The 63,395-nt window shown below is 50.2% G+C and overlaps 1 protein-coding gene and 1 long non-coding RNA gene across 3 annotated transcripts; one reads left to right on the top strand and one right to left on the bottom strand.

Annotated features, from left to right (window-relative positions):
* The first annotated feature begins 3,205 nt into the window (after positions 1-3,205).
* On the top strand, positions 3,206-24,226 carry LOC120997098. Of its 2 annotated transcripts, XR_005778084.1 has the most exons (5): positions 3,206-3,369; positions 3,806-3,975; positions 4,066-4,277; positions 23,728-23,811; positions 23,900-24,226. It is a non-coding gene; the product is annotated as an uncharacterized LOC120997098 (long non-coding RNA). The 2 variants fall into 2 exon arrangements; XR_005778083.1 differs by lacking the exons at positions 23,728-23,811; positions 23,900-24,226 and adding an exon at positions 7,523-7,637.
* A 23,574-nt stretch (positions 24,227-47,800) lies between these two features.
* On the bottom strand, positions 47,801-54,561 carry LOC120997097 (killer cell lectin-like receptor subfamily G member 1). The gene is made up of 6 exons (XM_040427039.1): positions 54,490-54,561; positions 51,122-51,260; positions 50,524-50,681; positions 49,883-49,992; positions 48,583-48,724; positions 47,801-48,357 (listed from the first exon to the last, which is right to left on the bottom strand). The coding sequence occupies exons 2-6, from the start codon at positions 51,201-51,203 to the stop codon at positions 48,334-48,336; spliced, it is 516 nt and encodes a 171-aa protein (XP_040282973.1). The 5' UTR covers positions 51,204-51,260; positions 54,490-54,561; the 3' UTR covers positions 47,801-48,333.
* Between the last annotated feature and the right edge of the window lie 8,834 nt (positions 54,562-63,395).

Here is a 63,395-nt window from a genome sequence, read left to right as displayed (position 1 = left end):
TCCTTCGCCGCGTGGGTGTCGACACGCTCCTTCGCCGCGTGGGTGTCGACACGCTCCTTCGCCGCGTGGGTGTCGACACGCTCCTTCGCCGCGTGGGTGTCACGCGGCTCCGGCATGCATCACCGCAGACACCTACCACATGGGACGAGAAGCACAACAACCCCCAGCATGCACGGCGGCCGCGACGCGCTCCTTTGCCGCGCTCCTTCGCCGCGTCGGTGTCGCGCGCCCGCGACGCGCTCCTTCGCCGCGTGGGTGTTCTCTACGGTCAGGTCGGTCAGCGAGGGGAAGGAAAACCGGGCGAGTCCTGTCAAGTTCCAGCCGAGGACGGAGGGAGACGCCCGGTCAGGAGAGCTGCCGGCAACCGCCGCTTCGTCTGCTTCCTCCTCCGCGACTGACGGCTGGAAATCCCCGACTGCGGGGACTATTCATACAGGGGCGGAGCCATCGGGAGGGGGCGGAACCATCTGGAGGGGCCATCCATACAGGGGCAGTCTCTCTCTCTCTCTGTACAGGGGCAGTCTCTCTCTCTCTGTACAGGGGCAGTCTCGTCTGTCTCTGGCTCCTCGGACTCCCGGTTCTCTGCTCTCTCTTCAGGCCGGGCTCCTCTCCGGACGGGGCGGTCAGTCCCTCTTCTAGAGCCGGTGACCCGAGGCCGGAGCAGCGAGCAGGTGAGGGGAAGGAAAACCGGGCGAGTCCTGGCAACCGCCGCTTCGTCTGCTTCCTCCTCCGCGACTGACTGCTGGAAATCCCCGACTGCGGGGACTATTCATACAGGGGCGGAGCCATCGAGAGGGGGCGGAACCATCTGGAGGGGACCATCCATAAAGGGGCGGAACCATCGTGAGGGGAGGGGACTGGCAGGTATCCACACAGTCCGCTGCCGCCCCTTGTGTATATAATGAGCTGAGGAATTGGCAGCACGTGACGTCACCGCTCGGATGTAACATGCAAATGTAGTGGGGGCGCAGATGACGTCACTGCTTATATATAGGAGGCGCGGTCTGCGGAAGAGTCCATCCACAGCCATTCAGCAGAACACGTCTCCTCAAGCCACTGCCCGAGCTGTCACATACCGGAGCCGGTGAGTACTGCCAGAGACACCGGGGACCGGACCAGGGGGAGAGAGGAGGCTGCAGTGCACCCTGTATATAGTGCTGGGGGAGGGGGGTCTCTCCTGTATATAGTGCTGGGGGAGGGGGGGGTCTCTCTCCTGTATATAGTGCTGGGGGAGGGGGGGGGGGTCTCTCCTGTATATAGTGCTGGGGGAGGGGGGGGGTCTCTCCTGTATATAGTGCTGGGGGAGGGGGGGGGGTCTCTCCTGTATATAGTGCTGGGGGAGGGGGGGGGTCTCTCCTGTATATAGTGCTGGGGGAGGGGGGGGGTCTCTCTCCTGTATATAGTGCTGGGGGAGGGGGGGGTCTCTCTCCTGTATATAGTGCTGGGGGAGGGGGGGGGTCTCTCTCCTGTATATAGTGCTGGGGGAGGGGGGGGGTCTCTCTCCTGTATATAGTGCTGGGGGAGGGGGGGGTCTCTCTCCTGTATATAGTGCTGGGGGAGGGGGGGGTCTCTCTCCTGTATATAGTGCTGGGGGAGGGGGGGTCTCTCTCCTGTATATAGTGCTGGGGGAGGGGGGGTCTCTCTCCTGTATATAGTGCTGGGGGAGGGGGGGTCTCTCTCCTGTATATAGTGCTGGGGGAGGGGGGGTCTCTCTCCTGTATATAGTGCTGGGGGACGGGGGGTCTCTCTCCTGTATATAGTGCTGGGGGAGGGGGGGTCTCTCTCCTGTATATAGTGCTGGGGGAGGCGGGGTCTCTCTCCTGTATATAGTGCTGGGGGAGGGGGGGTCTCTCTCCTGTATATAGTGCTGGGGGAGGGGGGGTCTCTCTCCTGTATATAGTGCTGGGGGAGGGGGGGGGGTCTCTCTCCTGTATATAGTGCTGGGGGGGGGGGGTCTCTCTCCTGTATATAGTGCTGGGGGAGGGGGGGGGTCTCTCTCCTGTATATAGTGCTGGGGGAGGGGGGGGGTCTCTCTCCTGTATATAGTGCTGGGGGAGGGGGGGGGGGTCTCTCTCCTGTATATAGGGCGGGGGGGGGGGGGTCTCTCTCCTGTATATAGTGCTGGGGGAGGGGGGGGGTCTCTCTCCTGTATATAGTGCTGGGGGGGGGGGGGTCTCTCTCCTGTATATAGTGCTGGGGGAGGGGGAGTGACTTTATCAGCGCTGAGCAGAAGAGACCCCATATAATACCTGAAACTTGTAGCGACTCTCAGAACCCATTAGCATGAGAGGTGGCCCTTGGATTATCTGGACCACTGGGGAGAAGGATATACCGTGTGGTATGTATACTGTATCTCGCCCCTCCTGTGAGGAGTATACACCGCACCTAAAGACAAAAACTCTCTGAAAAAAGTGGCCTAAACGGGTGAAAATGCTCCAAACCCAAACACTGTAGCGTGTCTATAACCGGGGGAGCAATTCCTCCGCATGCGGTCCGCAGATAACGGCAATCCCCAGCAAAAAATGCGTACAATGGAGGATGCCGGGGCGGACCACATGCACCACAAGAACATCTTACACAAAATGATACATTGTGCAGATGAAAGTATATACATACTCAAATCAAGCAACTGACATTACTAGCTAATTCCCCAGGCCGATGTTAAAAGCGGAGAACTTTACCAATATCTTCCAGTCAGGAACATATCGGAGCCCCTCATGCACCACGTCACGGTGTCTCAGCACGCATGGGGTCCTACTGTGTGAACAGGGTCTGAACAGTGCAACCAGCTCACAGCCAGACTCTCACATGCCTCCATAGTGGTATCACCAACGCACTGCGAGGTAGGATAAAGCTGTGAGCCGCACCCACTACAGACCACGTGACACAGAAGCCGCACCCACAACAGACCATGTGGCACAGAAGCCGCACCCACAACAGACCACGTGACACAGAAGCTACCAGGTGCAAAAGAACGTTACCACCACAATGAAGTGGCACATTCCATACACATAAAGACACCTGGTGGCTTCTGTGTCACGTGGTGCATGAGGGGCTCCGATATGTTCCTGACTGGAAGATATTGGCAAAGTTCTCAGCTTTTAACATCGGCCTGAGGGATTAGCTAGTAATGTCAGTTGCTTATCGTTTTGGTGCATTTTCTGCAGTGATTTGAGCATACACCGCACCACGTCTGTCACATTCAGTCTACGTATTACTCCCCATAACTACAACCCTCATCTATTTCTTCCTTTCCCGGTTTAGGATGAGCAAATAGTTTCCGATTTCTGGCTGATTTGTGGCATCGGAGGGCTCGGCTCTGGACAGTGACCACGTTCCTTTGTCTGTTTGGTGTCTACATGTAGACATGTAAGTCTTCTCCACCTCCTATGATGGTGATATTTAGTGTTGTAGGTGGCACATGTAAAGTGTGTATTATATTCCTGAGATGAGGAGATTACGATGTGTTCATGTTGTATGTACTGTATATTATATTGTATGGAATCACAATAACCTTGTGGTGACTGAAGCCCAGGAGTAGTACCTCCGATGGGATGATGGTTTCTGCTCCAGTAAGCATCTTTATGGCCTTGGCACAGTTCTTGCTCTTTGGTGGTCTCGCAATCCTAGAGATTATTTTCCTATTTGCTTTCCTAGGATATGAGTGATTATCCATGGCAAGGATTGTCGGCTGACCTGAGGGGCTCCAGAACATTGACCTCTGGCCGCAGTTGTCTCCTTGTGTTGACAGGGTGGATTGTAATTATATTCTGCATTTACTACATGTGGCCCTTGTATCTTCCAGACAGCCTGGCTGGCGATCTACAGGGCTCGTCTGCACATAACTCTGACTACGTGTGGTTTCATGGCATGGGCTATTACTTCTCGAAGGAGGCCATGAGCTGGACGTCCAGTAGTAAGTTCTGCGAGGAGCAGGGGGCCAGCCTGGCCCTCCTCAGGGACGCTCGTATAAAGGTATGATATCCCATCTATATCATGAACAGACACCCCGAACTGGACCGGACCAGTGCCGCCCAGGGGCTTTAGCTTCTTCTGTACCTGTAGGATTCGGTGAAGCTGCCGTTTCCTTATGATCAGCAGGAGCCGCTGGAGGACATGACCGATCCTTTCTGAGTCCCTGAGCAGTCGTGGTTTATGGATTTCTGTCCATTGCAGGACGACTTGAAACACTTCATGCAGGACAGCGAGTGCCAGTGGTGTGGACAGGCTCTGGTAGACGGAGACTTAAAGTGGCTAGACGAGATGGCTGATGAGAGGTAAGTGGCTCATAATTGACAACTTTGGGAAGGGACAGCAGGGAGGTTCTAGAGAGGGACAAAGCAATGGGCCTTTCCCTAAAACTTTTCTTACATCCTGCCCATTTATATAGAACGCACCTCCAGCCGACACTCCATGTCAGGTCGTTTACTGTGCCAGCGCCCGAGGAAGCGTATGAGCAGGGAGAGGAGAGTATGTGGGCCACCCAGGAGGCTTTCTAGTCCTTCCAGAAGTCTCTCAGATGTTGATACAGTTGGCGATATGGTGTAGTACTGTGACTCTAGGCTGTACCATCTTGTACTGCCTGATCTTGCATGGCTGCACACTACCACTACTCTAGCCTCTTGTGGTTGCGCACTACCACTTCTCTAGCCTCTTGTGGTTGCGCACTACCACTACTCTAGCCTCTTGTGGTTGCGCACTACCACTACTCTAGCCTCTTGTGGTTGCGCACTACCACTACTCTAGCCTCTTGTGGTTGCGCACTACCACTTCTCTAGCCTCTTGTGGTTGCGCACTACCACTTCTCTAGCCTCTTGTGGTTGCGCACTACCACTTCTCTAGCCTCTTGTGGTTGCGCACTACCACTTCTCTAGCCTCTTGTGGTTGCGCACTACCACTTCTCTAGCCTCTTGTGGTTGCGCACTACCACTTCTCTAGCCTCTTGTGGTTGCGCACTACCACTTCTCTAGCCTCTTGTGGTTGCGCACTACCACTTCTCTAGCCTCTTGTGGTTGCGCACTACCACTTCTCTAGCCTCTTGTGGTTGCGCACTACCACTTCTCTGGATGTTTGTCACATGTTCTAATGTAATATTCTTTGCTCCATGCTACCAGTAAATGGACTCCTGAGCAGGTAAGTATCACTGGTCCCTGTACCATCCTGTGTTCACTTCACCCCCTTATGTATTAGGCCTGAACACAACCCATTCTCATCTGGGAGTAAGACAATGTGGAGGTCACGTTGTGGTTTAGATGCTGGATTAGGACATGTTCACACACTGCAGATTCTTTATTCACAGATTTAGCGGTTATCTGTGTGGTGATCCTGGCAGGAAGTTTAGTTTCCCTGCAGCGCCACTACAGGGGAAGTGGAGCATTACACAGTGTCCATTTATATAGATGGGGTAGTTGTGTAATGGAGGACAGGGGCCCCACTTACCATTTATAATACTGCCATCTTCTTGTGGCCTGGAAATAGGAGGATCAGGACTTGTAGAAAGGGGGTTCTGAATGGGGAACCCCGTTCTGTTAGCTACATATGGCCTCAGGGACCCTAACCCTCACCCGGTGAGGTGTGTGACCTTTAAAGGTCTCATGTGTCTGTGTGGATATATTTTATTATAATCAGTGCTGCCCATAATTATTCATACTCCTGGCAAATTTTGACTTAAAGTTACTTTTATTCAACTGGCAAGTAATCTTTTGACGGTAAATGACATCGGTGTCTCCCAAAAGATAATAAGACGATGCACAAGATGCATTATTGTGGGGAAAAGAAACATTTCTCAGCTTTTATTTACATTTTAGCAAAAAGTGTCCAGTCCAAAATTATTCCTACCCTTCTCAATAATCAATAGAAAAGCCTTTATTGGCTATTACTGCAATCAGACGTTTTCTATAATTGCAGAACAGCTTTTTGCAGGTCTCCACAGGTATTTTTGCCCATTCATCTTTAGCAATGAGCTCCAGATCTTTCAGGTTGGAAGGTCTTCTTGCCATCACCCTGATCTTTAGCTCCTCCACAGATTCTCAATTGGATTCCAGTCTGGACTCTGGCTGGGCCGCTCCAAAACGTTAATATTGTTGTCTGCCAACCATTTCTTCACCACGTTTGCTGTGTGTTCTGGGTCATTGTCATGCTGAGATGTCCACTGGTGCCCAAGGCCACGTTTCTCCACAGACTGCCTGATGTCGTTGAGAATCCTCATGTATTGCTCTTTTTTCTTGGTGCCGTTTACTGTGATTATGTTCCCTGGTCCATTGGCTGAAAAACACCCCCAAAGCATTAGGTTCCCACCACCATGTCTGACAGTGGGGATGGTGTTCTTTGGGTTGAAGCCTTCTCCTTTTTACGCCAAATGAAGGAAATATCAGTGTCCAAACAATTAAATTTTTGTTTCATCTGACCATAACACAGAAGAGCAGAAGTCTTCTTCTTTGTCCAGATGAGCTTTTGCAAAGGCCAAGCGAGCTTTTGTCTGCCTTATCTGGAGATGTGGCGTCCTCCTTGGTCTGCAGTGTCCATTGGATTGTCTGCCTTGAGACATTGCCACCAGCAGGGCCCAGATTGACCAGGATGGCCTTGGTGGTGATCCTTGGATTCTTTTTCACCTCTCTAACTATCCTCCTGGCAGCACAGGTGTCACTTTTGGCTTCCGACCACGTCCTCTGAGATTTTCCACAGTGCGGAACATCTTGTATTTTTTTGCTCAAATGTAAATAAAAGCTGAGAAATGTCCCCCCCCCCCCCCCCCAATAATGCCTTTTTTACATCGTCTTATTATCTTTTGGAAGACACCTGTCATTTCCCATTAAAAAAAAAATGACTTGCTGGTTGAATAAAAGTAACTAAGTCAAAATTTGCCATGGGTATGAATAATTATGGGCAGCACTGTGTGTGTATATATTATATTTGTCCGGATCAGTGATGACCAACAGTTGACTGTCTGCTGTGCATGGTGGGCAGCTTCATGGGGTGCACAGTCTTCCTGAGTTATAGATTGGACTTGTGCACATTGGGTTCTGGTCATCTGTGACATTTTCCCTCTGCTCATGATGAGGACTGTGGGTCTGTCCCCCTGTCAGGACCTCGCTGTGGAGTCAGGGTGACATCAGACTTGTAGACTGCTCTCTGTGGAGACTCTTCATCTGTATGAAGCCTCAACAAGAGGAGTGAGGCGGTGGAGGGTGACCTGCTGTAAGTACCTGAGGGGAAGTTCTAATAGTGGTGGAAACACATGACCACAGGGGCCACACATACAACACACCCAGATGTTGGGGGCCACACATGCAGTCTGTGATGCCTGCAGGTGCACATCCAGCAGATTTGACTGTCTCAATGAAGCTTCCAGAAAATGATGCATAAACGGCTCCATTCACACGTATGAGATGGATTTCTCAGCAGGAACAACTCTGCCACATGTGAACACAGCCTTAGAGGGTGACTCCAGGGAGCGGTGATGTAGACTGGTCAGAGTCTTCCGGTGCACCATTGCAGTTACTTCTCTGTTCTCTCCTTATAGCTGCTGCCTGACCTGAGAAGATGCTGGAGAGTATGTAGGGGCGCTACTTCACCTTCTGCTGGTGGAAGGACCTATAAACTGGGTGCTCCTATTATAGCAGGACGGAGGTCGGCGACATGTTCCTCTCCGCACAATCCAGAAGATGGGTGGATCCGGTGATATTTCTCTGTTCCCCCCGTGCAGGACATGGTGATGACTTGTCTCCACGTTCCTCATATCTCTCCCCAATCTCCATCTGTGGGATGTGCTGGAAAACAAGTCCAATCTATGGAGGATGCACCTCACCACGTATAAGACTTCACCCTTTTACTGCCAGGGCAATTTTAACACTTTCAATCCACTCAAGTAAATACTATTACAACCCTCCCCCAAATACCCAACTTTTACAGGTTAGACACGCACTTCTGTCCACATGCAGATATCCTCACCAGACCTGAAGACATCAGAAACAGCCACAATGGGCTGGAGGGATGACAGGAGGATAAGGTCCTGTATCCCCTGTGTGCACCCATGAGGTCACTAGAGGGTGTATGGGGCGAGATGGGAATAAACGACTGTAGCTGGTGAGAGGGGTGATAACACGAAGAGAGGTTCCTGTATGAGAATCCAGCCGAGACTAGAAGGAAATCTTTCCTGTCTTCATACATGTTCTGGGCCTATAATGTTAGAGCTTTCTTCATATGAAAGCCGAGGCTGTGAGCGTCAGTCTGACGTCACGCTCGAGCCCTCACAGCCTAGCCATGTATAGTCCACATGTTATAATTCCCTGGCAGTGAAAGGGTTTAAATCCCAAGAAATTAACATGACCTGGTGTGAACGTCAGCGTCCACATTTCAGGTTCCTCACTGTGCCGGCTGCTGGATGTCAGTCCCATCACCACATCCACCACCAGAGACCAAACTAACCCTGATCCTCAGGGATATAATGGACATCTTTATACGCTGCGATACCAGTCACATTCTTGCCTCTGGATGGCATTATACCGCCTGCCTCCACTGAACAATGCTGATAATGGAAGGACTGACTACGATCCTGTAATGGAAAAGCAACCAAATAATGGGGAATATAAGTATGGGGGCGTCCGCTATATCCTAGAGCAGGCATTCTCAACCTGCGGCCCTCCATCTGTTGCAAAACTACAACTCCCAGCATTCTTTAATAGCTGTAGGCTGTCCATGCATGCTGGGAGTTGTAGTTTTGCAACAGCTGGAGGGCCGCAGGTTGGGCATTCCTGTCCTAGACCATCACATTTATACACGCACACACCCCCAATACACTATATGGAGAAAGTACTGGACCCTCCACATTCCACCTCCAGGGGCTTTTCTCCCCTCCCATTCTACGTCCATAGGCATAAATGCACAGTTGTCCCCCTTTGCCCTTCTAGGAAGGCTTTCTACAAGACTTTGGGGGGTGTCTGGGAATTTCTGCATCTTCATGTGGTGCAGCATTCCCCGGGGAAAACATGACATTATTTATCATCCAGTAACTCTATCAGCGCAGCGCCCCCTCCTGGTACAAGAGGAAAGGGGCTTCCTGGTGTCCTGTAAGTAAATCTTGAAGGGTCATTAACTTTTCATAGACGCAAATAAAAAGTTGTGATTGGTGGGGTCTGAGCGCTGAGACCCCCACTATCCCTAGAACGAGGGGAGAGAATCGCTCTCGCATGGATGGAATTGAGGCAGATCCATGGACTGCTATGGAGCCCGTCTCGTGCAGCTCTATGTGAGTGCTTCTCTGCTCTCATTCTGGGGGGCACTCAGACCCCACCAATGAGAACTTGTGTCTCTGTGACATCAAAAGTTTTTTGAAAAGTTAGTGCCCCTTTACTTTCTGTATGAAAAGCCCTGCAGCGTCCCAATATCCTCACTGCATCATTTTTTAGGTTTATGCTTGCTGTCAGTGAATGCGGACACTCTTCCTTCCAGTCAGTAACCCTGCACACAGCTAGTCCTGCTCTGGATATCCAGTTCTGGTGGAAACCAAATGAAAATCCAGGACTTTGTCGGGGTCGGGGGTCCTCACAACAAGTAAAACCATCACCATTAGTAATCCGCCACCTGAAGAAGTCCTCCCTCATAGTATACAGCTACATGCCCCGCCCCCTCACCCTCTCAGCCAATCAGGGCATTCATCAACAGGAAGAATCAATCTTGAGCAAACAATTATTAACCCCTTCAGTTGACCGATGTGTTTTCTCCTCCACACAAGGGTTTGTTGTTTTCCAGAACGTGTCAGATATATTTTTTCATCTTTCATATAATGTATTTGGAAACTTAAAAAAAACTATTGGTAGGATGGATAGAAAAAATAATTCCGCCATTGTGTTTTCTGGGGTTTTGTAACCATGGCGGTACAATTACAGCCGGACCAAAGTTTTTATTGTTTTCTCACTTTAAAAAAAAAGTAAAAACCTAGATTAAAAAAAAAGAGCATTTACTGGCACCCCTAATATTTTGATCTTTTCGTCGTATTTTGCAGGCCAAGGTTGTTTTATGACTTTTAGATTTTTTTTATTCCTTTTCTATGAAGCGATGGCAGTGTTGTGTCGTTCATGGATTCGGCGATACGAATTACGTTTATTTTTTAGATCATTTTTGTCATTTAAAAAACAATGGGGAGATTAATCAAAAAGGGTGTAAAGGAAAACAGTCCCTAGCAACCAATCAGATTATGAAAATGAAAGGAGGAATCTGATTGGTTGCTAGGGGCCACTTTTTCTTTATACCAGTTTTGGTAAAAAAAAAAAAAAAAAAGAGCAAACATTGGGGTAGATTTCAGTCCCTCTCAGGGATTTGAACCTATGGTCGCTTGTACCATACACTGCGATACTTCTATACTGCAGTATCATAGATGCCAACAGACTGTTCCATTAAATCCCCAGGCTGAAAATGTGTGGGGCTTATGTACATGCCCCGAATTTACCAATGTGGGTAACTATGCAGTATATTGTGATTTACCTGCACCCTGTTACCCCGGAGTCCTAACATGGCGGACCTGGGGGTCTTCACATGGCAGGGGGAGCCCACTCCTCGCACACCTGTGATGTACACATACGTCAAGGAGCACAAAGGGGTTAAAAAACACAAGAAGCAGCACCTTGGGAACATCTTGGTAATTATAGGTCACATCTAGGAATGTTCTCCTGACTCATGAGTTGTCTACCACGTGGTCACCGCCTCAGCTCATTAACCCTCTCATCACCCAGGAAACCGCAGAAAGATGACTCATGTCACCGCAATCAGCCAAGTGATATCGGATGTTTTTACGCCCACATAGTGTACCTGCAGGCCTCACAGCCTACCAGACACATTACATGGTTAGTGTTAGTAGGGCAGGGGTAAGGGGTGTTTGGGTAAAAAAAAACTTCAATACCTTTTATTGTTGTATTGGGGGGGGGGGGGGGGGGGGGGGGGGGGGTGCCCACATCCAATATTACCAGACCCCACCACCAGCACGCTGCATTCTCCATACACATCAGCAGAGATGTGGTTAACGCAAACCACCTTTCCATTGAAGTATGTGGACCTTCATTTATCTGAGGAGCCCACGGGTGGCAGTAACAGCATATCTCTATGCTGAGTGTAAACGGGGCAGTAAGTCTGGTGGAGCCTGTCTTGTCCAACCCAAGGAGGCTCCAGACGTCACAATGCTACCTCCTAGGACAACCCGGCAGTAAATGCACTGGTGCCGGGAACAAGACAGGCTCCACTTAAGCCTCGTTGGCACATCCGTGTCCATGATGTAATCTGTGTGAAGGTGGTTAGTGATGCCTCCGTGTGTCCGTTTTCCAGCTCATCCCTCATGACAGCACAAGGTTGTTCCTCTTTGACCTTCTTGAGACCGGAAACAGAGAGGATGAAAGGTCCCTCCACCCACCAGTGTTCTTCCAGATTACTACACCAGGATGGATGCCACCGATTTATTAAAATCATCAGAAAATCTTATATGCAATATTTACATAGTAGTTAGTAAGGGAGGGAATGTACGGGTGCTGTCCTGAGGGATGAGCTGGAAACCGAATTACCGGTAAGGGTGGGTTCACACTAGCGTTATGGAGGCCGTTATGACAGAACATAACGGAATCCATAGGATGGAATGCAAAACGGAAGCCTTTAAGAGGCATTCCGGTATGCTCCGTCCTAATAGAAGTCTATGGGAAAACATAACGGATCCGTCTGGGTCCTGTCGACAGGACTTTGTTTTCCGTCTTGCATAACGGGAACCAGACGGATCCGTTTTGATTCCCATAGACTTCTATTAGGACGGAGAGCAAACGGAATGCCTTTTAAAGGCGTCCGTTTTGCATTCCGTCATAATGCAAGTCTATGATCTGTCCTTCCGTCTTATGGATTCCGTTATGACGGAAAGCCATAACGGACTCCATAACGCTAATGTGAACCCACCCTAAGTCTAATTGCTATTTTTTTGCTGTAGTTGTGTCATCAGTGTTTCATGTTTTATTGCATCCGTGGTTTTCACTGACCTATAGACTATAACTAGCATGATGGATCCGTTAACACAGACAAAATAGAGCATGCGTACGTGCTAAAAAAAAAAAAAAAACACGGACCCACAGACTGTGGTGAAACACGGATGTGTGAATACAAACATTAAAATGAACGGGGACGTGTGCTGTCCGTGGAACACTGACGTGTGAATGACGCTTTATACAGGATTTTTTTTTCCATCTAAAAATAACGGATCATTGACGGAAATGGCTCAAACGGGTGCCAGATGTGCATAACTGATGCTCAGGATCCTTTTTTTTTTTTTTACCGGATCAAATTTTTATTTTTCTGTTCTTCTGACAGATCAGAAGAACGGGCATATAACGGCGATGTGAACTCCAGCCTTACTGTTCCCCTTCCATCACTGGAGGAAAGGAGGTGGCAGGAAACCTATCCTTTCTGTATACCGATCCTTGGATTACCACCTATCAGTCTCAGATCTCCATTCTGCAGGATCTACAGGATTCTCAGGGAGGAATCTTCTGGATATTTTTGCCGAGGAGCGGCGGTGTGTCTGAGGAGACTTCTGCAAGGGCTTCAGAGTGACTTGATTATCTCACATTACTTCCCTCCCATTGTTATTTACCTATTGTGGTTTATTGGACTGAGTCACCACAGCGGTTGCGAGCAGCACACCATGGCAAGGCTGTTATGTTAATCCAATACAGGCCACGTCTGAGTCATCCCGATCATCACATAATGATAATTATCCTCGTTTACATCGTAATGTATTTATTATTACACATTATTAAGGTTCAGAGTGACTAATGTAAATCAAGCCGGGATTTCAAAAGCCACAGACCCATGCATCCCGAGATATCACTAGAAATCTGAGACGGTTAGGAGGCATGCATTGTGACCCATGTAAACCTCACATCGCTGCCCCGAGAGGGGATGAAGGGAGGAGGCAGCCGTCACTTGCTGTATAGAGGAGTGATTATACTGGAGAGATCTCATCTTCTCACTCCTCTTCTAGGAAAGAAAGACCCCTCATATCTGACAGAGAAAATATCCTGTTTGACAGGAGGAGCTACTTCAACCTGCTCCGTCTCAGGCTCTGTCGCAGGTCTTGTTTTAAAGCTTATATAAACAAGACCAGGATCGCTTTAAAACAAGACCTGGCTCATACCTCTAGCTGCCATACAGTATGAGATAGAGCCATTAGTAGCAAGCAATTCTCTTATACCTCCGTGCCTACTGAAGGGAAAATTATCGGCCATGTAACCGCTGGTGCAAATTAAAGTCCAGCATCAGCCTCCCAGTGGTAATACTGTCCATGAGCCTATATGGGTTAAATAAAAACTCCAACTTTGGGTCCTTCCTGGAAATATTTCTTTGTGGGACATCATCACCGACCATGAAATAATGTCTGACGTGCCTATGGCAGAGGGGGTCCCAGAAGATCTGTGCACAGCTATCTTCAGAGTGAACGGAGCGGCAGTGGCTCTGGTCTCTTCCCTTTCTGCGGGTGGGCAGCAGCTCATTACATGTAACCATCCTAGGAGTACATAGCAGTCAGCACTTGTTAACCCCTTCTAGTCCCAGCACTAAATAGCCCTATGGTGCATCATGTTCCCCCGCCATCCTCTCCTGCTCCGCTGTCTAGAGAGAGATAGTGCTAGATATTTCTATGGATTTACAGGTGGGGGGGTGAATGAAAGGTATCAGGCTATCTTCACTATGAGATCACTACTGCGGCACCGGGGGCAGGGAGGTTACTGAGCATGTGCGTCCACTGCTGAATGCAGAAGGATAGACAGCAGGGGGCGCTACTACAGAGGAAAATACAGTATATATAAAAATATTTTTATTGCATGTACAGTGGGGAAAATAAGTATTTGATACACTGGCGATTTTGCAGGTTTTCTCACCTACAGAGAATGGAGAGGTCTGTAATTCCGGTTGTAGGTACACGTCAACTGTGAGAGACCGAATCTAAAAAGCCTTGCCTTCTCCCCAAGCTGCTCGCCTATTGTCCTGTAGCACATCCCAGCCTTGTGCAGGTCTACAATTGTGTCCCTGGCGTCCTTAGACAGCTCTGTGGTCTTGGCCATGGTGGAGAGGTTGGAGTGTGATTTATTGAGTGTGTGGACAGGTGTCTTTTATACAGGTAACGAGTTCCAACAGGTGCAATTAATACAGGTAATGAGTGCAGAGTAGGAGGCTTCCTAAAGAAACCGTCACAGGTCTGTGAGAGCCAGAATTCTTGCCCGTTGGTAGCTGGTCAAATACTTATTTCAAGCAATAAAATGCAAATTAATTATTTAAAAATCATACAATGTGATTTTCTAGTAATCCGCCACCTGAAGAAGTCCTTCCTCATAGTATACAGCTACATGAACGTGCTGACTGTATGCCCCGCCCCTTCACCCTCTCAGCCAATCAGGACAGTATACAGTATAATCCCTGCACCATGCTGGACAGTATACAGCATAATCTCTACACCATGCCGTACAATGTACATTATAATCCATACACCATGCCGTTCAAAATACTGTATGACACCGACAATGTGGGGTTATTGTGTATATTGTACAACATGGTGCATGGATTATAATGTATCCTGTACAGCATGGTGCATGGGTTATAATATATATTATACAGCATGGTGCAGGGATTATACTGTATAGCATGGTGTATGGATTATAATGTACATTGTATTGCATGGTGTAGGGTTATATTGTACAGCATGGTGCAGGGGTTTTATTGTACATTTACACTGTATGCTTTTTGATGTGACAATAGTCTTCGGTTTTCCTATCGCCCACCTTTGATGGTGCTGTGCCCATCTATGAGCCGACCCCGCTCAGTAGTTGCTAAGGCTTAGAGGGAACACTGGTCGCTTGTACCATACACTGCGATACTTCTATACTGCAGTATCATAGATGCCAACAGACTGTTCCATCACATCCCCAGGCTGAAAATGTGTGGGGCTTATGTACACGCCCCAAAATTACCAACTCCAATGTGGGTAAATATGTAGTATATTGCGATTTACCTGCATTCTGTTACCCCGGAGTCCTAACATGGCGGACCTGGGGGTCTTCACATGGCAGGGGGAGTCCACTCCTCGCACACCTGTGATGTACACATTGTGCTCCTTGACCTAAGGGGTTAAAAACACAAGAAGCAGCACCTTGGGAACATCTTGGTAGTTATAGGTCACGTCTAGGGTTGTTCTCCTGACTCAGGAGTAGTCTACCACGTGGTCACCGCCTCAGCTCATTAACCCTGTCATCACCCACATAACAAAAGGGAGGAAACCGCAAAAGGATGACTTATGTCACCGCAATCAGACAAGTGATATTGGATGTTTTTACGCCCCATTTATCTGAGGAGCCCACGGGTGGCAGTAACGGCATATCCCTATGCTGAGTGTAACCGGGGCAGTAAGTCTGGTGGAGCCTGTCTTGTTCAACCCAAGAAGGCACCAGACGTCACATTCAGCCAGAACAATGCTCTACCTCCTAGGACAACCCGTGAGTAAATGCACTGGTGCCGGGAACAAGACAGGCTCCACTTAAGCCTCATTTGCACATCCGTGTCTGTGATGTAATCCGTGTGAAGGTGGTTAGTGATGCCTCCGTGAAGGATCCGTGTGTCCGTTTTCCAGCTCATGACAGTACAACAGGAGGTTGTTCTCCTTTGACCTTCTTGAGACCAGAAACAGAGGTTAAAAGGTCCTTCCCACCTCCACCCTCCAGTGTTTTTCCTCTCCCTACAGGGGATAGACGCAGAGGGGTTCCCTGCTCTAAGGTTGAAGAGATTCTAAAATAACTTTTGGGGCCTAAAGCTCGTACTAGGATCGGGGGGGGGTCTGGCCTCATTCCAGTTCTCGAATAGCCTTGCTAACACCTCTCAGGGTAGAGGTCCCTTAGCAGCCTGGAACCCACCTGGCAGTGTCCAAGCGTATAGGTGGGTTCTCCGATGGCCTTGGTTTTGATCAGTAGGGTCATCCTCATCCTTCCTACCTTATCAGTGGCCATGCCAGTACCTCTTATGTGGAGGTCCCCTGGCTTGCTCACAACCCTGATGAAGTGGGTAATGCAGCTGGTGGTTACCTCACTATGGACGGCTATGGGTTCATGGAGCTTAGATCCGCTGTTACTTAATGGAGTTCAGAAGGATCGCGCCTGAAACAGTCAGCAGCTGGAATAGGGCCTTTTCTCCTCTCCTTACCAACGCTCTGAATGCAAGTGTTGGCAGACCCTCTTAATACAAACCACCAGACGAGAACCACAAAATAAATACAGATCCCAGACGAGACCCCGTAAATAGATATGGATCCCAGAACTGACTTCCCAAAATAAAATATGGCTTCAACTAGACCCCTAAATACATAGACCCCAAGAATAGACCTTCTAAAATTATACAGACCCCAGACTGGACCTCTAAACGCAGACCCCTGGAGATACAAGCTGCACTTCTGGGGGCACAGAGATGTCTAGCAACTTTTTTTAATTCTGTAGATAATGTCAATTTAAAGAAAATGGTACAGTCATGTAATTAGGAATGCCATTGTCCCATCACCGTCCCCTCCCAAAATCCAACCCTGTGCAGACCCCTTCCCCTCTGCAGAGGATTCTCCGTTGGTAGCAAGAAAGTTCTCAGTATTTTGCTCTACAGTAGTTCTTCTGTGACTAACCCTCATCCCACACACACACACACACCTCAATGAGCCTTGCCTTGGGTGCCCATGACCTTGTCACCATCACCATTTGTCCTTCCTTGGACCATTTTTGGTAGTACTAACCAATGGATACCTGGAACACCCTAGAAGACTGGCCATTCTGAAAACTCTGACATAGTTCCTCTAGACCAGGAATGCCCAACCTGTGGTCCTCCAGCTGTTGCAAAACTACTATTCCCAGCATGCCCAGACAGCCTACAGCCATCAGTGTACAGCAGGGCATAGTGGGAGTTGTAGTTTTACAACAGCTGGAGGGCCGCAGGTTGACCATCCCTGCTCTAGCTGTTACAGTTTGGCCCTTGCTCTGATCTCCTCTGCAGTTCCAGTACACCAGACGTTGTTTTGTAATGTGAGGTTTTTGACATGCTATGCACGGACCCAACAGTAGATGGAATTGGGGATGGAGCTCCCATCTTGGCAGGTGTGGGCTTCTCTGACTTCCTACCAGGAGAGGGCAGAGAGCTAGAGTTGCTAGTGAGGAGTGAGGAAGCACATCCATTTGTTCCCGCTCTAGAGGGCCTCAGGGTCCAGAGATCAAGCTCCATCTGTGAGGAACACTACTCCAGGGAGACTGCAAGGTCCAAAGCTACAAAGCTTCTTCAAAGCTACAGCATTTACAGTCAGCAGTGTGATCAGTGACCACAGCTATACAGATTATGCTGCAGGTGAGGGGAAACATGTTAAAACACCCATGAGCATAGTTAAGTTCAGGCAAACCCAAAAGTCTGCATTAGGCCTATTGCACACGACCGTATGGCTTTTTCAGTGTTTTGCGGTCCGTTTTTCACGGATCCGTTGTTCCATTTTTTGTTTCCGTTTTTCCGTATGGCATATACCGTATACAGTAATTACATCGATAAAATTGGGCTGGGCATAACATTTTCAATAGATGGTTCAGCAAAAAACAGGAAACAGAACGGAAACGGAAGACATACGGATGCATTTCCGTATGTGTTCCGTTTTTTTTGCGGACCCATTGATTTGAATGGAGCCACGGAACGTGATTTGCGGGCAATAATAGGACATGTTCTATGTTAGAACGGAACGGAAATACGGAAACGGAATGCATACGGAGTACATTCAGTTTTTTTTGCGGAACCATTGAAATGAATGGTTCCGTATACAGACCGTATACGGAGCGCAAAAAACGGCCAGTAAACGGGGAAAAAAAAACGGCCGTGTGCAGGAGGCCTTACACAGTGGACGCCTATAGCCATAAGTGCTGACTAATATACTCAGAGGTGCAATTATCTGCTAGCCACCATACCTCATCATCTGGGGAGAGAAGAAGTTGTCCTGTGTAAGGACTATTGCTGGATGTATTATATATTGCACTTCGTAAAGAGAGACTTTTTTTGTTCTTTTATTTCTGGTCCGATTCTTCACCCCACCTTTTCACTGCACAGATCCCCAGCGATCAAAAGCCTGAGGGCGTACACAGTGACACATCTCATCAGCATCTCTGCCCTGCTCCCACTACTTCTCCAGGGAAGTCTTCACTGATAGCATCAGCATGGCATCTACTGCTAACATCTAGACAGGACAACACAACCCCAGCGGCAGAGATATAGGGGTCACAGTGGCCACACTTCCACCCAGCCACAGGGGCCACCAGCATTCAAGTGAGCCGGCTGATAACCGAGAATTACTGCCTCAGACTTCTCTTTCTCTCTCGTTTCGGCCACTAGCAGGCACCTGAGACATCTTCTCTCTTTTGGAGACTCAATTGCTTCCCTCATCCCCTTTGCTGCAGGTACCAGAGACGTTCTGCAAAAATGTGCTGGTTCTGCCAAGATTGTGAAAAACACATAAAAAAACTGAGGGAATAAAAATGGTCCATGTAAAGATGTGGTGGGGTTGAGTGGCAGCTCGGGCACCTGCAGTGAAGGAGGTGGGGGGCCCTTAGGGGCTTGTACTCCTATAGGTGAGGACATGAAGGACGGCACCAATTCAGCTTTTAAAAGGGATTCTGTCACCAGATTTAACCCTATGAAGCTAGCTGACATAAGCGATGTGCTAATGTCAGCTAAACCTAACTAGCCTATTCCTATGGAAAAATTAATCCAGCTCACCTTCCTGGTCTAATGTGTAGTCCCGGCTCCAGAGGCCCTAGGGAAGTGTTCCCGTAGCAGGCTGCAGATAAATAAAGAAGGATCCCGGAGACAAATAGAGTTCCTCTGTCAGCTCTTCTTTATTGTTCACTTATAGTTGACAGACCTAACCATCAAGTACACGGCAAGAACATTAACGCGTTTCGGGTGAGTACCCTTAGTCGTACGACTAAGGGTACTCACCCGAAACGCGTTAATGTTCTTGCCGTGTACTTGATGGTTATGTCTGTCAACTATTCCTACTTTTATCTATGCCCCCGTTGCTAATATGCTAATTAGCCTCTAGGAGCAGGGGGGGGGGGGGGGGGTGGGGGTGTTCCTGTTCCTAGAGGCTCCGTTCTCCCACCTTTGTCGCCTCCCTCCAAGTCCAGGCAGCGCTCGCATCTGTCTGCCAGCCCTGTGCTCTGGTGAAATCTCGCGCCGTTCACTATTCGGCGAAGACGCGGTGAGGAAGCTGGCAGCCTGCAAGCGTCTTTCCCGAACGGTGCAAGATTTCACCAGAGCACAGGGCTGGCAGACAGATGCGAGCGCTGCCTGGCCCTGTCATCCAGGACTTGGAGGGAGGCGACAAAGGTGGGAGAACGGAGCCTGTAGGAGCAGGAACAACCCCCCCCCCCCCCCCCCCCCGCTCCTAGAGGCTAATTAGCATATTATAAAAGTTATATTTCTGGCGCAACGGGGGCTCAGATAAAAGTAGAAATAGGCTAGTTAGGTTTAGCTGACATTAGCACATCGCTTATGTCAGCTAGCTTCATAGGGTTAAATCTGGTGACAGAATCCCTTTAAGTTGTTAAATGGCCGTATCATTTTGCTAAAAAACAGGTGCTTCACCCATGAATGATGCGGCATATGATCGGCGGTACATGGGAATCGGAGATGTTATATTCCCACATCCCACCGTTTACTGGCCCTGGATAGAAGATGGAGTTTGGCTCCTCTGACAGATTCAGCAATCACTGCCACCTGAATCTGTCCAAACCCCAGGAAAAAAATCCACATGGGACTCAGGGCATCTGCAGCGTCCCTCTTATGCGGCAGAATTGCTGCAGGTCTCGGCAGTGCACTTCACCTTGTACTTTGCACGTGCAACAAATGTGTGGAAGTTGGAGTGCAAGAAATTCAGATTTTGCTGTGTGTTTGTTGTAGAATTATCACGGAGCAAAATCTGCTGTGAATAAAACTGCTGCGTCTGAACTCACCCCAAATGCTTCTTCATACTGCACCAGCTGTGCTATCCACTATACTGTCAGATATACAGATAGTCCTCCCAAAGTAATAGTGCTCTCAAGAGTGCCTCATTAGTAGCAACGCCCCTACAGTATCCGTAGTAGTATATAATATACCCGTACTCACCCCAGTATGTATAATGCCCTTCCTGCAGTGCCCCCTGTAGCTCTAATGCCCTCTTGTAGTTATAACGCCCCTTAGTGCCAGTAGATAATGCCCCCCCCCCTTAGTGCCAGTAGATAATGCCCCCCCCCTTAGTGCCAGTAGATAATGCCCCCCCCCTTAGTGCCAGTAGATAATGCCCCCCCCCCCTTAGTGGCAGTAGATAATGCCCCCCCCCCCTTAGTGGCAGTAGATAATGCCCCCCCCCCTTAGTGGCAGTAGATAATGCCCCCCCCCCCCTTAGTGCCAGTAGATAATGCCCCCCCCCCCCCCTTAGTGCCAGTAGATAATGCCCCCTTCCCCTTAGTGCCAGTAGATAATGCCCCCCCCCCCCCCTTAGTGCCAGTAGATAATGCCCCCCCCCCCCTTAGTGGCAGTAGATAATGCCCCCCCCCCCCTTAGTGGCAGTAGATAATGCCCCCCCCCCCCCCCCTTAGTGGCAGTAGATAATGCCCCCCCCCCCCTTAGTGGCAGTAGATAATGCCCCCCCCCCTTAGTGGCAGTAGATAATGCCCCCCCCCCCTTAGTGGCAGTAGATAATGCCCCCCCCCCCCTTAGTGGCAGTAGATAATGCCCCCCCCCCCCTTAGTGCCAGTAGATAATGCCCCCCCCCCCCTTAGTGCCAGTAGATAATGCCCCCCCCCTTAGTGCCAGTAGATAATGCCCCCTTCCCCTTAGTGCCAGTAGATAATGCCCCCCCCCCCCTTAGTGCCAGTAGATAATGCCCCCCCCCCCCTTAGTGGCAGTAGATAATGCCCCCCCCCCCCTTAGTGCCAGTAGATAATGCCCCCCCCCCCCCCCTTAGTGCCAGTAGATAATGCCCCCCCCCCCCCCCTTAGTGCCAGTAGATAATGCCCCCCCCCCCCCTTAGTGCCAGTAGATAATGCCCCCCTCCCCTCTTTGGTGCCCCCAGTACGTCACTGCTCAGTTTCCTCGCCGCGGTCTGCGCTGCAGGCTTCAGACCTCTTCCGATCTGTGTTTCCTTCCCTTTCAGAATCTGACGACTAATTTAGACTTTTGCTGTAACCGTGTTGACGTCTGCAGTATGTAAACTATTTGAAGGAGATGAGCTGCAGGAGTATATAGCGGAGAGGAATCTCCTATTGGAAAACCTGCATTCATGGGTTCCTGCAGGTTAGGCCTAATAACAAAAATATACATTAATAACAAACATTATCTGTAGCAGCTAAAAGTAAAGGAGGAAAAACCTCCCAATAATACAGTATAGCTCCATGCACATTACATGGAATAAAACTGGTGACAACAGAACAAGAGAAGGACTCAGGCTTTCTGGTTACACGTAAGCTAAGCAGCAGTACTCTATGTCAGGCGGCAGCTGCAAAAGCTAATAAAAGGGTGTATAAAAAAAAAAGATATAAAATCTGTGATCCTGATGTAATATCATGGCTCTATAAGTCCCTCATGAGGCCGTATGTGGAATATGGGATCAGTTTTGGGCTCAATATACTATAAAGGATATAGGAAAGATAGAAAGGGTTCAGAGACAGGCGACCAGATGATTACATGGAAGGTCTCTCCTATAATGAGGGGCTAAGACACCTCCAAAGTGATCACACACACACATACATATATATATATATATTTATATATTATACACACACACACGTGTGAGGTCAGTACAAAGAGCCAGCACAGGATTTATTCATTCCAAGGAGTTTACAGAGGACGTTGATTACAGGAGGAGACATCAGTCCAGGAAAGGACTCTGTACAGTTAGAGCAGTCACACTATGGAATTTCCTAGCCCAAGAGGTAGCAACAGCAGGTCCTATGTCAGCGAGAGGCTTATCTAATAGCAAACGGCAATGAGCTTGGACTTGATGGATCGGCGTCTTTTCTCCAGCCGGGTAACTATATCAGTGTAATGTACATCACGTCCAACAGATCAAAAAAAGAGCTGGAGCAGCAAAAAGTATAAAATCACCCTTTATATATCCCATAAGAAATCCAGGCAACACTAAGGGGGTCGTTTACGAACAGATATACGCCACTTTTGGCATTAAAAAAAAAAGTCACACGAGTCAGTTCAGTTTTTCAATGTCGGTACAATAAAACTTTATTGCGCTTGTAACTACGATTGGTTGTTTTACACAATTGTTTTATTAGTGCTATTAGTTGGTCAGGTTGTAGCTATAATTAGAGGGGTTGTCTCATCTGAGACCATAGTGGCATATCGCTAGGATATGCCACCCGGCTCGGACTGGCCCACAGGGGTACAGGTGTATCCCCCGGTGGGCCCCTGGTCTGCCACCCCCTGCACAAGTGACACATAACACAGTAGACTTTCTGCACTACATACATATACTCAATGTACAGCACCTCAACCAGCCTGTGTTCATATAAAAAACTTGTTTATTAAAGAAACTCTCCAGCGTATTATTATAGACGTGATCAGATAGCTGAGATGACCTCTAGGTTCTACCTTCTCAAACTTGCTGCAGGATCCCCCATATTCAATCATCTGGTAGCATCTTGCCGCTGTGTGAGCAGGTAATATTTGAATATATCCGTAAGGTGGGCACCCAAAATAAGTTTTACTGGTGGGTCCTAGGCAGTCCGACACTGTATGCCACTAATGTCAGACAGGTGCGGGTCCCACAGATGGGACTTGCGCTTATCTCCAGAACAGGACCCCCAAAGTGAGCGGAGAGCAGCCACCCTCCATTCATTTCAATGGGACTGCCGAAAATAACAGACTCTGTCAGCAGAAGACATGCCTCCTGCACACTTCTCCGCTGGCTGCCCGAGCTATCATATACAAGTCCCGGTGAATATTGCCGGAGTTTACAGGAATGAGACTAGAGGTAGTGGAAGGCGAGGAGATGACCCTGTCTGCTCATAACATACAGTCCATGTCTCCTAGTGGACACATGGACAGAGGTTTTTGCAGTGTGCAGAGTCCTCTGTGGGTCTTCTGTGGTTACCCTTGGGTTCTTTCTCACCTCTTTCAGGATTGTCCGTTGTGTTCTTGTACTGATCTCATCAGGACGCCCACTCCTGAGGAGAGTAGCTGCAGTCCTGGATTCTCTGCATTTGTAGAGAATTTCTGTAACCATACATTGATGTACACCCGGGTCTTTAGCTTTTCTAGCCTTTCTCCAGCCTCATGCATCCCTATGACATGTCTTCTGAAGGCTGTTTGCATCAAGAGATGCTTCACACCGACCTGTCTTTCTTGAGAACAGATTTGTCAGTAACCAAGCTTTGTGTGCCTTTTATTGGGCAAATCACATGTAAATCAAGTACCATTTTCATCTCCTTCACTGAACGGCTTTTGCTATTTAGCTGATGGGGGAAGTAATTAATACAGGGGTTCACTTACTTTTTCTCTCTGCACTGAGAATGTTTCCTCAATGTGGTCAATAAAAGACGTGAATGGTCCAACTCTTCGTGTGTCATTAGTCACATGGTGATTCTCTAATAATTGGTAATCAGTGCAGAAATCCAAGCCTTTCCAAGAGGTTCACTTTATTTTTCTTGTAAGTATATATTACTATGGAGAGTACGAGCGTCCAGAGGGTGAAGAGATGACACTGTCTCCCAAAAACATTTTGTCTACAGCTCCTATGTAAGTCTATTTATCTCCATGGCAGCAGACTACAAACTGTTTTTATGTTGATTTTTTAAAATATTTTTTCATGTTCTTGTTTCATTAGGTTGCATATTGGATTCACATTGGCACCTATTTTTCGCGAATTATGCTTTACTTCTTTCATTGTTTTTGGCATATTTTCTATGATGGATATCCAGGAAATAGGTGTCCGAACACCTGAGGAACGGAAGTGATGTTGTGCGTTCCAGTCTGGAGAGCACGCCATTTCCTCTTCCTCTTTTTTCATTTTGACCATTTCAGGTGTTTTCCCCCCATGTGCATCTAATTAACTTGATGAATAAGGCATACAGTGGATATAAAAAAAGTCTACACAGCCCTGTTAAAATGTCAGGTTTCTGCACTGTAAACAAATGAGACAAAGATAAATCATTTCAGAACTTTTTCCACCTTTAATGTGCCCTATAAACTGTACAACTCAATTGAAAAACAAACTGAAATCTTTTAGGCCTCTTTCACACTTGCGTTGTCCGGATCCGGCGTGTACTCCATTTGCCGGAGGTGCCCGCCGGATCCGGAAAAATGCAAGTGTACTGAAAGCATTTGAAGACGGATCCGTCTTTAAAATGCGTTCAGTGTTACTATGGCAGCCAGGACGCTATTAAAGTCCTGGTTGCCATAGTAGGAGCGGGGAGCGGTGGAGCGGTATACTTACAGTCCGTGCGTCTCCCGGGGCGCTCCAGAATGACGTCAGAGCGCCCCATGCGCATGGATGACGTGTCCATGCGATCACGTCATCCATGCGCGTGGGGCGCCCTGACGTCACTCTGGAGCGCCCGGGGAGCCGCACGGACAGTAAGTATGCTGCTCCCCCGCTCCCCACTACACTTTACCATGGCTGCCAGGACTTTAGCGTCCCGGCAGCCATGGTAACCATTCAGGAAAAGCTAAACGTCGGATCCGGCAATGCGCCGAAACGACGTTTAGCTTAAGGCCGGGTCCGGATCAATGCCTTTCAATGGGCATTAATTCCGGATCCGGCCTTGCGGCAAGTGTTCAGGATTTTTGGCCGGAGCAAAAAGCGCAGCATGCTGCGGTATTTTCTCCGGCCAAAAAACGTTCCGTTCCGGAACTGAAGACATCCTGATGCATCCTGAACGGATTTCTCTCCATTCAGAATGCATTAGGATAAAACTGATCAGGATTCTTCCAGCATAGAGCCCTGACGACGGAACTCTATGCCGGAAGACAAGTACAACCCAAGTGTGAAAGAGCCCTTAGGTAGAGGGAAGAAAACAAAAATAAACTAAAATAATGTGGTTGCATTAGGGTACTTTCACACTTGCGTTTTTCTTTTCCGGCATAGAGTTCCGTCACATGGGCTCTATACCGGAAAAGAACTGATCAGGCATATCCCCATGCATTCTGAATGGAGAGTAATCCGTTCAGGATGCATCAGGATGTCTTCAGTTCAGTCGTTTTGACTGATCAGGCAAAAGAGAAAACCGTAGCATGCTACGGTTTTATCTCCGGCTAAAAAAACTGAAGACTTGCCTGAATGCCGGATCCGGCATTTTTTCCCATAGGAATGTATTAGTGCCGGATCTGTCCTTCCGGTATGCGCATGCACAGACTGAAAAAAAGGTGAAAAAATAAATGCCGGATCCGTTTTTGCCGGATGACACCGGAAAGACGGATCTGGCATTTCAATGCATTTTTTAGACTGATCAGGCATTTTTAAGACTGATCAGGATCCTGATCAGTCTTACTAATGCCATTAGTTAGCATACATTTTGCCTGATCCGGCAGGCAGTTCCGGTGACGGAACTGCCTGCCGGATCTCTTTGCCGCAAGTGTGAAAGTAGCCTAAGTGCGCACACCCTCTTATAACTGGGGATGTAGCTGTGTTTAGAATGAAGCAATCACATTCACAATCCTGTTACATAGGGGTCGGCATACACCGGCCATCATGTAAAGTGCCTCTGATTAACCCCAAATAAAGTTCAGCTGCTCTAGTTGGTCTTTCCTGAAATTTTCTTAGTCGCATCCCACAGCAGAAGCCATGGTCCACAGAGAGCTTCCAAAGCATCAGAGGGATCTCATTGTTAGAAGGTATCAGTCAGGAGAAGGGGACAAAAGAATTTCCAAGGCATTAGATCTACCATGGAACACAGTGAAGACAGTCATCATCAAGTGCAGAAAATATGGCACAACAGTGACATCACCAAGAACTGGACGTCCCTCCAGAATTGATGAAAAGACGAGAAGAAAACTGGCCTGGGAGGCTACCAAGAGGCCGACAGCTACATTAAGGCTGCGTTCACACGGGTGAGATTTCCACGCGGGTGCAATGCGGTAGGTGAACGCATTGCACCCGCACTGAATCCTGACCCATTCATTTCAATGGGGCTGTTCAGATGAGCGATGATTTTCACGCATCACTTGTGCGTTGCGTGAAAATCGCAGCATGCTCTATATTCTGCGTTTTTCACACAACGCAGGCCCCATAGAAGTGAATGGGGTTGCGTGAAAATCGCAAGCATCCGCAAGCAAGTGCGGATGCGGTGCGATTTTCACGCATGGTTGCTAGGTGACAGTCTATTCACTGTATTATTTTCCCTTATAACAACATGGTTATAAGGGAAAATAATAGCATTCTGAATACAGAAAAAACCCACGCGAGTAGGAATGCAATTGCAGTCAGTTTTGACTGCAATTGCGTTCCGATGTTCAGTTTTTATCGCGCGGGTGCAATGTTTTTTGCACGCGCGTGATAAAAAACAGACACTGGTACCCAGACCCGAACTTCTTCACAGAAGTTCAGGTTTGGGTTAGTTGTAGTGTAGATTGTATTATTTTCCCTTATAACATGGTTATAAGGGAAAATAATAGCATTCTGAATACAGAATGCTTAGTAAAATAGCGCTGGAGGGGTTAAAATAAATAAACTAATTAACTCACCTTCTCCTCTTGATCTCGAAGTTCCCGGTCTCTTCTTTACTTAATGATGAGTTGTGGGCTAAAGGACCTTTGGTGACGTCAGATCACATGCTCCAATCCCATGGTCCATCACCGTGGTGATGTACCATGTGATTGGAGCATGTGATCTGACGTCACCAAAGGTCCTTTAGCCCACAACTCATCATACCGGGAACTTCGAGATCAAGAGGAGAAGGTGAGTTAATTAGTTTATTTATTTTAACCCCTCCAGCGCTATTTTACTAAGCATTCTGTATTCAGAATGCTATTATTTCCCCTTATAACCATGTTATAAGGGAAAATAATACAATCTACACAACACCGAACCCAAACCTGAACTTCTGTGAAGAAGTTCGGGTCTGGGTACCAGTGTCTGTTTTTTATCACGCGCGTGCAAAAAACATTGCACCCGCGCGATAAAAACTGAACATCGGAACGCAATTGCAGTCAAAACTGACTGCAATTGCATTCCTACTCGCGCGGGTTTGCCGCAACACACCGGGACGCATCCGGACCTAATCCGGACACGCTCGTGTGAACCCAGCCTAAAGGAGCTGCAGGAATATCTGGCAAGTCCTGGCTGTGTGGTACATGTGACAACAATCTCCAGTATTCTTTATATGTCTGGGCTATGGGGTAGAGTGGCCAGATGAAAGCCTTTTCTTACCAAGAAAAACATCCAAGCCAGGCTACATTTTGCAAAAACACATCTGAAGTCTCCCAAAAGCATGTGGGGAAAGGTGTTATGGTCTGATGAAACCGAGGTTGAGCCTTTTGGCCATGATTCCAAAAGATATGTTTGGCCCAAAAACAACACTGCACATCACCAAAAGAACCCCGTACCCACAGTAAAGCATGGTGGTGGCAGCATCATGCCGAGGGGCTGTTCTTCTTCAGCTGGAACTGGGGCCTTAGTTAGGCTAGAGGGAATTATGAACAGTTCCAAATACCAGTCAATATTGGCACAAAACCTTCAGGCTTCTGCTAGAAAGCTGAACATGAAGAGGAACTTCATCTTTCAGCATGACAACGACCCAAAGCATACATCCAAATAGGCAAAGAAATGGCTACACCAGAAGAAGATTAAAGTTTTGGAATGGCCCAGCCAGAGCCCAGACCTGAATCCGATTGAAAATCTGTGGGGTGATCTGAAGAGGGCTGTGCCCAGGAGATGCCCTCGCAATCTGACAGATTTGGAGTGTTTTTGCCAAGAAGAGTGGGCAAATCTTGCCAAGTAAAAATGTGCCATGCTGATAGACTCATAGTATTAGTTTAAGGGTGTGCACACTTATGCAACCATATTATTTTTATATTTTTTCTTCCCTCTACCTAAAAGATTTCAGTTTGTTTTTCAATTGAGTTGTACAGTTTATAGGTCACATTAAAGGTGGAAAAAGTTCTGAAATGATTTATCTTTGTCTCATTTTTTTTTTACATCACAGAAACCTGACATTTTTAACAGGGCTGTGTAGACTTTTTATATTCACTGTATATATAGGTAGTGAGCATACACCACACACATCCCTTGAGAAAGCGACCGCGAACCACGTGTCGGGATCCAGGATTACTTCAGTCTGTACACTTCATACCATCGTCCCCTGTAGGGACTGATCTGTACTGTAGCACTTTGCACTTTACTTCTTCTATCCCCTCAATTCTAGGAGCAGATGACCTGTATGTACTGAGGACAGTGCTCCTGCGGGTGCCATCTCCTGTGAATGTACGTTTAGCATTAAATGGTTAACATCGTCCTTTCTGGCAGTGAGGGACGTCCAGCATCAGAAATCTTTCCGTCTCTTCCACCAGTGTCTTGGATTCAAGATACTTTGGACGGCAGACATCAAAGGAGATCAAACAAGTCTAGTACAGGGTTAGGCCTCCTGCACACGATTGTAGTATTGCGGACCGCATAGGCGCATATTGGCTTAAAGGGGTCCGCAAATCCGGAGATGCAGAACGGAACACTACGGAGTGCTTCTGTGGGGTTCCGTTCTGCAAAAAGATAGAACTTACTCTATCTTTTTGCAGAACGGATGGATGACGACCCATTCAAGTTGAATGGGTCTGGATCCGTCCCGGCGAGAGGTTGCCCGTGAATTGCGGATTGCAAATTGCGGTCCCCAATGCAAAGAACGGAACGAGTACGTTTGTTTGCAGGAGGCCTTAGGGTTAGGACGTAATGGATGTTGCTGCGCTTTTTGCTCCGGCCAAAAATCCTGAACACTTGCCGCAAGGCCGGATCTGGAATTAATGCCCATTGAAAGGCATTGATCCGGATCCGGCCTTAAGCTAAACGTCGTTTCGGCGCATTGCCGGATCCGACGTTTAGCTTTTTCTGAATGGTTACCATGGCTGCCAGGACGCTAAAGTCCTGGCAGCCATGGTAAAGTGTAGTGGGGAGCGGGGGAGCAGTATACTTACTGTCCGTGCGGCTCCCCGGGCGCTCCAGAGTGAAGTCAGGGCGCCCCACGCGCATGGGTGACGTGATCACATGGCTCACGTCATCCATGCGCATGGGGCACCCTGACGTCATTCTGGAGCGCCCGGGGAGCTGCACGGACGGTAAGTATACTGCTCCCCCGCTCCCCGCTCCTACTATGGCAGCCAGGACTTTAATAGCGTCCTGGGTGCCATAGTAACACTGAACGCATTTTGAAGACGGTTCCGTCTTCAAATGCTTTCAGTTCACTTGCGTTTTTCCGGATCCGGCGTGTAATTCCGGCAAATGGAGTGCATGCCGGATCCGGACAACGCAAGTGTGAAAGAGCCCTAAGGCTGCTAGAAAGGTATGGGAAGGGTTAAAAAGGTGAAACTTTGATGACAGACTCCCTTTAATAATGCAGAAATGGTATAAAACAGATTAAAAAAAAAAAACCACATATAAAAATCTATGCACTTCCAAAGAAATAAAAGATTAAAAAAAATCATGAATAATAAAAAAAGAAGTCAGAAGCCGTGTAAAGCCAGGATGCCACTATGGATTGTGCGACTACAAGGGTTGGTTGTAGTCGTGTCCCTCGTGGTGACTGCAGTCAGACAGGACGATGGCAGCGCTGACACTGCGCTCAGGGGACATGTCCTATAGATATAAGGAGCCCGTGTCCAGTATCAGAGGTCTGGAACTGCACTTGGTGCACACTGCTCCCTCCGGTCAGGAGGCGCTGACTACTCGGGGTCTCCCCTGCCTCCAGCCTCGGTGAGAAGCTGACGGACGCCGCCGCCGCCGCCGCCAGTCCTCGGGTCCTGCTCCGTTCACCGCGAGTTCATATCGCCAACATAATAGGCAATATTGTTCACTTACTTGGAGTGAAGTCCCCGTCCTGAGGTGAGTGCGGCTGTGAACTTACCGCTCCTCGCTTCAGCGCCAGATGACATGACCTACAATGACCTGCTGTGCGGCGAGCGTCATCCTGTTCTCCTCCACTGTCATAAAGGCTGGGATCTTTATACAGGGGCGAAACCATCGGGAGGGGAGGGGACTGGACCATCGGGAGGGGAGGGGACTGGCAGGTATCCACACAGTCCGCTGCCGCCCTTTGTGTATATAATGAGCTGAGGGATTGGCAGCAAGTGACGTCACCGCTCAAAGGTGGTGAGAGAGCAGAGTGTGAAGCGGACGACTTACAACTCACAACTCCCTCACTGCCTATATATAGGAGGCGCGGTCTGCGGAGTCCACAGTCATTCAGCAGAACACAGGCTCCCGCTCACTGCTCCTCCAGCCACTGCCCGAGCTGTCACATACCGGAGCCGGTGAGTACTGCCAGAGACACCGGGGACCGGACCAGGGGGAGAGAGGAGGCTGCAGAGTACAGGGAGAGGAGACTACAGGGACCGGGGGGACTGCAGGGAGAGGAGACTACAGGGACTGGGAGGACTGCAGGGAGAGGAGACTACAGGGACTGGGAGGACTGCAGGGAGAGGAGACTACAGGGACTGGGAGGACTGCAGGGAGAGGAGACTACAGGGACCGGGGGGACTGCAGGGAGAGGAGACTACAGGGACCGGGAGGACTGCAGGGAGAGGAGACTACAGGGACTGGGAGGACTGCAGGGAGAGGAGACTACAGGGACTGGGAGGACTGCAGGGAGAGGAGACTACAGGGACCGGGAGGACTGCAGGGAGAGGAGACTACAGGGACCGGGAGGACTGCAGGGAGAGGAGACTACAGGGACCGGGGGGACTGCAGGGAGAGGAGACTACAGGGACTGGGAGGACTGCAGGGAGAGGAGACTACAGGGACCGGGGGGACTGCAGGGCAGGGAGAGGAGACTACAGGGACTGGGAGGACTGCAGGGAGAGGAGACTACAGGGACCGGGGGGACTGCAGGGAGAGGAGACTACAGGGACCGGGGGGACTGCAGGGAGAGGAGACTACAGGGACCGGGGGGACTGCAGGGAGAGGAGACTGGGAGGACTGCAGGGAGAGGAGACTGGAGGGAGAGGAGACTGGGAGGACTGCAGGGAGAGGAGACTGGGAGGACTGCAGGGAGGGGAGACTGCAGGGAGAGGAGACTGGGAGGACTGCAGGGAGGGGAGACTACAGGGACTGGGAGGACTGCAGGGAGGGGAGACTACAGGGACTGGGAGGACTGCAGGGAGGGGAGACTACAGGGACTGGGAGGACTGCAGGGAGGGGAGACTACAGGGACTGGGAGGACTGCAGGGAGGGGAGACTACAGGGACTGGGGGGACTGCAGGGAGGGGAGACTACAGGGACTGGGAGGACTGCAGGGAGGGGAGACTACAGGGACTGGGAGGACTGCAGGGAGGGGAGACTACAGGGACTGGGAGGACTGCAGGGAGGGGAGACTACAGGGACTGGGAGGACTGCAGGGAGGGGAGACTACAGGGACTGGGAGGACTGGAGGGAGGGGAGACTACAGGGACTGGGAGGACTGCAGGGAGGGGAGACTACAGGGACTGGGAGGACTGCAGGGAGGGGAGACTACAGGGACTGGGAGGACTGCAGGGAGGGGAGACTACAGGGACTGGGAGGACTGCAGGGAGAGGAGACTACAGGGACCGGGAGGACTGCAGGGAGAGGAGACTACAGGGACCGGGAGGACTGCAGGGAGAGGAGACTACAGGGACCGGGGGGACTGCAGGGAGAGGAGACTACAGGGACCGGGGGGACTGCAGGGAGAGGAGACTACAGGGACCGGGGGGACTGCAGGGAGAGGAGACTACAGGGACCGGGAGGACTGCAGGGAGAGGAGACTACAGGGACCGGGGGGACTGCAGGGAGAGGAGACTACAGGGACCGGGGGGACTGCAGGGAGAGGAGACTACAGGGACCGGGGGGACTGCAGGGAGAGGAGACTACAGGGACCGGGGGGACTGCAGGGAGAGGAGACTACAGGGACCGGGGGGACTGCAGGGAGAGGAGACTACAGGGACCGGGGGGACTGCAGGGAGAGGAGACTACAGGGACCGGGGGGACTGCAGGGCAGGGAGAGGAGACTACAGGGACCGGGGGGACTGCAGGGCAGGGAGAGGAGACTACAGGGACCGGGGGGACTGCAGGGCAGGGAGAGGAGACTACAGGGACCGGGGGGACTGCAGGGCAGGGAGAGGAGACTACAGGGACCGGGGGGACTGCAGGGCAGGGAGAGGAGACTACAGGGACCGGGGGGACTGCAGGGCAGGGAGAGGAGACTACAGGGACCGGGGGGACTGCAGGGCAGGGAGAGGAGACTACAGGGACCGGGGGGACTGCAGGGCAGGGAGAGGAGACTACAGGGACCGGGGGGACTGCAGGGCAGGGAGAGGAGACTACAGGGACCGGGGGGACTGCAGGGCAGGGAGAGGAGACTACAGGGACCGGGGGGACTGCAGGGCAGGGAGAGGAGACTACAGGGACCGGGGGGACTGCAGGGCAGGGAGAGGAGACTACAGGGACCGGGGGGACTGCAGGGCAGGGAGAGGAGACTACAGGGACCGGGGGGACTGCAGGGCAGGGAGAGGAGACTACAGGGACCGGGGGGACTGCAGGGCAGGGAGAGGAGACTACAGGGACCGGGGGGACTGCAGGGCAGGGAGAGGAGACTACAGGGACCGGGGGGACTGCAGGGCAGGGAGAGGAGACTACAGGGACCGGGGGGACTGCAGGGCAGGGAGAGGAGACTACAGGGACCGGGGGGACTGCAGGGCAGGGAGAGGAGACTACAGGGACCGGGGGGACTGCAGGGCAGGGAGAGGAGACTACAGGGACCGGGGGGACTGCAGGGCAGGGAGAGGAGACTACAGGGACCGGGGGGACTGCAGGGCAGGGAGAGGAGACTACAGGGACCGGGGGGACTGCAGGGCAGGGAGAGGAGACTACAGGGACCGGGGGGACTGCAGGGCAGGGAGAGGAGACTACAGGGACCGGGGGGACTGCAGGGCAGGGAGAGGAGACTACAGGGACCGGGGGGACTGCAGGGCAGGGAGAGGAGACTACAGGGACCGGGGGGACTGCAGGGCAGGGAGAGGAGACTACAGGGACCGGGGGGACTGCAGGGCAGGGAGAGGAGACTACAGGGACCGGGGGGACTGCAGGGCAGGGAGAGGAGACTACAGGGACCGGGGGGACTGCAGGGCAGGGAGAGGAGACTACAGGGACCGGGGGGACTGCAGGGCAGGGAGAGGAGACTACAGGGACCGGGGGGACTGCAGGGCAGGGAGAGGAGACTACAGGGACCGGGGGGACTGCAGGGCAGGGAGAGGAGACTACAGGGACCGGGGGGACTGCAGGGCAGGGAGAGGAGACTACAGGGACCGGGGGGACTGCAGGGCAGGGAGAGGAGACTACAGGGACCGGGGGGGACTGCAGGGCAGGGAGAGGAGACTACAGGGACCGGGGGGACTGCAGGGCAGGGAGAGGAGACTACAGGGACCGGGGGGACTGCAGGGCAGGGAGAGGAGACTACAGGGACCGGGGGGACTGCAGGGCAGGGAGAGGAGACTACAGGGACCGGGGGGACTGCAGGGCAGGGAGAGGAGACTACAGGGACCGGGGGGACTGCAGGGCAGGGAGAGGAGACTACAGGGACCGGGGGGACTGCAGGGCAGGGAGAGGAGACTACAGGGACCGGGGGGACTGCAGGGCAGGGAGAGGAGACTACAGGGACCGGGGGGACTGCAGGGCAGGGAGAGGAGACTACAGGGACCGGGGGGACTGCAGGGCAGGGAGAGGAGACTACAGGGACCGGGGGGACTGCAGGGCAGGGAGAGGAGACTACAGGGACCGGGGGGACTGCAGGGCAGGGAGAGGAGACTACAGGGACCGGGGGGACTGCAGGGCAGGGAGAGGAGACTACAGGGACCGGGGGGACTGCAGGGCAGGGAGAGGAGACTACAGGGACCGGGGGGACTGCAGGGCAGGGAGAGGAGACTACAGGGACCGGGGGGACTGCAGGGCAGGGAGAGGAGACTACAGGGACCGGGGGGACTGCAGGGCAGGGAGAGGAGACTACAGGGACCGGGGGGACTGCAGGGCAGGGAGAGGAGACTACAGGGACCGGGGGGACTGCAGGGCAGGGAGAGGAGACTACAGGGACCGGGGGGACTGCAGGGCAGGGAGAGGAGACTACAGGGACCGGGGGGACTGCAGGGCAGGGAGAGGAGACTACAGGGACCGGGGGGACTGCAGGGCAGGGAGAGGAGACTACAGGGACCGGGGGGACTGCAGGGCAGGGAGAGGAGACTACAGGGACCGGGGGGACTGCAGGGCAGGGAGAGGAGACTACAGGGACCGGGGGGACTGCAGGGCAGGGAGAGGAGACTACAGGGACCGGGGGGACTGCAGGGCAGGGAGAGGAGACTACAGGGACCGGGGGGACTGCAGGGCAGGGAGAGGAGACTACAGGGACCGGGGGGACTGCAGGGCAGGGAGAGGAGACTACAGGGACCGGGGGGACTGCAGGGCAGGGAGAGGAGACTACAGGGACCGGGGGGACTGCAGGGCAGGGAGAGGAGACTACAGGGACCGGGGGGACTGCAGGGCAGGGAGAGGAGACTACAGGGACCGGGGGGACTGCAGGGCAGGGAGAGGAGACTACAGGGACCGGGGGGACTGCAGGGCAGGGAGAGGAGACTACAGGGACCGGGGGGACTGCAGGGCAGGGAGAGGAGACTACAGGGACCGGGGGGACTGCAGGGCAGGGAGAGGAGACTACAGGGACCGGGGGGACTGCAGGGCAGGGAGAGGAGACTACAGGGACCGGGGGGACTGCAGGGCAGGGAGAGGAGACTACAGGGACCGGGGGGACTGCAGGGCAGGGAGAGGAGACTACAGGGACCGGGGGGACTGCAGGGCAGGGAGAGGAGACTACAGGGACCGGGGGGACTGCAGGGCAGGGAGAGGAGACTACAGGGACCGGGGGGACTGCAGGGCAGGGAGAGGAGACTACAGGGACCGGGGGGACTGCAGGGCAGGGAGAGGAGACTACAGGGACCGGGGGGACTGCAGGGCAGGGAGAGGAGACTACAGGGACCGGGGGGACTGCAGGGCAGGGAGAGGAGACTACAGGGACCGGGGGGACTGCAGGGCAGGGAGAGGAGACTACAGGGACCGGGGGGACTGCAGGGAGAGGAGACTACAGGGACCGGGAGGACTGCAGGGAGAGGAGACTACAGGGACCGGGAGGACTGCATGGCAGCAGACTACAAACAAACGGTGTAGTCTGATCCTCCCGTCATCCGTCTTCTACATACATAGAATTGATTAGGAAGACGCATAGAATAGATGGCAGAGAGCATTATCTGACTGCACAGGTTTGTAGTCTGTTACCATGGCGATCCATACCACGGCATAGCAGCTGTGTGCACGACATGATGGCTTTTACATCAAGTCTATTTGTGAAGTTGCTTCATTTTTCCCTTATTCTGTTTATTGGGGAAATTAAAATAGTTTGATAGTTCTGTTTCTTGCATTGTCTTCTGCCCATACTGAATGTGGCCGTCCTCTGTTCTCCCGGCCCGAGCAGTGGGCTCAGCACCTCCTACTCTAGTAGGATGGGTACAGGGGGTACAGAGCGGGCACAGGGACCCTCTGCAGTCCGGTCCGCCACTGCCGTGCAGCCCAGAGGTGACCGCTCCCGGAGCTGGCGGTGCTCTGTACGCGGTCAGCCATTGGTTTTCTCTGTTTCCTTCCAGATGGCAGAACTCGCTGAGACCCGACCAGAAGACGCGTTCCTTCCTATGGAGGCCACCAGGCAGTCTGGGAAAGCGGTGAGTAAATCTGGAGCTCGCGCTGCTCTATAGAGTCCGGGGGTCATCAGGTGGACGGGGAACCATCGGACGCTCTGTGCGATTAACTCTTTCTTTGCTGAAGGTTTTTACTATAACTCGCACACTTGTTCACAGCCGCTAGAAGACTCGGAGCAGTCTCTTCTGCAGTCCAGCACAATGCGTCTAGGATTTTGGTCTCAGTGTCGGTGTACTCCGGGAGCTCTTCAGTCGGGGGGTCTCTCTGGGTGGTCGCCGTACCTCTTATGGACTCCCTTCGGCCCAGGAACTATTGGGTCTGGATGGTTGTGGGAGTAGCTCTGTGACCACCAGGACGTCGTGGTCCTGCTCTCTGGCTTCTCCAGTGAATCCCCTCTGCTGACCCCTTCACCTGCATTCCTCTGACACATGCACTGCTACACTGCGCCGACAACTCCGCTCTGCACGTCCGGTCCAGGCTGAATCTCCTTCCCTGGAAAACCTCTCTCCAGTCCTGGTCAAGGTGTACAGTATACAGGGACACAGAGGACTCCTCCTGGGGAGGTAATATCTGAGCTGTATTTTACGGTCTCCATGCACTGACTTACTCCAACAGCAACCTACCTGACCAAACACAGCCGCAGTGTAAATCATGGGGGCTGGACAAAGCAGTTAATCCTTTAAAGGGCCAGAAGGCCAGTTCCAGATTAGCTTAGACTCCAGGATGGGACCTCAACTGTCTCACGTCTGGCCACTGATGTCTCCGAGCCCAGACCCATCATGTCTGACCCACCCTTTTCACACAAATGATGGTGTCCATAACATGACCCGTCCAGTGGGGTACAGAATACCGCCCCTCACATAGTAAAGTGTGAACCTGCAGATCCGGAGGCATCACTGCATCCAAGAGGTGTCGGGGGCATCGCCCTCCACACAGCAGGGGGCACATTAGGTGGGCACAGGGGCGTCTTCAAATTTGGGGTTGATGAGGGTAGTGTTGGCACTGCTGAGTGCTGCCGTCAGTGGATTCAAAGCTGTACCTCGGTCACACCCCTAAACTAGTGACATCATCAGTCTACGCTTGTCTTTCAGATTTACCAAAGAAAACGCATCCTGATGGGAGTAGTAGTTGCTGGAATTCTCTTACTGGTTGTTGCTGGAATTCCCTTCCTGGTACTTGTTTGTAGACGGCTGCTCCATAATCCAGGTAATATATACGTTCCATGTTATGTCAGGGGTCGGGGGCATCTTATGGGGTCAGTACGGGGCGGAGGTTATACCGCCAGATCGGTGCAGCTTCTAGTGGCTATTATCCCTCAATGAGAGTTTATCCACCAGTGCCGGTCCTGGTAGAAGGCCCCGCCCACCATGACTGTATTCAATATGGCCGCACCTGCTGTCTGTATACAATAGGCGTCAAAATACCGCCATAGATGTTATGTGAAGGAAAGCGAGCGGCTCCGGTCGTAGTGATGGAGGTCAGAGGTAATAACCGCTCCTGTGTCTGTTTCTTCATCAGGTACCAGGAATGGACTCAACCAGGTGAGTGTGTCCTGAGTAAAGTCTGGGGTACAACGAGGGTTAATTACATGAACAGCGCCCCCAGTGGCCAGACACGGTGGGGGAGATTTATCGAAACTGGTGTAAAGGAAGTCTGGTTTAGTTGCCCCTAGCAACCAATCAGATTCCACCTTTCATTTTTCAGACCTCCTTTGGATAATGAAAGGTGGAATCTGATTGGTTGCTATGGGCCAGTTCTTCTTTACACCAGTTTGATAAATCTCCCCCATGGTGTTCAGAATGTACCGTATAGGACGCACCAGCCCATAAGACGCACCTAGGTTTTTGAGGAGGAAAATAAGAAAAAAAATATTTTTAACCAAAAGGTGTGCTTTTGGTGGGTTTTGAACTAATAGTGGTCTGTGGGTGGCACTGTTATTGGGGGGGGGGGTTGGATCTGTGGGTGGCCCTGTTATTGGGGGGGGGGGTTGGATCTGTGGGTGGCACTGTTATTGGGGGGGGGGGATCTGTGGGTGGCACTGTTATTGGGGGGGGGGGTCTGTGGGTGGCACTGTTATTGGGGGGGGGGGGTTGGATCTGTGGGTGGCACTGCTATATATGTGTCACCCACAGATCCCCCACCCCATAATAGTGGCATCCACAGATCACCCCCCCCCCCCCCCCCCCCATAACAGTGCCATCCACATATGCCCTAATATACCTGTGGGAGGGGCCGGTGTCATGCAAATGCGGTGGGTCCGGTGCGGTCACTGTACTCCGGCCCCGCCTTATTGCCTAAACCTTTTATAATAATAGCTTTCATTGAAGTTCCGATCCCCAGCCCCATCTGTACTACTTACTAAATGTCCTGTAGCAGGCAGGGCAGGGCGGCTGTAACTCACTGACATCACGTTACTGTGCCGCCTACTTTATGAATGAAGTAGGCGGCGCAGGCACGTGACGTCAGTGAGTTACAGCCGCCCTGCTCTGCTCTGCCTGCTACAGGACATTTAGTAAGTAGTACAGATGGGGCTGGGGATCGGAACTTCAATAAAAGGTTTAGGCAATAAGGCGGGGCCGGAGTACAGTGACCGCACCGGACCCACCGCATTTGCATGACACCGGCCCCTCTTCCCTCCGCCCGTCCAGCTGATACATCACAGACTGCGATGTAAAATGGCAGCATTCGCCCCATAAGACGCAAAGGCATTTTCCCCCCACTTTTGGGGGGGGGGGGGGGGTTGGAGTGCATCTTATGGGGCGAAAAATACGGTAATAGGGTGCGGGGGTGTCCTATGTTTCTCCGCACCCACACTGACGTCTCTCCTGTATAGGTTCAACCGTCCACGGCCTCCTGGAACGACCCGTCATCCACCCCCAGTCAGACCAGTAAGTTCAACTTTACTTATTAGTTTCGTCCAGTTTCTATAACCCGATAAACTGGTTTGCTATGAATGGCGCACTTCATGGAACTGGGCAGAGAACGGCCCCTCTGGACACCAGTTTCCTCGGTCGGCCATTGTACGTCCTGTCTTTCTGACTGCTGTATATGGCCCCGATCCCTATCCCTTTAAGACTGACTTCACACATTGTTTTTATTTTTTTTACCATTTTTTTACTGTGATTTTTAAGTGTATTTTATGCAGTCAGACGTTATTTACAGTCTATAGTGCATTATAAAGCATACAGTGTAATTTAAAGGGGTTATCCAACCCCTATAATGACCCCCAGAATGCCCGGGCCCCTCCTCTAGAGTATACTTACCCGCGTTCCTCTGCATCACTGCATGACTGCCGCTGCATCTCCCCGTCATGCAGATCCAAACATCCAGCAACCGGGGGAGCAGCCATTAGCAGGCCGCGGCGGTGACAGCCTCCCTAGCTCCTTATGGAGAGCGCCTTAAGTGGCGTGAAGTCTTATAGGCCATACATGCTCCTCTGGGAAGAAGGGCTGTAAATAGGCTTTTAGCAAGCTACTCCTCTGATGCCACCAGATGTAAGGCAGCTATCCTACAAGTCAATGTCCAACCTTTAAACAGGCCTTGAGACATGACTTGGATAAAAACTAAGCCAGCATCTCATCTGTAGACAACTGTTTCGAGGTGATTTCCCCTCATCAGTGCAGAGCAGAGAGTACTGGTTTAACTGGGTGAGAGGCCTTGGGAGCTGCTGCCGGCGGAGTATGACGACGGCTTGAGAGAGGAGTGCTTTCATTGGGGGGGGGGGGGGTTCAGTTTAAGCCTCAGGAAGCAGAAGGGCTAGGTGCACCCCTGGTGGAGAGGGACAGCTCTCGGCCGGTATGGAAGGTGTGTGAGCAGCTTTAGACGGTAGTTGACATTAGTGTGTGATTGTGATGTGTCACCCTCCACAGCGGCCGAGACTACAGAGACCTCCGAGGACTGAGCAGAGGACGGCTAACTGGCAACTGACCCCCTTGTAGGCTGCTGTCAGAGGACCCCCTGGACAGAATAATCTCCTCCTACTTCTGTATTGCAGGTAGATGTGTCGTACACGAGGAGATGGCGACGTTCTTTGACAGCGAGAAACACTGCAGGAGCCGCAACTCCAGACTCCTTACTGAGCAGGACACGAAGGTGAACACAGCCTGACCTCCTGTAATGTGAGGGGGGTCGTCGCTGTCCTGCTGCGCGGTCGTCTGTACACAGCGCAGTCGCTGTCCTGCTGCGCGGTCGGCTGTACACAGCGCAGTCGCTGTCCTGCTGCGCGGTCGGCTGTACACAGCGCAGTCGCTGTCCTGCTGCGCGGTCGGCTGTACACAGCGCAGTCGCTGTCCTGCTGCGCGGTCGGCTGTACACAGCGCAGTCGCTGTCCTGCTGCGCGGTCGGCTGTACACAGCGCAGTCGCTGTCCTGCTGCGCGGTCGGCTGTACACAGCGCAGTGGCAGCGATGATTACTCTCATCATCCACAGTGTATGGCCTCATGCACACGACCGTTGTGTGTTTTGCGGTCTGCAAATCGCGAATCTACAAAACACTGGCGTCCGTGTGCGTTCCGCAATTTGCGTAACGGCACGTACAGCCTTTAATATAACTGCCTATTCTTGTCTGCAAAGCGCGGACAAGAATAGGACATGTTATATTTTTTTGCGGGGCCACGGAACGGAGCAACGGATGCGAACAGCGCACGAAGTGCTGTCTGCATCTTTTACAGCCCCATTGAAGTGAATGGGTCCGCATCCGAGCCGCCAAATCTGCGGCTCTGATGTGGACCAAAACAACGGCCGTGTGCTTGAGGCCAATAACAGAGATGAAGCAGTAGGGGGCATCATATTATCAGACATTACATATCTTCCTGACAATTCATAGCGGTGTCCTGTGTTTACAGACAGCGGCTGATTGTATCACAAAAGGTGAAGACTTCTGGGCGGCTCCTGTGAGGAGGTAATGTCCCCCTGTCCTTGTACAGTGGTAGAGGCCTGCTCCTCGTCACCCCCACCTCCCTGTACAGTGGTAGAGGCCTGCTCCTCATCACCCCATGTCCTTGTACAGTGGTACAGTCCTGCTCCTCATCACCCCATGTCCTTGTACAGTGGTAGAGGCCTGCTCCTCATCACCCCGCCTCCCTGTACAGTGGTACAGTCCTGCTCCTCATCACCCCACCTCCCTGTACAGTGGTAGAGGCCTGCTCCTCGTCACCCCTTCTCCCTGTACAGTGGTAGAGGCCTGCTCCTCGTCACCCCTTCTCCTTGTACAGTGGTAGAGGCCTGCTCCTCATCACCCCTTCTCCTTGTACAGTGGTAGAGGCCTGCTCCTCATCACCCCTTCTCCTTGTACAGTGGTAGAGGCCTGCTCCTCATCACCCCTTCTCCTTGTACAGTGGTAGAGGCCTGCTCCTCATCACCCCTTCTCCTTGTACAGTGGTAGAGGCCTGCTCCTCATCACCCCTTCTCCTTGTACAGTGGTAGAGGCCTGCTCCTCATCACCCCTTCTCCTTGTACAGTGGTAGAGGCCCGCTCCTCGTCACCCCACCTCTTTGTACAGTGGTAGAGGCCTGCTCCTCATCACCCCACCTCCCTGTACAGTGGTAGAGGCCCGCTCCTCATCACCCCTTCTCCTTGTACAGTGGTAGAGGCCTGCTCCTCATCACCCCTTCTCCTTGTACAGTGGTAGAGGCCTGCTCCTCATCACCCCTTCTCCTTGTACAGTGGTAGAGGCCTGCTCCTCATCACCCCACCTCCTTGTACAGTGGTACAGTCCTGCTCCTCATCACCCCACCTCCCTGTACAGTGGTAGAGGCCCGCTCCTCGTCACCCCCACCTCCCTGTACAGTGGTACAGTCCTGCTCCTTATTTATGACTTCTATATAAAATCAGTTTCTATTGTCTTCTAGGAACCCTGGTGATTGTTTCATCTATAACACAGACCATGGATTTGTCCAGATGGATTGTCTCACTCGTCGCTGGTTTATATGTTTGGAAACCTAGATTTCTGCCAATGTTGGAGCTCCTTCAGTACGTGTTCTCTCTATTATCTTATTTATTACTCTATAATGCTCCATAGAATCCAACTAAAACCATAGAAGAGGAATTTTCTTGCTCCTCTGGTAATGCTCATGTGGGCATTCTCCAAGCTGTGCACTAATTTGTGTCCGCAGTCCTCCAGGTGATGTCCTGCCATCTATGTGTATATCTGTATACTGTAATAATGTAATGTCCGCCATCCTCCATAATGTCCTCAGTCCTCCAGGTGATGTCCTGCCATCTATGTGTATATCTGTATACTGTAATAATGTATCTGCATCTCTGCCATCCTCCATAATGTCCTCAGTCCTCCAGGTGATGTCCTGCCATCTATGTGTATATCTGTATACTGTAATAATGTATCTGTATCTCCGCCATCCTCCATAATGTCCGCAGTCCTCCAGGTGATGTCCTGCCATCTATGTGTATATCTGTATACTGTAATACTGTATCTGCATCTCCGCCATCCTCCATAATGTCCGCAGTCCTCCAGGTGATGTCCTGCCATCTATGTGTATAGCTGTATACTGTAATAATGTATCTGCATCTCCGCCATCCTCCATAATGTCCGCAGTCCTCCAGGTGATGTCCTCCCATCTATGTGTATAGCTGTATACTGTAATACTGTATCTGCATCTCCGCCATCCTCCATAATGTCCGCAGTCCTCCAGGTGATGTACTGCCATCTATGTGTATATCTGTATACTGTAATAATGTATCTGTATGTCCGCCATCCTCCATAATGTCCGCAGTCCTCCAGGTGATGTCCTGCCATCTATGTGTATATCTGTATACTGCAATAATGTATCTGTATCTCCGCCATCCTCCATAATGTCCGCAGTCCTCCAGGTGATGTCCTCCCATCTATGTGTATATCTGTATACTGTAATAATGTATCTGTATGTCCGCCATCCTCCATAATGTCCGCAGTCCACCTGCCATGATTTGGATTGACCTTGGCCTTGGGCTGCAGACTATCTCATCTAATGCTGTCCATTTCTCCATCTCTCCAGGAGCCGCCACATCCTCAGGACCCGCTGTGACTGCACCTTGGAGGGATCAGAGACTCCGGAGAGATGCCTCGTGTAGAACGTATTCTATATAAAGCTGCTTTTACCTGTTTATACCTCATTATGAAATGTGCTTTTAGAACAATCTCTCTGCACAGGAGCTGCATACACAGAACGGTCGGGTGATTTTTTGATAATCGAGAAGCGTCAGACGGCCTACAGGAGAAGCGTCAGGATGGAGCTGAGGTTTTGGGTGGATTGACTCTCCCGCTCGAGTCGGCAAATCGGTTTCTCTTTGTTTTAATGAAATAATTTTTTTTTTAAGAAACTGCAAAAAAACAAGAAGGAAAAAAAAAATTACGGAAAGAATATTAGACCGGTAAATCCTGAGCCCCTGCCCCCCCCGTCCCGATGCTGGGGTGTGAGGGCGCCCTCTATCTGTCAGGCACAGGTTGTCACGTTGTATATTTGCACTTTATGCGCTTTTCACTCTTTGTAACAAAGGTAAAGATGTTATTTTGGATATAATTTTTATAAATGCAGCTTCGGCCTTTTCTTACCCGCACCCTGTCTCTGATGTTTTATTATGGGGTTCAGTCCATGGATGAGGAACCTGCCCCTGCGGGAATCAGGGAGATTTTGTATTAGATTACAGTAATAATCCAGCACGTTCTGTTCTGTTTATTTGTGGATTGGTTTGTGTTTTTTTTGCTGATTTCCTCGCGGAGGTCAGTGGCTGAAAACGGCAAAACCACAGCATTCACCGTACTGCCACAAAACCAACGCATGGTGTAATCTGGCGCCATCTCCTGGACAATGTGCTAACTGCACCCAGCACCTGCAGACTGTATTTTGTATAATCTGGTTATAGGAGTCTGTATTTTTTTGCATTTTGGAAGTTCCATATTTATCCCGGCTGTACCACTCGGACCCCTGCGTTTCTACCGAACCAAACACTAGACTGGTCCAGTGCCCCCCATTGTTCCTGCTGCAGAACCTCCTTGTTTGAGCTTTTGGTCATATGTACTTACCAACTATTGAGAAGGGAGACCAGGCAGGTCCTGAAGACGTCTACAAAATGTACGTACCTCACCCGTGTATATAGGACATGCCCCCAATCAGAAATAGTATATGGGACCCCCTTCATCACACCCAAAAATAAATACAGACCCCCCCCACCCCCACACCCTAAGCCTAAAAACTAAGACACCAGACAAAATAAATAAAGACCCCTAAAGTAATGCAGACCGATAAATACAGACTCCAGACCAGACCCTGAACAAATACAAAGTGGAGCAAGTGCTTCTCCCCATACAGCTGTAAAGCCTCTGCCTCCCGGCACATAGTATATAATACAGTCCTGATCAAAAGTTTAAGACCACTTGAAAATGGCAAAAAATCATATTTTACATTGTTGGATCTGAACAAGGTTCCAAGTAGAGCTTCAACATACAACAAGAAGAAATGAGAGTGAGACAAAACATTTTTGGAGCATTCAATTAATTGAAAATAACGATTAAACTGAAACAGGCTGTTTTTCAGCTGATCCAAAGTTTAGGAGCACATGCCTTTAAAAGGCCAAATCTGTGCAAAGATGTGGATTCATTGTCATTTTCTGTCAGGTAGTCACACGTTGTGATGGCAAAGGCAAAAAAACTCTCCCTTTTTGAACGTGGTCGGGTTGTTGAACTGCATAAGCAGGGTCTCTCACAGCGCGCCATCGCTGCTGAGGTGGGACGCAGTAAGACAGTCATTTGGAATTTCTTAAATGATCCTGAGGGTTATGGAACAAAAAAGTAAAGTGGAAGACCCAAAAACATTTCATCAGCACTGAGCCGGAGGATCCAATTGGCTGTCCGTCAAGACACTGGACGATCCTCGACCCAAATTAAGGCCCTTGCTGGTGCTGACTGCAGCCCCATAACCATCAGGCGGCATCTGAGACTGAAGGGCTTCAAAAACAAAAAACGTCTTCAAAGACCTCGTCTCCTTGAACGCCACAGAACTGCTCGTTTGGACTTTGCAAGAGAGCACCAAACATGGGACATTCAAAGGTGGAAGAAAGTTTTATTCTCTGATGAGAAAAAATGTAACCCTGATGGTTTCCAACGTTACTGGCATGACAAGCAGATCCCACCTGAGATGTTTTCTACGCGCCACAGTGGAGGAGGCGCCATAATGGTCTGGGGTGTTTTTTCCTTCAGTGGAACAATGGAGCTTCAGGAAGTGCAGGGGCGTCAAACGGCCGCTGGCTATGTCCAGATGTGGCAGAGAGCATTCCTCATGACTGAGGGCCCTCGTCTGTGTGGTAACGACTGACTTTTCAACAGGACAACGCTACAGTACACAATGCCCGCAGGACAAGGGACTTCTTCCAGGAGAATAACATCACTCTTTTGGCCCATCCTGCGTGTTCCCCTGATCTAAATCCAATTGAGAACCTTTGGGGATGGATGGCAAGGGAAGTTTACAAAAATGGACAACAGTTCCAGACAGTAGATGGCCTTCGTGCGGCCGTCTTCACCACTTGGAGAAATGTTCCCACTCACCTCATGGAAACACTTGCATCAAGCATGCCGAAACAATAACGGCGGAGCTACTCATTACTGAGGTCATGTTTGGAAGTTGGATTTCTGTTTTGGGGGGGTTTAGTTTTTTTTTTGGAGATGTGGTCCTAAACTTTTGATCAGCTGAAAAACAGCCCGTTTCAGTTTATTCGTTGTTTTCATAAAATTGCTCAAAAAATGTTTTGTCTCACTCCCATTTCTCCTTGTTGCATGTTGAAGCTCTACTTGGAACCTTGTTAAGATCCAGCCGTGCTACATAGGAATTTTTTGCCATTTTTCAAGTGGTCTTAAACTTTTGATCAGGAGGACTGTATAATGCCTTGGAAATTCTTTTGTCCCCTTCTCCTGACTGATACCTTCTAACAATGAGATCCCTCTGATGCTTTGGAAACTCTCTGTGGACCATGACTTTTGCTTTGGGATGAGACTAAGAAAATTTCAGGAAAGACCAACTAGAGCAGCTGAACTTTATTTGGGGTTAATCAGAGGCACTTTACATGATGGCCGGTGTATGCTGACCCCTATTTAACAGGATTCTGAATGTGATTGCTTAATTCTGAACACAGCTACATCCCCAGTTTTAAGAGGGTGTGCGCACTTATACAACCACATTATTATAGGTTTTTTTTTTGTTTTCTTCCCTCCACCTAAAAGATTTCAGTTTGTTTTTCAATTGAGTTGTACAGTTTATAGGTCACATTAAAGCTGGAAACGGTTCTGAAATGTATCCTTGCTTGTCTTGTTTTTTTTACAGCACAGAAACCTGACATTTTATCAGGGGTGTGTAGACTTTTTATATCCACTGTATGTTGAAAAGCCTTGTGTAGTGTGAAAGTGGAAAAAAATTAGGGCCTATTTGCCTATTACATCCACTGTATATAAATAAAATCTCTCTCTCACAATTGTCAGTGTAAAACAGTATTAAATACAGAACCTCATTTGGCCACTAGAGGTCAGCACCGTCCACACTATGGACTGCTGTCTGCTTCTCCATCCTGGAAGTTCCCCCCTCTCCTCCGCTGGTCGGTGAGACTGCAGTGCAACGCTTCCCAGAAGGATAAAACACAAGATTCATGACTCCTTTATAACTCACTGCTTCCACCCCTTCCATCGCTTCTTATACTGATCTTCATGCTGGTGTCACACCTCAGGTCCATGTCCGGCAGGTGCACAGATATCAGACACTCAAAGAAACAGGAGACCGACCATAGAAAGGCGCCATGTGCACAGACCTTTTATTAGTATAGACAGAGATATTACAGGCACAGGTAGGTTTCCTCCATTGCATCGGGGGTCCGGTTGGCACAGAAACACCTCCATAAATCAGACCCAGGTAAGTGCCGGAGCAGAACCCCTGATATCGGCCATAACTTAATTGATCCGTTCACAAAGCCCTAGGTGGCCTGTGTTTTTTATTTTTGCAGAACGAATTGCTCCTTCTAATAGCACCATTGTATACGGCATGTGATACAGTGGAAAGCTTAAAAATACATATGGACTGGAATTGGGGGGGGGGGGGGACTATTCCACCACAGTATTATGGGTCTTGTTTTTACAGCATCCCCATGAGGTAACTGACATGTTAAGTTCTTGCTCCGGGTCAGTACGATTACAGCAATACCACAGTCATATTGTTTTTGTATTTGAATACTTTGAAAAATATTTTTAAAAAAAATAATTTTATTTGCATCGTCATCATATAAATCTAAAGTTATGGCGGTTGGAATATCTACGGAGCTGCATGAAGGCTCATTTTTTATGGCTGATCTTGTAGTTTTTACTCATTTCGGGGGATGTTACTTCTTGATCACTTTCTATAAAAAAAAATTGTGATAGGTGAACCGACTAAACAACGGCAAATCGGCCATTTTGATTCCTTCCGGTTACACTGTTCGGGATGAATACTTGGGTATTTAATTAGTTCAGGCATTTTGCGATGTGGAAAGGATAATTCTATTTATTTTTAATATTTAAAACTTTTTTTCAATACATCTCTTTTTAGAAGACTTTAACAAGCAATCATTTGCGCCATAGACTGCAATGACTTACTACTGCAGTCTATGGGAGAATCCGTGTACGCCACGAGCAGGGCCAGGTAGGAACAGTGCTGTGGCAGGCCTCAGTCTTCAGAAGGCACACAAATGCCGTGATAACGACCTCTGAGGGGTTAAAAATCCATTCAACAATTGTAAAATAGCAGGCACCAGGCGACTGTTGAGCGGGCACCATCTATAAAGACCCCGCATGTAAGCCTGATGTCATGAATGGGTTAAAGTCTAATACAAAAAGACTAAATATCAAATCCATTTCATCGAATAAAATCTTGACCGCACTCAGCTCGTGGTCGTACAGAACGTCTGCAGTTATTTCTCTGGATCACGGATCCTACGAGGAGCTCAGTGCTGTAACAGGGTCAGGGCTCAGAATGGTGGTGGGGGGCGGACGTGTGCTGTCTCCTCAAAGTCTAAAGAAGACGTCCTGCCTCCTCTCCAAAGCCCGATTCCTTAAGATGTGTCACATGACAGGATAAGCTTTCTAACGCTAAAATCATTGACTGTGCAGTGATCCCGGCCGGTCAGCATACAGAGAGGCGACCCTGCGGCCATCCCGGCCGGTCAGCATACAGAGAGGCGACCCCGCGGACATCCCGGCCGGTCAGCATACAGAGAGGCGACCCTGCGGACATCCCGGCCGGTCAGCATACAGAGAGGCGACCCTGCGGCCATCCCGGTCGGTCAGCATACAGAGAGGCGACCCCGCGGACATCCCGGCCGGTCAGCATACAGAGAGGCGACCCCGCGGCCATCCCGGCCGGTCAGCATACAGAGAGGCGACCCTGCGGCCATCCCGGTCGGTCAGCATACAGAGAGGCGACCCCGCGGACATCCCGGCCGGTCAGCATACAGAGAGGCGACCCCGCGGCCATCCCAGCCGGTCAGCATACAGAGAGGCGACCCCGCGGCCATCCCGGCCGGTCAGCATACAGAGAGGCGACCCCGCGGCCATCCCGGCAAGTCATTGCAGCAATCCCAGCCGGTCTCTGGTCACCATACGATGATCACGTCTGGTCACGGTCTGTGCTCCCTGCGTTACTGATCCCAGCGACCGCAGACTTCACACAGATCCAGGGCCTATGAGTTGAACAAGCAAAGGCCAAATATTTCCCAGAATCCAACACACAGCAGCTCAACTGGGGGCCATCATACCTACGAGAGACGGAGAAGATGTGGTCAGTAACACAACATGATCCATCACCAATCAGGAGTGGAAACGGTTTTTCAAAAACTACTACTATGGAAGGACAATGCTAGAGCGGAGAGAGAAACGCGCTCCTGGTGAGGCTGTATTACTCCGGCAGACCATCCAGGCGAGTGTTCCTGCCTGGCAATCACCTTCTTGTAGTTACTGTTATCACATGCGGTGATCTCCTCCACAGTATGGGGAGGAGCGATAGCTAATGCCATCTCATACAGGATCATTGCCAGCAGTAGACCACGATTAGCACGATCTGCCACCAGCAAATTATGATTTTTTAATCCTGCTGAAAGATTATAATTTGCTCCTTCATCGGGTAATCGGCGGCAGTATTACACAGGCAGATCATCGCTAATGAGCGTTCCTGGTCAGCAATGATCTGGCCGACAATCGTCTGGTGTAATACCGTCTTAAGAAACCGCTACAGTCCAGAGCGGGAATTACAATATTGTTCTGGACTGCGGCTCGGTGGAAAGTCATATTTAAAGAGGGTGAGAAGGGGTTAACTCTCAGATGCTACATGACCCCCCTTCCTATTTGGAAAATTTGCCCTTGATCCAATATGGCAGCTTTCAAGATCTGCAAAATACGGATACAGTCCATGCGCAGTCCGCATTTTTTTAATGATCAATTGACTTCCATGGTTCGCATTTTGCACACCAGAACAGGACATGTTGTACAATTTGCAGAATGGACACAGAAACACAGACACGTGCACAAGACCTTGGTCTGACTCGCCAGTAGGGCCAAATATTCAGACAGTCAAATCGGACCGTACTCCTAGAGATGGCCAGTGCACGCCCAATGGAGCCGGGTCCACTGACTCCCAATGAAGGATCAAAAAAGGTAAATGAAGGCAGCACATGGTCTTCATCACCAAGTAGAAGGAAAACTTTAATCCACAGCGATGACATCCCGTGAGGCAAGGTTTCACTGAGGCCAAAACGTTGTGCCACTGGATATGATCACCATGGAGTAAGGTTTTCCCTCCACTCGGCAATGAAGATCCCGTGCTGCCTGCCTTATCCCCAGCAGGGCCGGTCAGGTGGAGCGATGGGCCAGTTACCCCACGAGACGATGCAGCCGTCTCACTTCTTATGGTCACTCACTCTATGGGTCCCGTCCACACTGAACCATCCATCTGCTTCCACTCTCCTCCTTCCTTTTTCAGGCCGACCCAGTATTCCCCGGTCAGGTTAGAGAGAGTCTTTATATCTTCCTGTGAAGAAAAACAAGTGTGTCATACAGAGTGGTGTAACGCCCCTCATCCATCCGTGGCCCCCTAACAGAAATGGGACCAAGTTGTTTTTACACTACCCCCAATCCACAGAGGCCTAATGAATCTGACCTCCCCCTCTCCACATCACAGGGGAGGCCAAGCAGATCTGATGCCCCCTTCCCCCCCACAGCCGAAGAGGAACCAAGGGCATCTGACCCTCTTCCTTCACCGATACTGTAGAGACCAGGTAGATCTGACTCAGTCATGAGGATCTAACAACCCACCCCCACCAACAGAAAATGGGCCAAGCAGCTCTGAGGGCAGCCACCATAGCCAACCCCCAACAGAGAATTACAGATGGGAGATGTACAGCAGGACTTTACAAATGACCACCAGAAGGTGGCGCCAACTGCACCTTCTGTAGACTGATGTGTACACACAGCAATGCCACTAATACAGCATCGGAAACCGGCTGTCCAGTCCAGCAGTGTCATCACTTCATGCAACCCCCCCCCCCCAGTCTCCTGTTACCTGGGTCTCATCATCCATGGTCAGCAGCGTTCCTCCTTCTGATCGGCAGAATTCCAGGCTGGAGTTCCAGTCGTTGGTTTCCCGGGATATAAAGTAGCATTTCCCTCCAGACCTCATCCACTTATTGGGGCAGGAGGGAGATTCAGGAGGGCAGGGGCCTAGGAGACAAATATCAGGTAAGGGTCCTCCTCAGGTGCCGCTTATCTTGGGATGGCAGAAAAATGCACAAAGTATGGTGGGACTTTTCAGTGGTGACCAATTTTTAGGACAAGATGTGCAACGGGGTTGGGGGGAAGCTCTACACCAAGACCGCCACAATCTCCAAGCAGGTTTCCGATGATGTCCTGCACGTGGAAGTCATGTTCCGTTGGTTGAGTGGCCGTGGCCCCTTTGGTCTGCTGCCTGGTGGGGGTACCAGGGGTCGTTGGCAATAGAAACCTGTCTATGGACCATGTCCCCCTCCTACCCTATCGTAACTCCTGCCTGGGCCCCCTCTGTTAGAAAGAGCAGCTCCCGCTCTGGAGGACTCACTGTGGTCAGGCTAATTTCCATAGGTGTCAGGCGATATGTAATGTACAACATTCATAGAAAGTCTCACCGATAACACGAGAGAAGATAACTCCAAGGACTACTCCAAGGACTACTCCAAGGACTACTCCAACGATGAGACTGATCGCCATCTGCACCAGGCGGTTCTGACACAGATCTCTCGCACGTTTCAGCTTCCGCCATCGACCCTGTGAAGTGTAATAACAGCGGTCAGCAAGTTCATAGTGCGAACACGGCACCAGGCGGTGGAGGGCGCCCCCCCCATCTATCAGCATCCAGTTTGACATCTCCGCAGCCGATCACTGGCCACAGCGAAGAGCAGATCCCATTGTGTCATGTGACCATTTGTCATGATGCAAGGGGATCGGAATTCGGGACACCGCTGCAGCCAGTGATCAGCTGCGGAGATGCTGACATGAAGGTATCCCCGCAGAGCATCGCAGGCCTGGAGAAGGAGCGGGAAGCAGGTAAGTCCTCTTCCCTTTACAAGTCGGGATGAATGGGCAGACCGCCCACGATTCTCCCACAACCCTTCCCTTCACATTAAAAGAACCACCCCACTTATTCCCCATGGTGAATGCCACAAAGAAAAAGAAAAAAAACAGGTCAGTATTGGGGTTATTTTGGTCGCCCCACCTTTTAAAAAAGTTGTATAAAAAGGTTAAAGGTCAAAAGGTTAAAAGGAGTCAGCTCCTTCACCGCTATTTAACTCTGGACAGGTCATCAGTATCTGATCAGGGGGGTCTGACACCCGGGACCGGCGCTTCTTCTCTAGCTTTTCCTAGGCCATAACATATTACGGTCATCGGTTACATGGCCTTAGACAGAGGTCAGCAACCTCCAGCACTCCAGGTGTTGTGTGGGCACACGGCAGGGCGCAGAAGGGAAGGAGCGCCAGATGGTTTTTGGAGGGCAGATTTTGCTGGAATGACTTTTGGGTGCCATGTAACATTTGAAAGCACAGTAAGGTACCCCTACAGTAGAATCCCCCAAAGAGTGACCCCATCTTGAAAACTACACCCCTCAAAGAACTTATTATAAAGGGAGCGAAAGCACCACAAATGTTATTAAGCATTTTCCTCTGAACACGACAACTCCCCATATGTAGTCTTAAATTGTTGTATGGGCACATGGCGGGTATCAGAAGAGAAGGAGCGCCATATGGTTTTTGATGGGCAGATTTTAGTGCCATAGTTTACGGACACCACGTTATTGATCAGTGCAGCCATTTTCTGACAACCATACATTTTATTTTTTTCTCAGCGGAGCTTTATCATTGGTTCTATTATGGAGAACATACAACGTTTGATCGCTTTTTATTTAGCTTTTTGGGAAGCAGGATAAAGAACTTTTTTCGGATTTATTATTGCGTTAAACACCGCTTTGGAAAAATAACACCTTTATTCTGCCGTTCAGTACCATTACAGGGATGCCCATTTTATTTAGTTTTGTTCACATTTTACCACTTTTACACAAAGCATTTTTGAAAAAAAGAAATCCTGTTTGTGTCACCATTTTCTGACCGCCATACCATTTAGATTTTTCTGCCGTCTTGTGTGGGGTCTCACTGCTTGAGGGATGAGTCGATGTTTTCATTCCTACCATTTGGGGTACATAGTACTTTTTAATGGCTTGCTATTACAAATCTATTACAATGCAAAGTGACAAAAAATGGCTGTTTTCACACTTTTTTGTTACAGCATCTACCTGTAGGGTTAGACTTAGAACATTAGATATTTTTATAGAGCAGTGATGCCCAATAGGTCTATTTTTTTTTTTTTCTTTAAAAAGTGTGATTTCTGGCCAGTGATTCCGCACTGCCATCATACAGAGGGCGACGCCCCTGCATCAGACACAGGTTCTGGGCATGAAAATTGGCATCACAGCGGGCAGACAGACTTTTCTCCGATTTGAATAACTGATGTTTTTAAGGGGTTAAATGAATTCTGGCTGGGATATGTTGGCAGTGCCAGATCACTGGCCCAAATTCATTTAATTCTTTAACCCTTTCACTACCATGTACGGCGACGGAGCCACGTGCGAACATTGGGCTCGCTTGCACGTGCAGCAGGCGTCTTGGCCGCCAGGTCTAGGCTGTTTCAAACAGCAGAGACCTGCGGCTATCGTGTCCGGCAATAATGCCAGCCGCAGTAATTAAAGTCCTTAGATGCCGTGATCAAGTGAGATCACGGCATCTAATGTGTTTAAAACCCAGAAGCTCCCGCTTCTGGGCATCTTACCGACAGCCCTGCAGCCAATGGAGCGGTCAGTAGTTGTTCTGAATACTATCAGCCTCACAGACGAGGATTATGGTATTTACACTGCAATTCTTATTTTGGCCACCAGATGGCAGGCCAGGAGAAGAAATGAGCAATTGACAGTCAAACTCGGTTTAAATCCCTGATTGTACTATATGAAAAATTCTCTTACCCAAAATATTTTTTTATAAAATGTGATCAAAAAGTCACACAGTCCACAATGGTATCAATAAAAACTACAGATTGTACAGCAAAAAAATGTGCCCCCATACAGCTCAATAGACACAAGTATAAAAAAAAGTTATGGGGGTCAGAACATGGTGACGTTAAAAAAAAGGTTTGTTTTTTTCAAAGTTTAAATTTATTTTTACACTATTTAGACATAAACATATGGGGTATTGTCGCAATCGTACTGACCCAGAGCACGAAGGGCATGGGTTCGTTTTGCCACAAATGAAACGCCGTGGAAACAAAACCCGTAAAACGGTGGAGAAATAGCATTTTCTTTTTCCCAATTCCGCCCTATTTGGAGTTTTTTTTACCGCTTCCCACTACATTGTACGCCATAAATAATGGAGGCAACGGAACGTACAACTTATCCTGCAAAAAAAAAATTAAGCCCCATACGGCGATGTGACCGGAAATATAAAAAGTTACGGCCCAAGGAAGATGGGGAAGAAAAATGAAAAACGCAGAAACCTCCGGTAGTGAAAGGGTTAAATCGCACCGCGCTCTGCCCATCTCCTGTATGTGATGCCGCCTTCAACCGATTTACATTAAGGCGCTGGCGGCAACTTTCTCTGTAACGGTCAATAAAATTTTTTAAAAACCCCCAAGTGATCAGAATCCTCGTCCCCCCATCAGCCGTAGGAGGAGAGGACCGCACAGTGCGCATGCGCCGCCTCTCTGCCCGTCTTCTATCACGGAGGACGGGCTCTCCTCAAAATGCATTAAAAACGCAAGAAAGCGACGTCTAATACTGAGCGCTACAGTCACCGACCAGTACTACTACCACCATCATCTTCCTCCACTCTATGAAAGAACAGACTTCATTAACCCTTCGCTCTCCCTTCAGTAGACTTCAGCACAGACAGCAGCTCCAGCACGTGACACCTACCGAGGAGCACTACAACCCCCAGCGTGCACCGCAGCGTCTCACCTGGGCACGGCGGCTCGCGTTCTCGTCCGGCGCCCCCCTCTGATAGGAGAGCTGTAAGGGGACGTCCACCGGAGGAGACATCACTGTGTGGCGGAGCCACGGGACCCCTCTATTTACTGCTGTTGCCCCTCCCCTACACACGCACACTCCGCCCCTTCTACTACACGTATATACTCAGCCCCTCCCCAAAACACGCGTACTCCGCCCCTTCTACTACACGTGTATCCTCAGCCCCTCCCCTACAGACGCGTACTCCGCCCCTTCTACTACACGTGTATCCCCAGCCCCTCCCCTACACACGCGTACTCCGCCCCTGCCACGCCTCTTTTACGCCAACCACGCCTCTTTCTCCCTAGCTACTTATGACGCAAGTCCGCAACACTTACTGATTGGCTAAAAATGGTCACTTACGTAGTAGGGTATTCCCGGCATTTCAGCCACTACATGACAAGCGTTAGGCGCCTCCATACTGTGTACTCTACACTACAGATGTAGTACCCTGCTACCCCTGTAGATGTGGTACATTCCGTCCTGTGCACGTCATTGTCAGATTAACCCCTTAGTGACTACTAATACGCCTTTTTACTGGGGTAAACAAAGGGGGGTTTAGCTAAACAGCTGGCTTTAACCCCTTCAGGACCTCGGGCGAGAATGCTGGTCCTAACTTGCAGGCACTTCAGGCACTAGGATGAGCATTCTCGGGGCCCGGCTGATACTGACAACCGGGCCCCTGCTGTATCTGCCAGCAGCGGTGAAAACACTGATGCCGGCGGATTAACCCCCTGTATGCCGCGATCACGGTAACCAGGGGGTTTGCGGCCGCTTGAACATCCCCATCGGGTCCCTGTGCTGCGGTGACGGGGACCCGATGGTTGCTATGGCAGCCCCGATGCCTTGAACAGGCAGCGGGACTGCCAGCTACAGAAGCCCAGGAGATCCAGCCCCAGGCCGTGTCTCCTAGGCAACTGTTCGCGTCTTACAGATGTATTGGGCTGTATTAAAACAGGGATCAGACCCTGAAATACTGAAGTCCCAGAGTGGGACAAAAAATGAAGTGAAAAAAGTATTAAAAAAAAGTAAAAACCAAAACAAAAAGTTTCAAGTAAAAAAAAAGCGCCTTTTTCCCAAAATAAAGTAAAAAGATTTTTTTTTAAAATAGGGAACAAAAGAAAAGTAGGCGTATTATGTATCGCCGCATCCATATCAATCAGCTCTATACAAATATCACACGACCTAATCCCTCAGGAGAACACTGTCAAAAAAAAAAAAAAAAAGTTTAAAAAAAAACATTTTTGTCACATAACATCACTAAAAGTGCAACACCAAGCGATCAAAAATGCGTATGCCCCCCAAAATAGTACCAATCTAACCGTCACCTCATCCCGCAAAAAATGAGACCTTACCTAAGACAATCATCCAAAAAAAATATGGCTCTCAGAACATCATTTTTCTTGTTTCAAAAATGCTTTTATTGTGTTAAATGTAAAAAATAAAAAGAGAAGACATGTTAGGTATCGCCACATCCGTAACAACCTGCTCTATAAAAATACCACATGACCTAACCCCTCAGATGAACACTGTAAAAAAATAAAAATAAAAAGTGTGCCAAAAAAGCAATTTTTTCTCACCTTACATCACAAAAAGTCTAATACCAAGCGATCAAAAAGTCATATGCACCCTAAAATAGTACCAATCAAACCATCATCTCATCCTGACAAATGAGACCCTACCTAAGACAATTGGGCAAAAAAAAAAAACTATGTCTTTCAGAATATGGAGACTCTAATCTAAAACATGATTTATTTTGTAAAACTGAAACAAACAACCAAATAAAGTAGTCATAATCGGTATTGTCGCATCCGTAACAACCTGCTCTATAAAAATGTCACGGAACCATGAACCAGACGTACAACAAGAGATAAGTGAAAAATAAGAAGGCTTTATTGAAAATAAAGCTGTAAAGCAAAAGTCCAAACGGATGGTAAAACCGAAGCAGAGTCCTTGAGAGGCCAGGGGTCAGGAACCAGAAGGGTAGTCAGACGAAGCCAGGATCAGGAACCAGCAGGGTAGTCAGACGAAGCCAGGATCAGGAACCAGCAGGGTAGTCAGACGAAGCCAGGATCAGGAACCAGAAGCAGCAGCAGTCTTAGAAGCATGTGAACACAGGAGGACCAAGCAAGGAACTGAAGCCACAGACCTCCTATATATATGAGCTAGGCATCCAGCTCCTCCCAGTGGGAAGGAGGAGCCGCAGGGTGGAAGGCTACAAGAAACCCAGAAACCAAGATGGCCGCCAGCACATGTCAAACGAAGGAGAACAGCAAGAAGGTAAGACCATGACAGTACCTCCCCCTCAAGGGCCCCTCCTCCGCGGAGCAAAAAACGGTTTCTGAGGGAAGCGTGCGTGGAAGGCTCGGAGCAAGGCAGGAGCATGGACATCTGCGGAGGGAACCCAGGAACGCTCCTCTGGACCATAACCACGCCAATGGACCAAAAACTGCACCCGACCGCGGACCAGGCGTGAGTCCAGGATATTGCTCACCTCATACTCCTCACGATTGCCCACTCGGACCGGACGAGGCCGAGGAACCGAGGAAGTGAAACGATTACACACCAGTGGCTTCAACAGGGAGACATGAAACACGTTAGAGATCCGCATGCCAGGAGGAAGCGCAAGGGCATAGGCTACCGGGTTTACCCTGCGAAGCACTCGGAAGGGACCAACAAAGCGAGGCGCCAGCTTGGGAGTGGGCACTCGAAGGTTGAGGTTGCGGGTGGACAACCATACACGGTCTCCGACCTGGTAGGAAGGAGCAGGCGCTCGTCTGCGATCAGCCTGGAGTCTCTGGCGCTGCGCAGAGGCCTCAAGGGACTTCTGGATCTGTACCCAAGAAGCACGTAGGAGGGAAAGGTGATCCTCCACAGCCGGAATATCCTGGGGAGAGAATACCTCCGGTAACACGGCAGGTTGGAACCCATAATTGGCCATGAAGGGAGACGTCCCAGAGGAAGAGTTCACCGCCGTGTTCCTGGCAAACTCAGCCCAAGGCAGGAGGTCAACCCAATTGTCTTGGTGATCGGAGACATAGCAACGAAGGAATTGCTCCAAGGCCTGATTGGATCGTTCTGCGGCCCCATTGGACTGAGGGTGGTAGGCCGAGGAGAAGGAGAGATGAATCCCCAACTGGGAGCAAAAGGCGCGCCAGAACCTGGACACAAACTGACTCCCCCGATCCGACACAATCTCCTTGGGCAAACCGTGCAACCGGAAGACCTCCCTGGCAAAAATCGTGGCCAACTCTTGTGCAGAGGGTAACTTCTTGAGAGGAACACAGTGGCACATTTTGGAAAACCGATCCACAATCATGAGAATGACCGTATGGCCTCGGGATGCAGGGAGGTCCACAATGAAATCCATCCCCAGGTGTGACCATGGGCGCTCCCCGGTGGCTATGGGTTGCAGAAGGCCCAACGGAAGGTGCCGAGGGGACTTACTCTGGGCACAAACGGAGCATGCCGCTACATATGCGGCGATGTCGGAACGTAGGGAAGGCCACCAGAACAGACGTGAAACAGCCCAGGACAGCTGATTCTTTCCAGGATGCCCCGCGGTCTTGGAGTTATGGTAGGTTCGCAACAACCGAGTGCGCAACTCCTCAGGCACAAAACATCTGCCGTTGGGTCTCCCAGAGGGAGCACCAGATTGAGCCGCCAAAATCTGCTCACCCAGGGGAGAGGTCAGGCTGGTGCGAATGGCGGCCAGGATCTGATTCGGAGGTATGACCGAAGTCGGAATCGACTCCTCCCTGGACAGCTCGGAGTACTGCCGTGATAGGGCATCCGCCCTGATGTTCTTGGAACCGGGTAGGTAGGAGACCACGTAATTAAAACGTGACAAGAACAGAGCCCATCTGGCCTGACGTGGTGTCAATCTCTTGGCCTCAGAAAGGTAGGTCAGATTCTTATGGTCCGTCAGGATGAGAACCGGAACCACCGAACCCTCGAGCAAGTGCCTCCATTCTTTAAGGGCCTGCACGATGGCCAATAACTCCCTGTCACCAATCTGATAGTTGCACTCCGCGGAAGACAGTTTCCGGGAGTAAAACCCACAAGGAAGCAGAGGACCCTCTGGTGTTCTACGCTGAGACAGAAGGGCGCCTACTCCCGTCTCAGACGCGTCCACCTCGAGGACAAAGGGAAACCCAGGGTTGGGATGCGACAGAATCGGAGCCGAAACAAAAGCGGACTTTAGGGCCTCAAAAGCTCGGATGGCCTCGAGCGGCCAGACCTGGGAATTACTGCCCTTCCTGGTCAGATCCGTGAGAGGCTTGGCCAGCATGGAAAAGTCCCTGATGAACTTCCGATAATAATTGGCGAAGCCCAAAAAGCGCTGCAGGGAACGAAGACCACTGGGCTGGGGCCACTGTAAGACAGCCGAAACCTTCTCAGGATCCATGGAGAACCCCTCAGCGGAAATGATGTAACCTAAGAAGGTTACCTGGGATCGGTGAAATTCGCATTTCTCAAGCTTACCGAACAGCTTGTTCTCTCGTAACCGTTGCAACACTCGTCTGACATCCAGAATGTGGGCCTCCATGGATTCAGAATATACCAAGATGTCATCCAAATAGACCACCACACACTGCTGCAACAGGTCACGGAAAACATCGTTGATGAATTCCTGAAAGACTGCGGGCGCATTGCACAACCCAAAGGGCATAACCAAGGATTCGTAATGACCGGTCCTGGTGTTAAACGCGGTCTTCCACTCATCGCCCGCCTTGATCCTTACCAGGTTATATGCCGCCCTCAGGTCGAGTTTGGTAAAGACCGTGGCCCCTTTAAGGCGATCGAACAGCTTGGAAATCAAGGGTATCGGGTAAGCGTTCTTGATCGTGATGCGATTGAGACCCCTGTAATCGATGCAAGGCCTCAACTCACCGCCCTTCTTTTTCACAAAGAAAAATCCAGCCCCTGCCGGGGACGAGGATTTGCGAATGTGTCCGCGTGAAAGCGCCTCCCTCACGTACTCCTCCATGGCCTCATTCTCCGCTACCGACAATGGATAGACTTTGCCACGAGGAGGAACGGCACCAGGTTGTAACTCTATGGCACAATCGTATGGGCGGTGCGGAGGTAGGGCAACCGCGCGCACCTTATCGAATACATCCCGGTACTCCTCGTATTCAGGAGGCAACAGAGAGTCCGAGGAAGTACACAGCAACTTGACAGACCCATGGATGCAACTAGCCCCACACTGCGGTGACCACGAGAGGATCTCGGCCGATCTCCAATCGAAAGTCGGATTATGCTTCTGAAGCCAGGGGTACCCCAAGACCACCGAGTAGTGTGGAGATGAAATAACCTGGAGGCAGACCGACTCTCTGTGAACGGCACCAATGGCTATCCCCACTGGAAGGGTCTCATGAGTCACGTGTGGCGGCAGAAGGGGTCTGCCGTCTATCGCCTCAAGAGCCAGTGGGGAACCTCGAGCCTGCAGAGGAATGGAATTGGCGGCAGCGAACACACTATCAATGAACAAACCACCAGCACCAGAGTCCACCAACGCCTGGGTCGTCACCGAGCCCCCGACCCAGGAGAGGACAACAGTGATCAGTGGTTTGTCAACACGGGAAACCGGGGACGAGGAGACTCCACCCAAGATCTGCCCCCGACAGGATCTCAGGTGCGAGCGTTTTCCCGGACGGTTCGGACATGCCAACCGAAAATGCCCACCGAGACCACAGTACATGCATCGGCCCTCGCGTCTCCGGAGAACCCTCTCCCCCTCGGACAGGCGAGCAAACCCCAGCTGCATGGGTTCACCCCCAGACAAGTCATCCCCAGGAGGCGTGGGAGGAGAGGGAGGCACGGGTGGGACAGCAAACGTAGGCGCCAATCTGTTAGAAGACCTCCGCAGGCTCTCCTTAAAGGAAGGTCTCTCCCTGAGTCTGGTGTCAATCAAAATCAGGAAAGAAATAAGAGACTCGAGCTCCACTGGTAGGTCCTTAGCTGCAACCTCATCTTTCAAGGCATCCGAGAGACCATGAGAGAAAGCAGCGACCAGAGCCTCATTATTCCAGCCCACCTCTGCTGCCAGGGTACGAAACTCAATGGCGTATTCAGCTACGGATCGTGAACCCTGCCTGATGGACATAAGGAGCTTCGCAGCAGAGGCAGCACGAGCCGGCACATCGAATACCTTCCGAAGAGAAGCAACAAAACCGGAAAACTCGGCAACCACCGGATTGTTGTTCTCCCATAAAGGGCTGGCCCAGGCCAAGGCCTTGTCCGAGAGCAGCGAGATCAAGAAGCCCACCTTTGATCTCTCAGTAGGAAAGGCATGTGGCAGCAACTCGAAATAAATGCCCACCTGGTTAAGGAAACCTCGGCACTGAGTTGGCTCTCCCCCAAAGCGCTGTGGAAGAGGGGCAGAACCGGTCATACCCCGAAACACCGCAGGCGCAACAACAGGTGTCGGGGTAGACTCTGGCGCAACAACCGGAGCGGCAGTAGGAGCGACAACCGACCCATCGGCAACGGGAGCGAAATGAGCCGTGCGTTCAAGCAGGGTTAGCAACGCCACAGCGAACCGACCCAACAGGTGATCCTGCTGATCAAGTCTGGCAACCAGCATGGGTAGCGAGGATGGCCCTGTACCGTCAGAATTCATGGCTTGGTCCTAATGTCACGGAACCATGAACCAGACGTACAACAAGAGATAAGTGAAAAATAAGAAGGCTTTATTGAAAATAAAGCTGTAAAGCAAAAGTCCAAACGGATGGTGAAACCGAAGCAGAGTCTTTGAGAGGCCAGGGGTCAGGAACCAGAAGGGTAGTCAGACGAAGCCAGGATCAGGAACCAGCAGGGTAGTCAGACGAAGCCAGGATCAGGAACCAGCAGGGTAGTCAGACGAAGCCAGGATCAGGAACCAGAAGCAGCAGCAGTCTTAGAAGCATGTGAACACAGGAGGACCAAGCAAGGAACTGAAGCCACAGACCTCCTATATATATGAGCTAGGCATCCAGCTCCTCCCAGTGGGAAGGAGGAGCCGCAGGGTGAAAGGCTACAAGAAACCCAGAAACCAAGATGGCCGCCAGCACATGTCAAACGAAGGAGAACAGCAAGAAGGTAAGACCATGACAAAAAATACCACATGATCTAACCTGTCAGATGAACATTGTAAATAACAAAAAATAAAAACGGTGCCAAAACAGAAATTTTTTGTTACCTTGTCTCACAAAAAGTGTAATATAGAGCAACCAAAACCATATGGCGCTCCTTCCCTTCTGCGCCCTGCCGTGTGCCCGTACAGCAGTTTACGACCACATGTGGGATGTTTCTGTAAACTACAGAATCAGGGCAATAAATATTGAGTTTTGTTTGGCTGTTAACCCTTGCTTTGTTACTAGAAGAAATAGATTAAAATGGAAAATCTGCCAAAAAAGTGAAATTCTGAAAATTAATCTACATTTTTATTAATTGCCTCAAAGGGTTTAAAATGGGGAAGGGATATACTGTACGTGTAATTACACATCATCAGTGGTGCAGACATAACAGTAAATGTGGGGTGGAGAGAACCCCTCTCCCTCGGGGGCTGATCCCACAGTCCTAGGTTGTGTCAGTTTGCCCCAGTGATGTAAGGCCCAGCGTTGGTTGGGTATAGTCTTGAATCCCCAACACAAGCTGTCGGCCTGTTTACAAATACCCTGACGGGCAACAATGTATAAAGAGTGATGCAAAATAACATTACATCACCTTTAACCCTTTGGCTACCAGAGGCTTTTTCGTTTTTGCGTTTTCATTTTTCTTCCCTATCTTCCGTGAGCCATAGCTTTTTTATATTTCCGGTCACATAGCTGTATGAGGCTTATTTTTTGCGGGACAAGTTTTACTTTCTAATGCCACAATTAATTATGGCATAAAATGTGGTGGGAAGCGGGGTAAAAATCCAAATGGGGTGGAATTTGAAACAAAACGCAATCCCTCCACGGTTTTACGGGTTTTGTTCCCACTGCGTTTCGTTTACGGCAAAACTGACCCATGCCTTTCATTCTCTGGGTCAGTACGATTACAACGATATCCCATAAGTATAGGTTCTTTATGTCTAAATAGTGTAAAAATAAATTTAAACTTTGAGAAAATTATATATTTTTTTACATCACCATATTCTGACCCCCATAACTTTTTTAGACTTATGTCTACTGAGCTGTTTAGGGGCTCATTTTTTGTGGAACAATCTGTACTTTTAATTGATATCATTTTGGAGTGTGCTTGACTTTTTGATAACATTTTATTAAAAAATTTGGGGTAAGAAAACCATTTGACCCTTTTTTCAATTACGTCATTCGCCGTATTGGATTTTTTTTTTTCTTTTTTAATATAATGGGCATTTTCGATTGCGGTGATCCCCATGATGTTTATACTGTATTTATTGTGTATTTAAAAATTCCTTTTTTAATTATACGGAAAGAGGGGTGATTTAAACGTTTATATATTCATTTTTTTAATATATTTTTTTAAATTTTTTTTATTATATGCCTCATATATGGGCTTATCACATTTTTATTTTATTTTTTATTTTGGTTTATCAGGAATTTAGGAATTTATTATTAGCTTATTTTGCTTACTTTTGCTCATTTCTTATCCTGGCCTGCCATCTGGTGGCCAAAATAAGAATTGCAGTTTGAATGCTGTTCGCCTCATCAGTAAGGCTTACAGTATTCAGCACAAATACCTATGCCCGGATTGGCCACACGGGGCACAGGTAGGAAGCGCGAGCTTACGTTTTTTTTTTTGCATTTGGTGCTGTGATCTCACTTGATCGCGGCATCTAAAGCACTTAATTACCGCGATCTGCATTATTGCCGGTTGCGGTAATTAGCCGCATGTACGGCGCTGGTAGC

Source organism: Bufo bufo, chromosome 4 (genome assembly GCF_905171765.1).
Source record: "Bufo bufo chromosome 4, aBufBuf1.1, whole genome shotgun sequence".
Lineage (NCBI taxonomy): Eukaryota > Metazoa > Chordata > Amphibia > Anura > Bufonidae > Bufo > Bufo bufo.
Note: the sequence above shows the minus strand (reverse complement) of the source record. Positions and strands in the feature narration are given on the sequence as shown.

Excerpts from the sequence above, each read along its gene's own strand:
- LOC120997097 (XM_040427039.1), bottom strand. The coding sequence starts at position 51,203 with ATGGCGATCAGTCTCATCGTTGGAGTAGTCCTTGGAGTAGTCCTTGGA. Across the intron at positions 49,993-50,523 it reads CCATGGATGATGAGACCCAG|GAAGATATAAAGACTCTCTC; the intron begins GTAACAGGAGAC and ends TTTTCTTCACAG. Across the intron at positions 48,358-48,582 it reads GGAGCACAGACCGTGACCAG|CAGGGTCGCCTCTCTGTATG; the intron begins ACGTGATCATCG and ends CCGGGATGGCCG.